Consider the following 53,560-nt stretch of genomic DNA (forward strand, 5'->3'; position numbering starts at 1 on the left):
TAACCCCTGTGATTAAACTGGATGAAACTCTGAAGCTCCTGGAGTGGAGATTGGGTCACTGCAACCACAGTTTACCTCCAAACTCGGTTTTTAAAGTTATGTCATTGTGGCAAAAGTGTTCATATTTACACCCCAAGCAGACACAGAACAGCGTTAACTTTCATTTGATTCATGTTTCAAAATTCACTTGTCTTTTAGCTGTGCTCTCCTTAAACTTCTGAGGGAAATATCTGACTCTTTAGCAGCTAAATGTTCCACTGTGTTCACCATTTAGTCTCTAACTCTGTCTGTCTGCTGTTTGGTGCTGGGCAGATAGTGTATAACTGGTTTATTGGGGCTGTTTCACTGAATCAGCTGCCTTCTGTGTCTGGAAACAAGGTTGATGAGAGCTGTGAGACTGAACCAAAACAGTAAAGAAGCAGGCTGAGAAACCAAAACAGTGGGCTCAAAAAAATTCTCTTTAGATTTGAGAGGAAGTGCAGAGTCAGCAGTCAGTGGGCTCATTACATGCAAAACCTTTCACATTACACGTCATTCGATTGATTGTTAAAATGAGTGCAGCTTCAAGTTGGATTCTGTTTTAATTTGAGTTCTGTGGGATGACTGATTCTTTAAACTGATCTGAGATTTTAAAATATATTCCAATGAATGTTCATTAATCATGAGCATACCAACTGACACACTGATATTTAATAAAATGAATAGAATTTATTTTGAATAAAAAAGTCCTCTACCCTGAGCTCAGCATTTAAGGCTCTGTTGTGCTCATGTTGAAACCCCTCTCCCCTGTTTTTCCCACTGCAGACACAGGTCTTTCATTCCCCAGAAAAACCCTCCCTTCCTCCCTCTGCTAGATAAGTGCTTTGAGGCTCCTACTGGTCTACATCATACTCCAGTTGAGGTCTGAAGGTTACAGCACTTTCTCCCACTCATCCTAGAAGACAAATCCTCCTTTCTGTTACTCCACTTTGCCTTTCACTTACATTCTGCTAGACTTAAGTGCTTAAAAAGAACAGTGTAAGAAAATCAAAAGTAGGATTTTTTTTCTTTAATAACACACTATATACTCACATCATTGATCATATTTGACAAGCAGCATATACTGTGTATTTTTCAAAGCCATGATTTTCATCATTGTGCGCACAAGATACTAATTTGTGAAGCCAGGCTAATTGTTGTTTGGGTTCATTTGTCAACCTGTTTTATTATATTCTGTGCGAAGGCTCATTATGGTGCTGGCTCCTGAGATCCGTTTCTGATTAATTTCACCTCTACATCAACTCTGCCTGTGTTCCTGCACAGCTCTCCCTTGAGATCATATAAGGAACTTATCTGACGTTTGGTGAAGTTTCCTCTCTTTGTCTGCAGTGGTGGCCTTTTTTAACCTTCAGAACAGCCTTGGTAAGCCTCTCTAGCCAATCATTTTATATTTAAAAACACCAGAATAAATTGTAATAAGATTTTAAAATTTCCAGAGGATGAAATCCAGTTGACTTTGACGATCCCCTGACTTTTACTCAAGTGCTACCGTGAGGTCCACATTTTTGTTTTTATGTGAAATGTCTCCACAACTATCGGACAAACTTTTTCATATGTCCTCATTAGCTGTACTTTGTGTTCAGTGCTAATTAGCATATGTTGGCATGCTAACATGCTTAACTAACCTGGTGAGCAAGGTAAACAGTATACCTGCTAAATATCAGCATGTTAGCACACTGACGTCAGAATTTAGCTAAATGCACTGCTGTGTACAGCTTCACAGAGCTGCTAGTTGTAGCTCTGTACTTGTAGTCTTGCTGGACTGCACACACTACACCACAGCTTTGGTTGGAATGTCCTTTAAATTTGTTTGCCATATTAAAAATACAAGGTAAGTATACTTGGTAAATACGTGTAATTTGTTCTGAATTTACCATAAAATGATTTATTTGCTAAACATCTGTGTGATTTAAGTAAATGAATGTGTGGATAACTCAGTCAGATGGATCCTTCTCACATTAGGTGAAGTTACAGCAGTGAACAAATCATTCAGATTTAGGGAATTTACTTTCCACCTTCTCTGCTCACTGCAACACCACACAATTCACAAAGTCAAGAAACAGCACCAAGCAGACACACTGTGTGAGTAGTTTTGATTTTATTAATGAACAGATATGGTCATTTTTTACTCATATTACCTTAGACTGTCAACATCAGTTTACATCATTCCACCATGTTTGCCAGTCATATGGACAGGAAATGTCAGACAACACAAAAAATGAATTCATCTTAATGGACCACTTAGTGTTTTATTCTTCAAAATTTGTTTTAAAACTCCCGGTCTCTACCTTATTAACATTACCCCATAAATTTACTGGATTATGTGTACAGGACATGAACATGCTTGTGGAGGCAAATAAAAAAACTACTTTACCTCTTTGCTGTTCTGCTGTCACAAACCAGTCTATACTGTAGCTGCTCAGGCAGATTTCATCAACACCAAATATCCTTCATAGAATGAAATACTGTTTTAATAAACTGTTATAATCTTTAGACTGCATCACTTGTGTGTCCCCTGACTGAACACTTATTTACCACTAAAAGGCTGATGTGAATGACGGCTTATATTTATAGTAAATCTGACATAACATGAATACAGCATCACACCTTCTTGCTACAAAGTAAAATTAAATGAATCCAGAGATGGTATCATGATAGTTAAGTAAATCTACAATTATTTAAATGACTTATGGTCCAGGTTGGACAGTCTTGTGAACTTCTGGCTCTATGCCTATTTGCATAACTGGCTGCAGGCTGGTTCCAGTTAAAATAAGTCTTTATCGCCCCATCTATGTCCTTGGCTTGATTTGAAAGCTTTCTGTACAAAAACAACATAATGGTTTAACTAGACATACTACAGCACATTCATAGCCACACGTGCACACAAACAATAGGGTCAGACTGATGTATTGGTTTTCTGATATACAGTGCGGGCTTAACATGGTTGTGTGCAACTAACACAGAGGTGTTTGTGAGTGGGAAGCCGGTGAGGGATCATGTCCCTGATTGGTAAGTATGACAAGCTATTGCCAACTTCAGCACACATCACACCCTCCCTGTCAGGCTTGCTGTCAACTGCAAGTAAACTGAGGAAAATCAGATCATTCTATACCCAACACTTTGAAATATAACTGAAATTTAGAGCACCATTAATTTTATCAGCTATCAGCAAAAGTCCAAAATAATTGGAATTAGTGTAAAAAAAAAAAATTAGTGTAAAAAAGAATATCAGTCAAACCCTAAATATACACACAGAGCATGTAACAATTTTTGCAGGGTGAAGTCCACTGTGTGTGCTTGAGCATTAGTGGTAAATTGACATCATCACAGCCTATCTGCTGTACACCAAGCCAAGTTAAACACAAAACCACCAGAAAGAGGACAAACTTAGTCCCATCGTTCCACTGGCTCCAGTCCATTTTGTCTCTTCCTTTAAGTCCATCATGGTTAGATCATCTGCTCATTATATCTTTCTGCTCATCTTCTATTCCTCAAAGCAACCTTGACCCGTGAGGTCAAACGCTTGGAATCAATCATGTAATGCCTTGCAGCTTAGATGGTGGCATCTGTGAAATCTCGACGAGCAAATCCTTTCTGAAAGACATAAAGACACAATACAAACAGTGTGAAAAAATGTAAAAAAAAAAAAAAAAAAGTAAAACCATAGTGTCTTTCACAATGTCTGCGGTCGGACCAGTGTCCTCCAATTATCCCACAACATAAACTTATATCCAAATATGGCATAACTGTGTATTCTTGTAGTCCTTTAACCTATGAATGCCATAATAATTATTAACTATATTTCTACCTACGAGCAGTTTTTGCTTTAATTGATTGAGCAGTATTCATTGATTTTTTTGACCACTTGGAGGAAGCTGGACAAGCTGAAAACACAACACTGACCTTATGAAGTTAGCAAACAGTCGTCAGTTTACACATTCAGCAGACACAGAGCAACATTAACATATATTTGGAGTCATTCACTCTCCTTATAGCTCTGGTTTGATCCCCACCAGCTCCTGAGGGAAATACTGGTTCTTTAGCAGTGATACTGAACCAAAGTGGGAAACCTGCTGACTATAAAATCAAAATAATGAAAGCTGAAAGAAACTACAATGATCTGTAGAGCTGAGGGGAGATCATTATCTGTGGGTTCATTACTATGAGCAACACCTTTCACATTAAACACAATGATCAAATCAATTGTAAATATGAAAAGATCATTTAGTGCAGCTTTAAAAACTAACTACACCCTGAAAATCCTTCTTGCTCTGCCATCTAGTGGGGAATTCTTGCCTTCATATTTAATAAAAGCGCAGATCTACATCATAGTTGGTGGAGGAAATACCTTGTGGGCACACATTTTGTCCTGAGGAAAGCTCATGGAGTGTCCCAAATGATAAAGCTTCACCCTCTGGGAACCATGAATAGCCACAGCACATTACATGGCAATCTGTTCAGTAGTTTTCCATGTATCTCTACTTGGGTCAGTTTGTTTTTATTGTAACTCGTGAGGACAACCCGTCATGTACAGCAAGTGGTGTGCAACTGCATGAGACTGGTTGAGGACAGATGCACAACAGGATATCTATCAACTGTAATAACTTCACCATGACCACCCAGCAGACAGCTAAACATGCAGCTTTTGTTTACTGTGTCAGGTTCAGTGTGGGGCTGGTGTGTGTGTGATTTGGAGGAGGGGGGAAGGGGGTTATACGGGAAGAACATAACAGAGTTCAGCGGCTGCCAAGTCCACCTAACAAACTCTTCTTTTATTCATCCCAGAGGACACAAAAGAGACAAACCCAAAACCTCTCAGCCAGATTCTCCGCATTCCTGCTGCGAGGGATCACTCAAGAACTAAAAACTCGACAAAACTCAGGCCAAACACCGGCAGTGATAGACACAAGTAGAGTATTCAGGAGATAAAGCACGGATCCTCACAAGAATGTAGAAAGCTGGAGTATAGTTATTGTGTTTGACAAAAAACTCAAAGAAATTGTTACATCAGTAAAATTATTCAAGTGTAGTTTTGTTTTTGTTTTTGTAGTTTTGTAACTTTTCTCATTTTATTTCCACTTACAACAAGAAACCCTTCACAGCCGCATTAGAGGAATAAAGTGTTATCTAAAAGAATCAGTGTGGCATTCCACAGCAGACTGGTCCATCTATAAAAGGAGCTGCTTCTCCTGTTCGTGCCCAGGCTCCTGTAATCCTGTTAGCCACTCACTTTGAATCTTTATCAACTTCATAAACTGAGGACAACCACCTTGTTCTCATTGTTATTTTAAAATATTTTCAGATTTTTTAGTTCATTCCCAATTTCAATGATTCCCATTGTTCTGTGGAAAAAAATCATTAAGCATAGCATGTTGTTTTATCTTCTTCATTAGCTTAACAGCTGAATAATAGCTAAATTGTTGCTTATCCTACACAGTTGTAGAGCTACACTGCACAAACTCACAGAGGATTATCAACCAACTGCAATTCCCCTCAGCTCTGTAGTGTCAAGTTCTAATCTTATGTTGCTGTGTTAATTCCTCAATTATTTCTTGATAAATATCAGCCAAAGGAAGTCATTTTTGATCTTTTCTCTAAAAGAAATTTGAGAATGATCTGAACGATTTGATAATACCTTTCTCGTAATTATAACCCCCCTTACATATTCTGTTTCGTAACATAAAGGACCAGTGTGTAGGATTTGGTGGCATGTAGCAGTGAGGTTGCTGAATGTAACCAAATGCATACCCCTCCCCTTCCCCTTCCCCTTCTAAGCATGTAGGAGAACATACTGGGGCCGTGAAACTCATGAAAAAATGCGAAAGGTTTGTCCATTCTGGGTTACTGTGGCGGTGCACCATAGCGGGCTCCATGGAGGAGTACCTGCTCCCTTTGTAGCTATAAATGGCTCATTCTAAGGTAACGAAAACACAACAATTCTTAGTTTCATGTCATTATACGCTAATTAAAACATACTTATGAATATTATATTCCATTTCTGCCAAGTCTGTTCAGCGAAACACCACTAAATTCCACACACTTCTAACTCCAGGCTGAAAAACAATGTTTTGCTGCCCTCTCTGATTGAAAGTTTCAAGCAAGTTTCCTGTTGTACCTGTAGCCACACCCAACAGTGATGTCACAGGGTCCTGAGGTAAACCTGCACATCACTGTGGCAAAGTCAGAAGTTAAACCAAGTTACTCATTAAAAACCCACCGTATACTATCTGCCCAACACCAAACTACAGACACACACAGTCAGTGAGTAGCCTGTTGAACATAGTGGAGCATTTAGCAGATAAAGAGTCAGATATTTCCCACAGTAGTTGTTGGAGAGCAAAACTGAGCTAAAGGAGAATGCATATTGGACTTTGTCCAGTGGACACAAACTGGATGTTAATGTTCCTCCGTGTCTGCAGGATGTGTAAATAAAGTATCTTTGTGTTACACTTTACACTTTTCATGCTACCCCCAAGTGGCCGAAAAAATACAGTTTTTTTTAAAGTTTTTTAAATTAGCAAAAACTGCTGCATCTCTGTAAATTTTGTAAATTGTGTTGGGTAGGTACCTAAAATTTCCAGTAAGTTATATTATACATTTTATTTTCTTCAAGTATCCTGACTCCATTATGATGTTTTGTATTTTTGACAGAAATAATAGTTATGAATAAAAGGATTGAAAAGTGACTGTTTTGAGTAAGAATTGCATCACCACTGCTTTCCCAATGTGTGGCATGACAGAAATGAAGAGAAAACCTTCACTAACTCCAAAATAATTGTTATCAGCTACAGAGAAAATATTTGATTTTGCGGAGCCAACTCTCCTCAGATAAGGCATGGCCAGAGTGTAACAAGGTCCAGCCTTTCAGAATAGAGCAAAGGAGGGAGGAAGAGGAGACCAATGGGAAAGGAGGAGTAGAGGTTAAGAGGGATAAGAAACGGATGTGGGCAGACACAAACTAGAAAACCATCTGGTGGAGACAGAAGTTGAAAGCACAATGTCAGCCAAAACCCACACATTCTGCTCCCATTTATCTTTTTGTTTCAAGTAGTAATTTGAGGAGTGTTAGTCTCCTCATCGCTCCACACTGATCTACTGTTTTTATCTGCTGTTTTTTTTTTCGTCTCTTCAGTGGAGCAGAAGAGACAAAATGAAATAATCTTTATTTCAAACTGACACCATACACAGCTTCGAAAGAAAACAGAATCACACTCATACCATAGGTTTATAGGTTTATACAGATGAAACATCAGTCATGTGAGTTAAATGTTTGCTACATCAGAACTTAATTAACTTTTTAAAAAAAGGCAAAAACCACCTCAAGCAAGCGTAAAAACTTTTTTTTTTGCAAAATTGAGGAAGAATTGAGTTTTTTTCAAGTTTTGCCACTTCAATCACCCATTTCTAATGTGATACTTCAAAATGCACATAAAAATACATTGATGGAAACACGGCTAATGGCTATCATCCAAGATGTTCATTCAGGTAAAATAGAGGAAAGTATACAGAGGCAGTGAAGTTCATAAAAAGGGTTCAACATTTTCAGACCAGCAAACTGCATAACAGTAAGGTTGTAATGCCTTTATTTTATGTCTTCTTAGGCTGATTACTCAAAGATATCATTGCTCTAGAACCTACATAACGCCAAAAAAAGGTCTCTGGATAATCTTCACTGAATGTGGAATATGCAAAATATGTTCTTAAGAAAATAACAAATAAGACTATTTTTAAAATTATTTTATTATTTTGATATAGTTCCTAGTTCACAAGGATTATGTACCTGTTTGTTAACCTACTATAAATATTTATACTTAAATCAAAAGTCAAAGTTTAATGCTACTCTGTTAAGCTAGCTGGTAGGAGTTTTTATTACCAGTTTTTTGATTGGATTTAGATACTACCTAATTTATTTAACATAATGTGGAATAACAAACTGATTTCAAAGTAGTTTGTTCATCAAAATAGATATTTTTCAATTACAATTGACAACTAGAGACACAGTAAACAAATTTAGTTATAGCTTTAGCTGAGGCTAGCTTGTGGCTATCTCACCAGCTAGCTTGCACTTGATATAAATTTCTTGCCAGTGTTGCCTACTATTTCCAGTGGTAAATAGCTAAAGCCTGCAGGAAAAGTCGCTAGATGTCATTAGATGACGTGATATGCTAATATGCATATCTATGATGTAATGACGTAATTACATACATAAAAATTTAAAGAAAATTAAATGAAATTAAATTAAACTGACTGTAACTAGCTATTTCATTAGCTATTTTTCTTTTCAAGCAGCTCCTCAATGTGCATCTAAATCTACCTCTAATATTAAAAAAACGTTTTATGCAGGTTGTATCAACTCTAACTGACATATCATGAATATAGAGATGATCATGCACTGAAATAAATTCACTATTGTTAACTCTGTTTTGACAAAAGAAAATCAAACTTAGTAAAGTTAAATCATTTAGAATAAAAACAATGAGGATCAATGATTGTTCATTAGGTACACACTTTCACAGCTCATTCACATCTCTGTCTGGCTGATGATTGGTCCACTTTTGAAAAAAAGACACTAAAGGGGTCTGAAAAATATTTAAATCTAGCGACAGAGTTGCTAAGTCGGCAACACTGTCTCTTGCTTTAGCTGTGTCTTTCTAAGCAAAAAGTCAGATGGCAAGCAGTAGAGCTCATAGATAAAGAAGCCAGAGAACAGTTACTGCGGCTTGGCTTTGTTTTTTTCATTCTTGTTTGTAGCTACTGAAAATGTTTAATGCTACTTTCATGGCTAATATTAATGTTTTATCTGGTAAACAGATGTCAAGTCAGTTCCTGCTTTTAGCTTTGTGGCACAGTATACAGAGGGGAGGTTAAGCAAAAGGCTTTGTGGTGCAGTCACAACAACCTGGAGCTGAGTCCCTCAACTCTGATACTCCCCCATCATCAAACTTAAAAATGGACTCAAGTGTCTGGGAACTACAATCCTAAGACCTTGAGTAAGAAACCAACATAGATCTAGCAGAGGATGTACTTCCTGCAGCAGCTGAGGAAGTTCACCCTGGCACAGGCACTGCTGATACTATTATTCACAGTAATCACTGAGTCTCCTCGTTGCAGCCACGGCCACTGCACAAGAACACTACGACGGAAAATCAGGGCAAGTGAAAAAATTATCAGTCAGTCTGCTTACTGTACACACAAGTGACACATTACAGGCTTTACTTTGTACATACAGCCACCTCTATATTTCAATTATTCTACCTTTCTAAATTCACACACACATTTTAACATTCTTTGCATCCTTGATCTACTTATACATGCAGTAACCAACCAAACTAGCAGCCGGTATAGAAGTCACATGACTTGTATACTGCATAGCCACTGCATGTTTCAGTGTCTTTATTTCTGTTTTATATTATTTTATATACATTTTTACTGATTATTGGAATCCTTCTGTATTAGGGCTGGGAGATATAAACAATATTAACACTGATGACAACAGAAAATATCACTGATAAGAAAATTCGGAACTTCCGTTATACTGTCGATAGGTTACATTGTTTGACAATATCCTAACAATTAATTACATCACAGAAACTGACCTATTTCTACCCAATCATATAGCAGTCTTTTAGGAATAGACAGGACACTTTCCCATATTGGCACAGCTTGGTTAGTCAACTTATAGCTTGCCAATACTACTACTTAAAGCCCAGTTTGGCCAGAAAGTGATCTGAAAGTCCCAAACATGGCTAGGCCGACGTAAAACAAATGGTGGTGTACGTATACTCTTAACTAAACCCTGTGCCAATAATGATGGAAAATATCACAAACTAAGTTTATCCCCAGAAGCATCGCCATCATCCATAAAAGCATATATAGAGGAAGTACTAACACTCTCAAACAGGTAATTAAAGCTTCCCACTGGAACAGGATATCCCCACAACAAACCTGTATTATTAATATGTACTTTAATATATGACATCATATATACCAATTTCAAGTAATCTGACAAATAATTTTCCTGATTAATTGTTTTGCCATATCACTCAACCCTGTTTTATAAGTTTGTTTTGGCACTACATGTAAGCATACTGAGGAATCACCTATCATTATGGTCCCTTGTAATTCCTTGTGAGCATACTTGGCCTTTAAATATGACTGTGATTCAGATAATTTAACTTATGCTTGGCCTATTTGTCTGTCTTACAGCTCACATTCAGAGGGCTGTTTCACAAAGCAGAACTAATGAAGCTGCCGGAAAACCATGTTGAGTAATACATGGACCCCCCTTTTGTGAGCAGTAATCCTGCTTTATGAGAAAGACCGTCAGCCTGCACTTTGGTTTTAGAACAAAAGCTCTGCACCCACTGGAATTCCAAGACCCTCCCAAAAAGCATAAGAAACAGATCTGAATGAACACATTTTTCCAAAAACAAAACATGATTATTATATTATTAATACAAAAGTGATTATTGTCTCCTGAAACATTGACTAAGCTCATGTCAGTTTCTAAACCAACTACTTGCCTACTTGACCGTTTACCAGCTGAACTTTTCAAAGACCTCTGGCCTTTTCTTGGACCAACAATGCTAGATTTTGTTAATTTATCATTTACAACTGGCATTTTAAGATGGCTCTGGTTAAACCTCTACTTAAGAAACTGTACTTCGATCCAGGGTCTCTTAATAAGTATCAACCAGACTCTAATCTTCCATTCTTTTCTAAAGTACTAGAGAAAGTTGTGTCTCAACAACTTTTGACCCATATAAAAGAAAATTATCTATATGAACCTTTTCAATCGGCTTTCAGGGTCTGTCACTCCATTGAAACTGCTCTAATCGGAGTGGTAAATGATCTATAGATTCAGATTCCACCTGTGTGCTTCTATCACTGGATCTCAGTGCAGCCTTTGACACCATTGATCACTGTATACTATTAGACAGAATAAATTGTAATTTTGGTCACTGGTCTAGCTCTCTCTTGGCTTAAGTCCTGCTTATCTGAAAAGAACACAGTGTGTATATGATAATACTACATCTAAATTCTCTGATGTTAAATATGGAGTACCTCAGGGCTCCTTACTTGGCCCTTTGCTTTCTCTCTTTATATTGCACCTCTTGGCAAACTTATATCTAGTTGATATGATTCTAGTTGATATTGAATAAATTTCCATTGCTACTGATCTCCTTAAACCTTATATTCCATCTCGAGCTCTCCACTCTTAAAATGCAGGGCTCCTGACTGTAGCCAAAGTTAAAAAGAAGTCAGCAGGCAGTAGGGCCTTTTCCTATCGGGCCTGTTCTTATGGAATAACCTCCCTGCTGACAATCTGAGTCTGTTGAGTCCTTTAAATCTAAATTTAATATTCATGTTTTGCCTTAACCTACAATTATTTGCCTTTAATTGATTACTTCTTGACCTTGTACTGCATGGCAGGTCGGTTTCTGTCTTAATGAATTTACTAGGTACTGTCCTGCCAACGACATTATTGATTATTGTAACTGTTCTGACAACCATTACATCTCTCTAACCTTCTGTTTGTTTGTTCCACAAGCACATGACCGTCTGAGCTGTGTGCCCCTCTCTCTTCTCTCCCGCTCTCTCCCTACTTTCTCCTCTTATCCTCTCTTGTCTCTCAGGCATCTCTTGCTGGACCAGCACCCAAACTGGAACTGCTCTGCTTCCCTGGCTGTCAGTGCAATTTCCCTTTGGATCTGTTTTTCTCCATCTTGCGCAAGTTCAGCCTCAGCTCATGTCTCTCTCTTTGTCCTTATCTCTCTTCTGTGTGAATAATGTTTTTTATTGTCTCTTCTCCCATGTATGTGAATGATGTGATAAGAGTCTCTCCTGTGTGCATGTGTAGTCTGTCCTCCTGCCAGGTCTCCATGGTGATGGAGGTTGCGTGGCTCAGGTCCTTTTCTGTTCTGGTGGCACCTGGAAGCTGCTCGGTGTCCTCTTCATCACAATCTTCATATATATTATAAATCCATTATACTTTTGTTATCCTGTTCCATGCTGATGCTGTATTTCTGTTATTTGTGTATCTTGTTCTATTCTGTACACACAACACCTATTGCATGTCTGTCTGTCCTGTAAGGGGGATTTCTCCTCTGTTGCTCTTCCTGAGGTTTCTTCCATTTTTTTGCCCATTTTTCCTTATTCGAATCGAGGGTCTAAGGACAGAGGATGTTGTATAGCTGTACAGACTGCAGAGCCCCCTCAGGCAAATTTGTGATTTGTGATATTGGGCTATACAAGTAAAATTGACTTGACTATTGTTGCTGTTGCGTGCATGGACATATACAATGTTACCTCTTCACTGTATATTTCTGTTGGGTTTCAGCTGTCAGGAGAGCTCCTGCTCATATATCCTGACTGACTGTAATAAATGTGAAAAACACTCTACCACACCCTTCCGCTCTGTAGAAAATGGGACGAGTGAGAGGGAAGCATTGACCACGGGAGAAAAAAACATTAAAAAACAGGAGCACTATCACACTGAAGCTGTCACAAAGTTCATGTCCTGAAAGCCCGACCCACAGTGTTAATTTTAACAATTTTAATGAAGACTTGTGTGAAGTAGATTTTGAGTCTAAACTAAAGTGTAGCCAGACCCTCACAGTGAAGTAGCAGGACAGAACAGTGAGAGCACTGTGGAGATCAGTTAAAACAGTAATAAAAGACTGCCTCTGATACTTAGGGCTGAAGCCAAAGGCCATCTGGTTACTGTCAAACACTCCTTGTTCACATGATGGATGTGTTTAAGAATCCTTCTCCTTAAGAGTCCTTCTCTTAAAACATTGTACAGAAGAAAACCTCAGTCAGGTCTCTGGTGCAAGGTATCAGAGGCACTGAGAGAGCCAAAAGCCCTTACTACTGTTGCCTGACAGGAACTCTTCAGCTCTCTACAGGCTGGTTCGTTCCAGTGGTTGATCCACTGTCGGCAGGAGATAAAATACTTGCTTCTGACACCCAACAATTCCCTGCAGCATGAGGTCACATGGATTGGACACTGTAGATGCACTATGGCAAGGGGAACTACCTCTAAATGAAGGAAAGTTTGTTATCACAACATTTCATTCTGCTGATTGTAAAGAGCAATGATTCAAACTTTCTTTTCAAGGCTTGTGTTCAAAGAGGACTTTGTTAAAGCTGCACTACTCAATATTTCTATATTGCAATATATCAAATAACTATGTGTAATGAGAAAGGTGTCACTCGTGGAGAAGAACCCACACAGAATTTTCTCTGAACTCTGCAGCTCCATTTTAACATCTCTCAGCTCATTGTTTTGGTTTTCTGCCCACAAAGTCCACTTCAGATTAGAAGTTTTTCTGAAGTTGGTGGACACCAAAACAGAGCTAAAAGGAGAGTGAATGCTGGACTTCAATTTGTCATGTGGACACAAAGACTCCATATGAATACCAAAGGTGCTCCATGTCTGTTGAATGTGTAAATAGCCCATTTTTAACATGTTCACCATGACAGCATTACAAAGTTGTATTTTCAGCTTAATCTGCTGCCCCTACTGGCCAAAAATACATGAATGTGGTTTTAAAAAGAACACGTTTTATTGACTTCATAAGGAATATGATTGCTTTACAAATTTTGCACTTAGCTTGCTGTTTACTTGTTCCAATTCATATTTAAACCCAAAACCACCATGGGTCTTCCCAGACATATGTAGTACTACATGTATGCTTGAAGTGCTATCAGAGTTCTTTAGACAAGACTAGAGCTTAGACAGAAGTAAAGTCTGACTAGTTAGTTTTAGTTAAAATCTGTTGAAATTGGACTTGGATTAAATTGGAGTAACTTAGAGTTTTGGACGGAGCTGTAAAACACTTGGATGATTTTGATTAATGTATATTTTGTATGTCTCTGGGTATCAGCAGTTGTGTTTCTCACCAGTTTGAAGTCTTTGTGCAGCTTGTTGTACTGGAACATGTTGCAGAGGACAGTTGATGCTGCTCTGGCAGCTTTTAGACTCCCAGAGCTAAACCAAGACACAGTGACAGACTGTGAGAAACAAGGAGGATTAACAAGGAGGAAATGCCAGAGCAAAACCAGAGGACAAAACACAATGATAAACACTTTGACCTGCAAATTAAAGGTCAATGGCCAGCGGAGATGGCAGTGATAGCTCCAGAATATGTACACACAGTGAAGCCATGAACAGGAAACAAAGGTCACTGAGAGGTCACAGCTTTGGTATGACTGAAAATATAAATCAGTAATGATGAGCATAGAGAAAGTATTTTGGTTGCTTTCATAGATTTAACCATGGTAATGTGTTAATAATAATGCCATCATCCAGCTTCCTTTTTTCTCACTGTACTACTCTAATAGTTGAGGATTACAGTTGAAGAAGAATACACATTTTGGTAGAGACTTGATAATCAAGTGACATCTGGGACAATCCTCTTTCCTGCTTCCTCCTGACCATTTGTTGGTCACTGCTTTGATCCTTACTGTATGAAATTGTTCCATTTCTTCTGCTCTGGGTCAGTCTACTGTATCAGACCAGCTCTGTGTCAGTAAGCTCACCGCATTTCCGGAATGCTATAAAACCACTTCCACCACAGCAAACTTTGAACAAGGACTTGAGTGAATTTTCTTCAACAAATGGTGAACAAAAGATAGGAAGGGAGGGCATTTGCATACAAGATCAAGGCAAATCAAGGGGGGAAAACAGGAGGGGTCAAATCAGCAGGGGTCAGGAGGCAGGAAAGAGGATTGTTCCAGACATCACTTGATTATCAAGTCTCTACCAAAATGTGTATTCTTCTTCACAGTAAAAGTTCATCCTACCTGTGATCGTGGGATGTTTTGATGCCGATCAGTTTGGGCAGGCCGTTGAAGTATGAGATGTCACGTGCTGCCAGGGAACTGCAGGTGACAAGGTGATTGAGCGCTCCACAGATGTTAACCACCACCTCGCTGGATGGTGTTTTCTGATGGCCATCACTAGGCAGCTTGGACACCAACACATTCACCATGCTCTTAGCTGCAAGGACCAAGATAAGAGTGAATGTCTCAGTTCTAGTAAAGTAAGTGAATGCTCTGACTGTTCAGTAATTTGCTTTTCAAGCTTTGTCCATACTAGGGAATAAAAGTCAGAATATCTCAATCTCTGCAGCACTGAATGAGACCTTTTTTTTTTTTTGAATCCACCCCTTTTTCAACCTCAACTTTATGGAATTATAAAACTAAATTGCAGGATCACCCTTGACACACACAACTCCTAGAAAACATAATTCTACTACTCTGTGCTACCAATTTTCCAATTTATAAAAAAATGAACTAAGAGTGAATTTCAAATGGAACAATGAGGATGCCATGCAAAACAAAGATAAAATTAAAATGATTGAACATATAAAATGTCTCTGATCTCTAATCAATGCAATAACTATCAAAGATGTCTTAAACAAACCACATCAAAATGTTTTGTTCAAAACACAAATTTCCTCTTTTATGCCGATGATACTGTGATATACTGCTCTGCGTCCACACTAAACCAGGCTCTTTGTCAGCTACAACTTGCTTTCAATACTGTGCAACATACTCTGTGTGATTTAAAACTTGTTTTGAATGCTGACAAAACTCATTATGTTTTCAAATGTAAAATCTAAGCCACTGAACCTTCAATCTATCATCACTTTTCAGGGCTCTGATTTTGAGTCTGTTTCTCATTACAAGTATCTTGGAATTATAATTGATCATTCTCTCTCATTTAAGCCTCACATTCAGCAACTGGTGAAAAAAACTGAAGTTGAAATTGGATTTTAATTTTAGAAACAACTCTTGCTTTTCCTTCGAGGCCAAAAGGAGACTTGTTGCTGCTACCTTTATGTCTGTGCTGGACTGTGGCGATGTTATATACATGCATGCATCTTCACAATGCCTCCACACAACCGATACTGTCTACCATGGAGCACTGAGATTTATTACAAATCTCAAAGCCCTTATTCTTTTGTATGCTCGGGTTGGGTGGTCTGCCTTGTCCGTACGTAACCTTAACCACTGACACATTATTATTTATAAGGCTATTCTTGGACTGCTTCCTTCCCACCTAGGGATCTACATCCTACAAAAAAGTATGGTAAGTTATTGTCTTTGCTCCCAGGACTTATTCCTACTAGCTGTCTCTTGAGTCTCATTGAACTGGGATGAAGCGCATTTAAGTGCTACTCCCTCAGTTTGTAATCAGTTGCAAAATTACCTGAATTTTCAGGAGCTGGTCTCATTGGACGCATTTAATTTGATTCTGAATGACCTGGAAGCAGGCACATCTGGCTGTAGATGCTCTGAATGTTGCGTAATGTTTTTTGATATTTTATAATGCTGGAATTTGTTCTTTGTTTTCATTTTCAATTGTTATTTGTTTGTTTTATGTCTGCAACCGTGTTATTTGTGCTGCTGCCTGTCTTGGACAGGACATTCTTGAAAAAGAGATTTTTAATCTTGATGAGTCTTTTACTCCTGGTTACATAAAGGTTAAAAAAAATTTAAAAACTTCCAACCAATACCAATACTTTTTAAAATAATTTATTTTCAACAAAATAAGCTAAACATCTTAAAAGTGTTGTCAAGCTGCTGTACAAGAACTTTGCCTAAATAAATATCTAATAATATCTTAAATTAGCTAAATTTAAATCAAGAAAAATATGATTCCAGAATAAGTAAACAAGACTCAGTATTTGATAACAGCATTTGATGCTTGGTGCTAGAGACACAGTTTCCCAATTAACATGCAAATGTATGCAGAAAGGTACTCCAAAATCTAACCAGTCAAATTAGTCAATTAATTTAAATTAAATCACAACAGCATCCCAGGTGTTACCACACCTCTTTAAATACGTTAAATACAGAGAGTACAGCTCTGAGAGGACTAGAATACATTCAGTGCATTTTCATCATGACTCTTGTCAGTCCTAATTTGCGTCATACCCATGTGGTCCTTGTTGGTGGAATGTCTGGCCAGGTTTCTCAGCAGGCCGGTCAGAGGCCTCAGCTCCATTTCATTATTGGTGTCTAACAGATCCAGCAGGATGGGCAGCATCCTCTCCTGCTCCAACACCACACCACTCAGCACTGACGACCACTGACAGAGAGGGACAGAGATCACATGAGCCTGAACTCATTCTGTGTATTGTGTAACTGTTGGTTTTCTTACTGAATAATCCAAAGCAATCAAAAATTACAGAGATAGTACATTTTAGAATATGAATATACACACATTCATAGTTCATATTTCTATGTTGTGCATGTGATCCTACCCTGGCATCTCCTGCAGTGATGTTTTGCAGGGCTCCTATGGCAGCCTCACGGCTGATGGAGCCACTGTTGCTGTTTTGCAGAATGTGCTTGTACAGTATCACCACCTTAGGGTGCCACAGCCACTCAGCCCCTTTAGGCTGTCGGGACACCTCAGACAGTATGAACAGATTCTGGTTACGCTGCTGTGGAGGAGGTAAAAGAGAGAGAAAAGGTTGGGTGAGGGATAGTGATTAAAAGACACTAGTAGAAAAAAAAAAGATAACATTGATCATGTCTTTGTATTGCATCATGAAACTCCTCACAGAGATTTATGTGCACACTTTACCTCCAGAAATCTGAGAAACACTCGCTCCATCACCTACAAATAAGGACATGTTTCCTCTACACTGCCATAGTATCTAATTTCTTAAGCAGCTTACTTAACAGATTGCAATTCTGTGTACATAAAAATAACAAGAAATAACAAGTATAAATGTAAGCTTTGTTATTGATTATGTCAAATATATTTCATGACATGAGCAGGAGCTGGGTTATATTATTCTTTAGAACTGCACAAAAAAAATGAAAGCAATATGTGGATGGGAATCACTATCAACAAGTACTGAAACATTAAATCCCCCACAAAGAAAGGAACAGAACATATCTGATAGGGTTTAGTACTCTGCCATGAGTTTAAAATAAGAGTTTTGGGAAGTATGCTTATTTGTTTTTTCCTAATAAGAAGATGGATAATACTCTCATATTTGTCTGTTAAATATGAAGCTAGAGCCAGGAGACTGTTAGCTTAGCATCAAGACTGGAAACAGCTAGCCTGCCTCTGTCTAAAGTACAAAAACTAAAGTGCAAATTTGAAAAGTTTCAGTCTTACATTAGTTCATTGACCATTTGGTTGGCCAAGAGCAGTGACTTCCTGGACTCTAAGCCAAGCTAATCTTCATAACTAACACACAGACATGAGAGTGCATCTGTCAGTAAGAAAGCAAATAAGTGTATTACTGAAAATGTCAAACTATTCCTTTACAATATTTTGATTCTTGTATGTCATTTCTAATGTTACCATAATATTTCAAAGTAATCCTACAATATTCCTCTGTCATTAGCATAGTATTTATAACTTGTGACTTTATGTATGTTTTCCTAATTTATCATGTTGTATTTCCATACTCTATGCTCAAATGTAGCTACTCAAGCGAGTCTATTAAATAGTCATCACAGCCAGTTTACCACCATGAAACAAGAGACCATAAAGTCTAAAGGCAAATCTGACCAATATACTGTGTTGAAGTTTCTTTTGTAAAACTGAATTTGGCATTATGGTGGTGCCACAGATCAAAGTTTCACCCAAAACTTTATGATTCATCCTCTGGAGACCATGAACATCTCCAGCCAATTTCATGGCAATGTGGTGATTGGTTTTGAAGATATTTTTCCTTTTGGACCAATGTTTTGGAGAATTTGGACCTTCCAGTGGCACTTACCGAAAAGGTCAAGGGGTCATTAGGTGTCATCCTTTGGAAACCCTGAATTTTCAAGTAGGTCACATTGCAATCTAACCAGGAGTTGTCAAAGATCTCTTTCTTTGGAGCAAAGAGTTGGATGAAAGAATGAACAGAGGGAAAGCTATTGGTTGGGTAGAAATCCTCGCTGTTTGCTCTGCAAGTAACTCTTCTGATGATCTTCTCCAAGCAAGGGTATTTCATGCTAAAAGAGGTCATAAAACGTCATACAACTCACACTAAAGGATGCTATGTGAACATACATGTAACTGTGGGTCTCCATTAGCCTCCAGTGCCTGCTATTGAAAAGAGTAATGTGATCTGCTGGTTTCTATGTGTTGTATTGAAAACGGATCCCCTCTGTGGACCTGAGGCCACTTCTAGGGTTTCTATCTGCTAGGCCACTTATTATCATGCTATCAGCTCTTACTGAGATACCTGAGAGAAGCCTGACCTGTTATATGTCAACAGTTTGACCTAAAGCTTGACTTTTTGAGGCTCGACAGGTGAAACATTTTGTGTGGAAGCATAAATCCCTTGTATAAAAATGACTCGTGCACATGAAAAGTCTAAATATCTGATAATGGTGGTACATCTGACTGCGTGAGCTGCACTTGATGGCTATATCATTTATATAAGGTAGATGCTTATATGACCTGAATAGGCACAGCCTGTATACAATACAAGTGGCTACCCAGCGGCAAAATGAGTTGGTCTCCTGAATACTAAACAATGAGTATGTTATTGAGCCAGCAACCCAGAACAGGTAAAAAAATGGAGGAATGGATGGTGTTTTTGTGTGTGGGACTCCAAAACAGTCAGATGGGTATAAAATCAGTAGAAAAGAGTAAAGCAGCCATGAAGACAGCTGCATTTTCTCTTCCTGTTTTCAATATTTTCTGTCAACATAAGTCAACATCAACATCATCAATAGACTCTAGTTTGTCCATAATGCTGGTCTCAAGCATCCAACAGATGGCCTTCCAGTCACAAACCTGCATCCTTGACATTTAGGCTACTGCTGAACTCAAACTGGGTAAATTAACAGTACAAAACTATCTTCAGGTCTTCTTAGTGGTGATGTCAGCGCATGCAGACACGTAAATCGTACTGCATAATAATATACTAACCATAATATCACCTATAATACTTTATGATAAATAATGTTATGTTATATAAAAAATGTTTGACAAAACATTCAAACTACTTTTTCAAATGAACTTTTCACTTCAGTAAGTAATATTTTATTTTCATCTTTAATACAAAGAGTGCAGCATTTTACTGCATTATCATTGGTTGATGATCAATTCTAGCATCTTTTTAGGAGAATGATTTGTAAATTAAAACAGATGTCTTTTACCTGAAAATGCAAAGGGGGTGGGGACTTTTTCAGACCTGAGTAATGTTTGCAGTTTTCCTCACAGGTAGCATACAGCCCCACCAACTTCCACTACAAGGATAGGGCAGCATATATAATGCCTGAGAGACGAATCCCATGGCCAAAAAAAATCCTGAGCCCACTCACTACTGTTCTCTTTGATATCCTTATTAAAATCTCTCTGAACATTGTCCTCTTCATGAGCTGCCTTCAATAATTACTGTGTGCTCACAGCAACAAGCTTAATAGCAGTGACTCAGTGCTTTGCCAACTTTCTTTGCTGTGAGATTGGCCTCAGGCAGTATACTTTAGGTTTATAAGACCTTTTACACTCAAAATAGCTGCTTGCTGCTGCTGGACACAAGGCTGATGAGAGTGGATATACACTACTGGGATGAATGATTTGCGATATGTATGATGAGTTTTACCTCTGAGTGTTTTTTGCCATACAAGGTGAAGCAGCCGATAGCCTCGCTGTTCCTGGATGCAGAGTCTCTGGTTGGGCCCTCCAGACGGTGTCGAACTGAAGGAGGAAGCTCTGAGTACAGCTGGTAGGACAGATTCCTCAGCACGCACAACGAATTCTCCAAACCCTAAACAGAGAGAGAGAGGGAGAGAGACAGAGGGAAGACAAATGGAGGTTTGAGAAGAAGAGAGAGAAAGTGGAGAGTTTGTATTAAAAGCAGTAATAAATAACTAACCTGAGTGGAGGCGGACACATGTAAACAGCATTACTGGGTAAAACAAGCTGGTAAGCTCACATACTGATCATATGAAACCTGATCTAAATGGCTGTTGTCCTTTAATATTTAAGAGGTAACTGAGGTGCTGAAACATCTCCCTGCTTTCACTATTGGTTTGTCAAACTCAAACCCACACAGAATTATGGCAATATTTGGATACTGAGAGAAAACAAGACAGCATGCAATAAATACTATTACTAATGTAATGGAATCCTGATTTAATTTTCCAGTATCAGGAGTAAGTCACTATTAGTCAGTCAGTGGAGGGGAAGGATGCTAACTGTCTGATGCATGGCAATACAGATTTGATAGGAAAGGGTTAATGTAAACAGCTTGATGAAATAACACCAGAAATCAGCATGTGAAGTAATAAGGTTACCTTGGCATAAAAATATTGCTGGTGATGATTAATCATGATGATGGATAATGTCCTGACTTCAATTTAGCTAACACAAGAAACACCACTGCACAAAATCAATACTCCCATTGAACCAAAAATAAACTCATACATTGAGCAATTGAAACTGTTACAGGTAATAAATGGAAAATGTATGTAAATATGCAAATATAAATTAAAATTGTTTTAAGATAAGTAGTCAAGAAAAGGCCCCCTAACAACATTTTCTGGTTTTCAAAGTTAAAGCATAGCTGTTCCATTTGTATAATACAACAAGACGAATGTGAGGTAAAAGAGTTCATGTTACAGAGGAACAAGCAGGCTGCGTTTTTGTCACCTGGGGCTTATGTCGATCTGAACGCGGCCCAATAGTCTCCAATCCATGGATTTATAAAGAGAATTGGATTCAGCATTGGAGGCAGGGCCCTGTTCATTCTTCCAGCCAACTTGAATGGCGATAAAACGATTCAATCATGCGGCTCTTCTACACTTTCGAAATGTGATCGGACTGAATGGATCAAATTCTGATAGTGAAATGATTCATTTTGCGTGGGTTGTGATGCTGAAAAAAATGTATCCACTGATTTACAGACGCCTCTTTCACAATGTAAGTCTATGGGAAAAAGTCTTTTTGGGCCCAATAGCCTCATGTGACTTTGTAATTACACAGTTTGGCCACTATGTCAAATCATACTCTAAAAAATATGGACCCAGCTACCATGACATCAACAATTGGTTTCTGAAAAGCAGTTTTGATGCTCAAAGTGGGTGCCTCTGGTCATTGCCATCTTGGCAGTGCCTGACTCCATCTAACTCCAGGCTAATCCAAAATGGGCAAAAAGGTGGAGCTGAGGCGGGCCGGATGAAGCCTGGTTGCTGAAACAAGCCACCTAGCGGCTAGCAACCTGTCACTCAAAGCAGTCACATCCTTAAATATGCATAACTTTACCGCTTAATAAACTCTAAATGGGTGAGTTATAAAAAAAAATCACCTGTACAGTTGTCATGAAAGGGGAAATTAGCTATAGGCCAAAACCGTTTTTTGTGCCAGGCTGTAAACATCATATATATAAACATATTTCTGCTGTAAAGTTGAGCATTGACTCGCTTTTGGAGTTGGGGATTGACTCGCTTTTGGAGCCAGCCTCAAGTGGCCATTCGAGGAACTGCATTTTTTGGCACTTCCGCATTGGCTTCATTTTTCAGCCCCAGAGGTTGCCACTTCTGTCAAATTGGCTTCAAAGCACGGTGCTGTTCCTGGGGGCTTGCTACAACCATGCTAGCAACTCTGTGAGGTTGTACTTAGACACAGCAGGGCTTTGAGCTAAATGTTAATGTACTCACAATGACAGTGCAACAGTAACATGTTAATGTAAAGCAGGTATAAAGTTTACCATGTTCACCATCTCAGTTTAGCATGTTAGCATGCTAACATTTTCTAATTAACATTTAACACAAAGTACAGCTGAGGCTGAGGGGAATGTCATTATTTTTGCAGCTATTTGGTCATAAACTATTAAGTGTTGAAATTATGACCTAATGATGGCGCTAGAAGTGGATCACCTAAGTGATTACAATTCATTCTAAGGGGGACATGAAGGTCTACTAATTTTCATAGTTGTTGAAATGTTTAACTCAAAACCACAAATTTTAACCCCCTGATGGTGCTGGAGGAAAAGCATAGACTGTATAAAAATAATGGACGTAGCCACCGTGATGTCCTCCATTGGTTTGTGGACTCCTGTTTTGAAGCCTCGAGTTTGGCATTTTGACTGTCACCATCTTGATTTTCTGGAGCCAGAAGTGATGAGAAGTGACCGCCAGATCTACTGTATGCAGAGTTGCCAGGTTTATGTATTTTCTATTAACAAGTGGGTTATTATGATAAAGAGTGAAAAATCTGATTATTCAGAATCTGATTTTGGCAGATGGTTTAGATCAAATATGACATTTCCAGAACAGTCACCATGTATTTTCAATCTTAAAACCAAGGAAAGTGCAGCATGTCCGTCCAGTCAGATGCAGGTGGGCTTCATGTTGATGTTGCAAGGAAGCGGCACGTTTGTCAATCATTTACCAGTTGGTTAAAGGTTTATCCACATGTCTGCAAAGTCATTTTGGTCTGTCGTCTGTTGACAGAGCTCTTTTTCCAAGTCAGCGCCTGTTGCAATGTGCCAGACCACAATGAGTGAAGAAGAATGTGGACTGGCTTTGCAAGGCTGAGATTCTGTCACTGATGTGTCATTTATGGCTGTGGTGCTGAACCCTTTTGTCTGCATTGTCTGTGTGGGTGCTAAGCAGCCATTGCTGTGGTGTTGTTGTTGGAGGAACAAATATTCAAGCCATGGGACGCGCATTACGTGACACATCTTAGAGGTCCTGTACCTCATAAGGAGCTACTGAATGTATGAAGCATAAATCTATTAAGTATTGAACTGGCTAACATGCTAACATTACCTAGTGATTCATCCACTAGTGTAGCTCCAGTGTAGCTGCCAGCTGAGGTAACACTACTGAGCAATGCAACCTGCTTCTAATGCATTGCTTTAACTCGTCTATTTTGCTAAATGGCAAAAGATACTGGAGTCTTTTACATTGTGCATGCAACTTTCACCTTTTGTTCTTGTTACCTCCAGCTTTGGTATCAGGGCTATTGAGGTTTTAAAAGGGCCTGCCAGTTTCCCGCCAATGTGGCGTAGCAATTGATGATAGAGCTTTCCATGTAAGTTACCTTGTCATCTGCCCTGTCTTCTTGTTGAATGTAGGATACCAAAGAGTCCACCAGGCCTCGCATTTCTCTCATCTTCTGTCTCGTCCTCTCATTCACTGAGCTCAAGTTCCTACACACAAATACAAACACAAGCAAACAGACAGAGTCAAACCCAGTCAACACTAATGCAGAATGTAATGCAATAAAACTATCTTGGGTACATTTTATTTATTATTTAAAGAATCTTTGACCTTTCAGTGATTATAACACACTTGTTAGGTTGCTCTAGTAGTACCCTCAGCTCACTGTCAAATTACCAGCTGAAAAGCATTTTTTGGAAGCTCATTACACTTGCATGTAACTACCTCTGATCAGAATCCTCTCAGAGGCTCCGACAACCTTTACAAAGTGTAACCTACATGTAACTTCAGTTCCATGCAACTTGCTTGTGTGGGAGAACCAAGCAATAAAAATCTAAATGGGTTTGTATAGAGGTAACACTACAAATTTGCAATGGCTCCTGGTGTGTGGATGCTGGTGTCTACAATTTGTTTATATTTGAAACAAGTTGCTCTTTAACCAAAACTAAGCAGAGTAGAAATATGTATAAATGATCCGAGAGTACTGTTAAATTATCATGAGGGCCTCAGTGCAACAGGTTATTGTTTGATGTTGATCTTTACATGCAAACAGTAGGAAACACTGAAGCCTCTCTGTCCTGTTTCCTGTTCTACAGAGGAAATAATAACATTTCCATCAGCCTCATTTGTACTTCTGTGTTTAGTGCTAATTAGCAAATGTTAGCATATTAACATCTGACTGTGAGCATGTTGCCATACTGACACCCATTACATTCACAGTGCCACTGTGCCTCAGTACAGCGGAGTCATAGCTACCAGTGAGGGCACAGAGGTCATGTACAAACTTCAGAGAGTACAGAAGATAAATACTCAATAAAAATACTCAAAAAATCTGTAGAGTTTGATTTATGTAGACATATCCCTGGTGGTTGGGATTTTGCCAGGGAAATTTGGACTGGTGACTCAGTATTTCTAAAATCTTGGCTATGGCCCTGAGGTACAGCCTCACAGGGCAGCTAGCGTGGTGGCTGTGGACTGTTACTTTTCTTTGGCTTTCCTTGATATCCCAAAATAATTCTAGACCTTGAAATTAACATTTGTGACAATTCAAACTTTTGGTATGATGACACTGACTACCCGTAGATAACATGAACATGTGCATCAAAACCAGAAATAGGCACATGGTAAAGCTGGGTCCTCTTAGGTGTTACCTGAGGCAGCCGGTGGTGTTGTAAAAGATATCTCTCTCAGATGGGCTGAGTGGGATGCTACCGCACAGAGGAATCAGTACTTTCTCTGTCAGATCTGATAAAGCTTCTTTGGACAGCTTCTCCTTCAGGTTGTCTCTAGAGGACAGATTCCACAGTACACCTGCAGCCACAACAGCAGTGTTAGGTTGATATTCTGTAATTTGTATCTGTGTAATGTAAACCAGTAATAAATAATACACATAGACTCTATACAAAGAACACTTGCATTATGTGGTTGAATCGTGGGTTGAATTATCTTCTATCTATTATCTAGTTTTTGGGTTACTAGACTATTACTACCAGTGATGTTCTTTCGAAGCTCATCGTCGGGTTCGCCCAGGATGCTGACGAGATGCTTCACACCATTGGCATCTATGAGCGCCGCCTTGTTGTCAACGTTCTCGTAGATGAGGTTCCGTGTGGCGCCGGTGGCAAAACGCTGCACTTCCTGGTTGTCACTGGAGAAAAGCTGAACCAGAGCTGGAACACCATGCAGAACACGGACCTGAGAGGAGACGCACAGACAGAAACTCAGGTTAACAACACACACAACATACTGTAAATACACACATATAAGAGGTGCTGATGGTGAATAAATGACAAGTAAACAAGAAAACTAACTACATAAAATGAATAAATACATATAACCACACACAACCAAGTGTTACCTGGTTTTTAGCATCGTTGCTATGGTAACACTGGTGTTGTATATATGCAGCTCCCAGAACTTGCAAGGCAGTGTCTGGCTCGGACAGATATCTGACAGCTGTAGGCATGTCCAGACCCTGCAACCTACACACACACACACACACACACACACACACACACACACACACACACACACACACACACACACACACACACATTGGGGGTTTATTGTCTGGGTATCACATCCTGTCAAAAAAAAACATGACATACCAGTAACATGTGCTGTCAGCTGATCATATGGAAGCTGTGGTAGCTTGACTAGCTTTAAATGATTTACTTTTAGTCTTTTCTTTTTTTCTAGTAGGAAATGCTTATGTTTGTTCTATTCTGACTGAGGCAGCTTAACATGTATTTGAAACACATGCTCATATTGTCAGGTTTGTCACCATCAGTAATATCATTTATCCTTTAACTAACATAAGATCATCTCTGTCCAGTTAAGACCATCAGACTACCTGCAGTACCCTTAAGACCAGCTCAAATCCTGATTTATTGGAGACTTTTGTTCAGCTTAAACAGTTTAAAACTTCCAGTGTAATATTTCCTCATTTTTGTAAATGTCCTAAAGTGTTGCCAATCTTGTTTAGTATGTTGTGATGTAGCATTTATGGAAAATAGAGCATGTGAATGCTACAACTGCAGGGAAGTGATGGTGATGGAATGATGGAGCCTTTAACTTAAGTAGAGCTAATATGAATAGTTGATTAATTACTTGGTTGATCGACAGAAAATAAATCGGTAACTAATTTAATAATCAATTAATTGATTAAGTCATTTATCAAGCAACAAGACCGATAGTCCACAGCCATGTTAGTGGTTGTGTAAGCCTGTACTAAACTTAAGCACAGCAGTGCTGTGACCTAATGCTAATGTCAGCATGTTAACATGCTCACAATGATAGTGCTAGCTTGTCTGAATACCTGCACAAAATTTGGTGCCAATCCATCACAACATCAAGTAGATATTGAGATATTTCACTGAAAAAGTGAAAACTTGCTGGTGGCGCTAGAGGAAAAGTCAGAGGATCACCAAAAGTTGTTAGAACTGATCCTTTAGGAAACTTGAATATCTGTAGCAAATTTCATGGCAATCCATCAAACAGCTATGCTGCTAGCATCAATCAGTATGACTGCACTGTCACTGTAGCTACACTGTAGCTGACAAACACCTCAACAATGTAACTACAGCAGCTACAATGATACCATGCAGGGACTGCAAGATTTGTCATTGGTCAGCATGGACTGCTTGTGGTTTCTCCTACAAGTTTCTCAAGGACAGAGGCAAAGATTGTAGAAAATGAAAACATCATGGGACATTTTCAAGAAATGCTCAGTAATTTTTTCCTTTTGAGTAATACACATATAGCAAAGCCATTTCTACTGCAAACCGTGAGCTCACTGTGATCCCTGCTCTCTATCACAGTGAATGAAAGAACACAAGCATGACTACTGCAAGGAATTATCTCATACTAAGTAATAAACCTTCCTAATGTTGCTCATATCACATAATGAATGAAATAGTGTACACACAGTTACTTTTGGGAATATAATTAAAGCCCAAATTGACCTCATAATGTCCAATATATCTAGTGTTTCTCAACCAGTCAACTAAAAATCTAAATCTATCATAGATTCTGTTTCTATTCCAGTTAACCCCATTCATCTTCACACCCCTTCAGCCTTTTAACTCTTGCTCTCTCTGTGCTAGACTCTCACAGCTGAGAGTCACAGCGGCATACACTTTCTAAGAAATTCATATATCTGGTAGTTGCAAAAAAAGCCTGATTCACATCAGTAGTGTAAACTCGTGTATTATGTCTCACCCTCCTAGTGGGTCGTTGCTGTGTATTGATGCACCCTCCAAAACATCCACTCCTTTCCCAACACTCCTCACGCTGCGCAGCGAGGCTGCCCGGTGCAGGGCAGCTTGGTACTGCCCTGTCCCTGCATGGCTGGCCCTGGAGACGTGCTGCTGCCACTGTGCCCCCCAGCCATCCCCTGCCATGGGAACCCCCCTGCCAGACCCCCAGCCATCCTGGCCAAAAGCGGAGCTCTGCTGCTGGTAGTGCTGCTGACGGTTGGTGATACGGCTGATGGTGCGGTGAGAGGGGCCTTTGTAGGTGTACTGGTATGGCAGCTCCTCCTCCTGCCAGTACCCTCTCCCCTGGGCCAGTGTTCCGCTGAGGCTGCGCCTTAGGGTGCCGGGGGGAGGCACGGTGGTCGGGTAGGAGGTGTTCTCTGGAGGTACCAACACAGTCAGAGGAAGTCCCTCCTGGTCTGCCTGGCACAGCGACTTAGAGCGTCTGCTTCTGCTCTGTGATTGGGTGGCTTGGTAGCTCTTCTGGACCATGCTGGCTCCTGAATGGTTCACCCTGGAACTGCTTTCCACAGCAGAGCGAGAGGAGAAACCAGAGGAGTGCAGGGGTACTGTGGGCACCTGCAGGGTCAGTGGTATGGCGATAAATCAAAGGTTAGCAGACACACTGCTGGCTAAACAGCCCAGCAAGCAGAGATAGAGACACTTTTCTACAGTTCCTATAAAAAAGGGCAAAATTTCAACATAAAATCCTCAATATTGAAGGTTTATCTTACAAGCAAGCGGAAAGATTGTCACAGCTTACAAAAGAAACAATAGCTTAGGCTGGTGAAATTCATCATTCATCATTCAATAGTGAAAAGGTGGGGCAAGATTTTCCACATTCAACACCTCCTCCATCTTTTCTTCATCAAAAGCCTTGCTACTGCAGTAAGCTGCAGGAAGCTCACTATGGTCTTTTTCATTGTTAAAAGCAACTGACAAACGTCCTGTTGATATTTTTCTTCTGTCTTTACATTGTTCTTGTTCTGTTTTTTTTTCAGCAGTGCAGGACTTCCATCTTCCTTTTCATAGACAATTAGATCAGGACTAACAGGGAGGAAACATTTTTCACACACGATACCAGCTCGTCGCTTTCGTGTGTGTGTGTGCATCCGGCACACACACTGCAGACAAGTCTACAGAAATGTACAGTGACAAACACTGTCCAACTGTTTTGGAAAATGTAAAAATTCGATGTTTTACATCATTGGTTAAAAAGTAATTATTTAGTTTATTTCAACTTGGGTATTATTTGTGTAGTTTTGGCCACCATGTTTAAGAGTTATACTGCAAAGTCAAGAATTAACTTTCATTCAGGTTCATAAATCAAACTCTTGCACATAGTGGGAATTTCCTACTGTGGTCATCAGCTGTGTGTACATCCCGCTGGGCGTAAACACCAAAACCACAGCTGTTCTAGCAGCCCAGAGTGCCCATGCTACGCTAGGAAAATACTCAGATGCTTCAATGTCCATTACAGGGGATTTTAACAGCTGCGGGCTGGACATTGTTCTCCCATACTTTAAACAGTATGTTGGCATCCCAACAAGGAAAATCATGTTTTGGACTTGTGTTATGGGAACATACACAATGCTTACACCACTACTGGGCTCCGTACCATAACATTGTCTTCCTGCTTCTGCAATACACTTAAGTACTGAAATGTCATAAACCACTCACCCACAGCATCGACCAGTGGTCAGGGGACGCAACTGTACAGCTACAGGGGTCCCTTGTGTCCACCGACTGGAGTATTTTTGACAGTGACTACCATCCCATCCCAGCCAAAACTGTTAAAAAATACCCCAACTCCAGACCATGGATGACTCCTCAAATAAAACTTAGGCTTAAGGAAAAACAGCAAGCATTCCATCACAAGGACTGGCTTTCCCTCAGAGCCATTAACCGCTCTGTGAGAAATGAAATCAAGAAAGCAAAACTTGCATATAAGGAAAAATTAGAACAGGAATTTACCTGCATAAATACCAGGCAGGCCTTTCAGAAGGAGAGAACACTCACCTGGTCCAACTCAAAAACCAGCACTCCTACACCCACTGACCCCATGTCATTCACTAGAGACCTGAACAATTTCTATGCCAGGTTTGACACTCAACTGCTCCACTGAGTGTAAGATATTGCTGGGGAGACTACCCACCCCTGAGCAGTCACACAGCAGTCTCTCCCTTTCACAGAAGTGGACATCTACTATTAGCTAATGAGGTGCAAAGCTGACAAGATGGGATCCCAGGAAGGCTACTCAAGAGCTGTGCCTTGGAGCTCTCCCCTGTACTCCATTCTATCTTTAGAGAGTCACTCCAGACTGCAATCATCCCCACCCTCTGGAAAACATCTACCATCATTCCTGTCCCAAAGAAACCCCACCCCTCTGAATTGAATCACAACAGACCAGTAGCGCTCACCTCCATCATTGCAAAATGCTTCGAGAATCTGGTACTGAATGCCATCCTCCTAGTTTTTAGCCCACAGCCGGATTCCTACCAGTTCACCTACAAGGCCAAAACAGGGACAGAGGATGCCTCCTTCATACTCTCCTCCAACACCTGGACTCCTCTAGCTACTATGCCAGGGTCCTCTTTGTAGATTTTAGCTCTGCCTTTAACACCATTCAAGGGCATCTGATTAGTAGACTCTGCTATCTCTACGTTCCACCTCTTCTCATCTGTTGGATTCACTGTTTCCTGTTTTCCTGTTTTTGAAATATTCTGATGACAGCCATACTTGTCCTCCTCACAGACGGAGACTCAGTCACAGCCTACCAACAATCTGTTGCACACTTTACCCAGTGGTGCACAGAACAGTCACCTCCTCCTCAACGATGAAGGAGCTCATCTTTGACACCCACAATAAACTCACCACCCCTCATCGCCCCACTTTCATCAATGGCCAGCCAGTGGAGATGGTGGTAAATACCTTGGCAACATCCTGGACAATAAACTGAGCTTTGATCGCCACACCACAGACATCCATAAATGCTGCCAACAAAGACTCTCTGCCATCTGCAAACTTAGGTCTCTCTCAGTCAAACCCCACCTCCTGCTCCTTCTGCATCGAAGTATTATTGAACCCAACCTCCTGTACTACGCCACTTGCTATTTCGCCATGCTCACCCTCACCAATTGCAACAAGCTCCTGAAAATCACTAAATATCTTCCAATGTAATTGGGCTCCCCACTCCCAACCTGCCAGCCTTTATTGACACTGCTACCACTCACAGAGCACTGATTACTGCACACTACCCCTGCCACCCCTTCAACCCATGCTTCACCCTCCTCCCCTCTGGCCACAGATACAACCACTCTGCAAAAAAAAAAACATGCTTTGGGAGGAGTTTTGGGTCCCAAGCTATCACTGCCTTAAATAGCCTTGGCACACTGTAACAGACTTGTGTTCTTGTTTGTTTTTACCCTGTTTTGAGTGTTACTTATATACAGACTGTGACAGCAAATTTAATCTATAGAGGACAATAAAGAATGAATCTGAATCTGAATTGTACAGGCTGATTTCACTATGCTTAGATCTTAACTACTTTTAAGACGACAAAAAATAATTGTGTAAAGAACCTGGTATGGCTATCAATACTAGTGCCTATAAAATACCTTATTTCGGGGGAATATAAACATGTGTGGCCCATTTTAGAGAAGTTCTCCACAGTCACTCAGTGCTGCAAACACATTTTGGTCTGCATCAAAAAACAGTATTGATGTTTGCTGACCAGATCTATAAAGGACTCATTAATTCTCCACCAGAATTTTATTCCCAGCACTTTAAAGCTTCTGAAACAGTGTTTAGATATGCATCTTTGGAAATACCACTGACTACTGAGGATATAATGAAACAGTGATGAATGAAACTGAATGACAAAAACCACCATGGGGCCTCTTGTTAGGTCCCTTCATAGAACGGCCCTGATCTCAACAGTGAACTAATAACTACTAACAATGTCATTATTACTGTCACAAATGATGACCATAACTACAAAAATAAGACATAAATTGTAATAAAACAGAATTATCTTTTAATAATCGATGAAATTGATTTGTAATTTCGTGAATTTATAATACTACAGTCCACACTCATACCTACTGTATGGGCAGTCTTACCATCTGTGAACCAGATGACTTATGGGCTGTATCAGTGGCCTGAAAGAATAAATCCACGACAAACTCCAAAAAAAAGACTATCAGCCAAACTTACATGTTTCTGTCTGACCGCAGTAAAGCCTCACTGAACCACATGAGAAAACAAAGGATAGCGTAAACATACAAGCTTGAAGTTGCTGTGAGGTGATTTGTTTTTCTTGTTCTCTTGACAGTGCTTGGCTAACAGCTTCCTGTCTCCTGTCTATGAGCTAAGCTGCACTAAACATATTCTGGACCTACAGTATCTCAGTTCTGTTCCTTTAAATATATTTGCATTTATTATAATACAATACAGAACTGTCATATGGTACTCACAGCCATGACCCGGCTGGGTGTGTGTATCATGGATCTGGAACTGAAGCCAAGGGTGTGAGTGTGGCTCTTTGCTGCAGGAAAACTGTAGTCTAGATAAAGAGAAGAAAGATAAAACATTAGTGTGATAAAAGAGATCGGCAACAAAAGACTGTTCTGATGCTGTAAGACTCAAATTTAAGGACAGCAATCTTCATGACAATCTGCTGTGAAACTTATCTTAGTGCCACAATATATAATGCAGTAAATTACATTTGAGCAGGAGATGGTCATGTCCTACAGTATGATATCATTTACCTGTTAAAAGCATTTTAATGTTGTTGATGGTCTTACTACGTATATAATTATATTGAGGGTATGGGTTGACTGTAGTAAAATAATTAGAAACATTTCTTACTCTATTAATACTTGATGTTTGCTGTTCTGAAGCTAAATTACTCATTTCAGAAAGAAAGAAAAGTGCAAAATACAAATACAACACATTCTACAACAAGTAGAATGTGAGTAGAAGATAGAGTGCAGATGTTGATCTCAAAATGGCAGCGAAGATAACAAAAGACGGGGATTTATTCATCTTGTATTGTGCTTAATTTTAGTGGATCATAATATATTGGGTATGGAATTAATCTGCAGATGATCCAGTTCAATATGAGACCAAACTTTTCTATGGATGTTAGTTTTTGAGACACAACCAAGGCCAAAATGTGGCCTGCAACAGACTAGGTAAGCCTTGTTTTTAGCCTAGCTGATTGCTGGAAATGCCTTCTGCTATGTCATAGCGCACATTGTAAAATGGTGAGGACTAATGAAAAGACAAAAGCTTTACAATAGGCTCATAAGGAATAGGGTCATAAAATAGGTTTTACCAAAATTGTGAATCACCGCAACCACAAGAGGTCCTTAAACATACAGTCGCAAAAGTGCACAAAAAATATTTTAGCTGATGGGTCCAGTAGTGTGCTAGATTAGCTACGGACAGATACACACACACATACACACACGCACACGCACACGCACACACACACACACACACACACACATTCACATATACATACACACACATGGCCATACAGACATGACCGAGGGCATGATCTCCTCCAAGTTACGCCTGGAGGATATCATCAACAAAACATGATTCAGGAATGGTCTGTGTTGTTTGGACAGTGTTCAGCTGGTAGACAGCGCAATTCTTAGAGAATTTGGCCAAACACTGAGCATATATATTTATTCTTCGACAGTGCTTCTGTTCGGAACGCATATTAATCCTCACGGGGAAATTGGGCCACTGAAACAGAAAAAAAGAAAATTTGCAAATTTTAACTGCAATCAATTATTTGACAGCCAAGCTTAGTTTAAAGAAAGTAGACAAGTCAAGTCAGTTTTATTTATATAGCACTGACAGAAGTTATCTCAGGGCACTTTTCACATAGAGCAGGTCTAGACTGTACTCTTTAATTTACAGACATTCAACATTCCCCAATGAGTAAGCACTTGGCTACAGCAGCAAGGAAAAACTCCCCTTTAATGGAAACAAAAGCATTGTTGTGCAGATTATACAATATATAACTTATTGGAGATTCTGTCTATCCTCCTTCAGTGGCAAAATATTTGTGGCTGTATGCCTATTTGAAGAAGGATTGAGATGGGTGTGTGTGTCCTAACCACACAAAAAGTGTTCTCAGTGTTTGGTTAACATTCTAGACCATTCTTAAAAGTGTGCTGAACTGTATCCACAGAAAGCCTAATTTTGACAGAGTAAGAGAATGAGATGTAAGAATATACATGCTAGCAGCACTGTGCAGCTGCACTTAGGTACAACAATGCTTTGAACTAAATAATAACATTAGCATGTTATTGCTAATGTTTACAATGCTAACTCGCTGTTTACCATGTTCTCCATATTAGTTTAGTGAGTTATAGAATTTCTGTACCAAATTTCATGGTAATCCATTGTAGTTGTCAAACTGAACTAGTGGCACTAAATGAAAAATAAGGGGATCACCAAAGTCACCAGGTCATCCTCTGGGGATCATGAATGTCTGGGAAAAAAATTATGGCAATCCATCTGATAGTTTTTTAGATATTTCAGTCTGAACCATAGTGTTTATTGTTGGAGGTGATTGAAATTGCCACCCCTAGTGTCCTGCCATTAGCATGGCTAATAAAAATAGCTGTATTTGTTATGTGTGTTATGCATAACAGTGAGAGAAATATATGAAAGATTACATCATAAATAGGATAGTAAATAGGATAGTTTTCACATTAAAAGGTCTGTTTAATGGGGGTTGGGCAGATAGCAGATGGATTCACTTTGCTTCACAGATAGAAATAATGCACATAGACATGAAGACAATGATTGAAGGAACTTAATATAGACTGCACAGTGTAACCACATGTATGAACACTCTCTATATATTGAGAGACTATACTCAGGAAAGTGAGCTCCTGTGAGTTGAACAGAGAGAGGAAGGGGAGCTTTGCCTGTAGTTAATGGCTTGGAGAAAACAACAGACATCATCCAATCCAGCAGGACGGAAGGAAGGAGGGAGGAGACGCTGTTGGGAGGGGAGCTGGGCTGCATGCCTGAACATAAGCATCACCAGGTCAGATGTCAGGGAAGGTATGCTCATACAAGACCACTACAATACAAAGAGGCCAAAAAGTAGAGCACACACAGCATATAACCAGTAATATATGACATGCAACCAGGATATTTCTTTACAGCTACATAACCACAGAGACTCCTAAAGCCATTACATATATAGCCTCTTATTAGCTGTACTAATCCAGACTTTCAGATCACAATCTGCAATCTATTAGCTTCAATGCTGCAATATAACGCTCTGCTGTTTTCAAACCATATGTCCATCTCATTCAACAGTGGGATTAATACATGGTTTAAAGTCAGTCAATACTGTTTCTGTTGTTATGTTTCTATTATTATTATTATTTTCATTATCAATTAATCTGCCAGTTATTTTGAAGATTAATTGACAGGCTATATGGCGATTTTGGTGTAGCAGCCAAATTGCAGGTTTGCATTGCTTATTGCTTATGAAAGGAACAGTTTTAACCTAAAAAGCCTCACACATCACTCTTTACTGTTTTTTACAATCACTAACACACATTTCTCCATACTGAATTCACTTTTTCAAAACTGTTCACACTGTTCTCTTTACTAAAATGCAGCTCTGCACAACAGTTAATCTCCTAAAAAACACAAACAGGCAAAAATTACAATATGTATCACTATTGTCTTTGAAGTATCTTTTATTTATTCATTTATTTCACATAAATGCAGATTTCATTACAACAAGTTAAGGTTGTTAAAGTTAAAGTTAAAGGATAATTCCCGTTTACTTCAACCTGCTGTATTTCCCATAAATGTGGCCATCGTCTCTCTATGGGTCACACTAACTTTGCACAATGATTTTTACATGAATAATTTAAATGAATAATTAAATGGATAATGTTTGTCTATGAGACAGACCAAAGGTAAACACAGAAACTAGCTGCCTGTAGCAGCCATTGTGGCTAACTGCTTAGCGATCTACATTGAATAGTGGCTCAATAGTCCATTGCTGCTTGAATAACAGCTGTAGAAGAGAAGTCAGCTACTGGATGACTCCCAAGAGTTTAAAATTAGTAAGTTAATTAATTAGTTAGTTTAAAATCTTCTTTCTGCGCTGCTAATGATCAGCTGAAGTTGGAGATAATACTTTGTATACACCTGATCAGCAAATCAGTTGATCATCAGCAGTTTAAATGAGTTCACTTTGGGTCAATTTTGAACAGAGTCACTAGCTATGGTGCAATATTTTGTTCTTGACTGCAAGTCTTCCTAATTTGCTACAGTATAGCTCTGATCTACACCACACCAATGGCTCACTTTAGGCTCATGGTACTTGGTCACCGTAAAATAACCTATTGTTAAACTATTCAGGAGACTCCCATTTCTATGTTGAGGAACATCAAGGGAATTCATAACAGTTCATTAAACTTTCAAACGTGAATTTACAGAGGGGAACAACACTGTAAATGAACCCATGGTTCTGTCCACTTTGGTACCCTTCAGCATTAGGTTGCAGAAACAGAGTAAACTGCACCCTTCCTCCTGCCTGCATTGGTTTCTTTTGGTTTATCTTCAGCATTGGCTAACTTAACTGTTTAATCATCAGTATTAGTAGTTAGAACAGCAAACACCCTGGGAAGTCTGCTATAGTAACACTACAGTCCATCAGCTATTAAAGCCAAAAGAGATGATAAGGGCTGCTGTTGGTAGCAAACAGTGGTAGCATCGGTAGCAGAGCTCCATATTTTGTCTAATTCAGTTACCCACACTATTCAGTGGTGGTGTGTGTTCTCAGAAGATAAACCAATGCCAATAGACAGCAGTTGATTAATTACAGTGTATGTTTATGAACTAGCCATCTATCTATGTCTTGGTGATGATCCAGGACTGTGGGAGTATCTCCAGTGGTGGATCTGTTGCAGCCCTCCTTTCTTGATCCCATGACCTTGCAAATATCCAGACTTTTATGTCAGAGTGTGTGGTATAGTTTCAACTCTACCCGAGATATGTCTTTAGCTCTTTATGCTAATCACATGTCCACACGTCTCATGTTGTATTTAGAGAGACAAACAACTAAGACATACAGACAAATGGATAGAAATAGGCTCATACAAAGTTGCTGCTAAGCAAAATCACACTCACATTCCATGAGATATTCAGAGTATGGGAATGTTGCTATCTAAAGTTTGAGTATGTTTTTAATCAGCTCCACTCTCAAAGGATTATGACTATAATTAAGCCCACCTTCCAAGATGAGACTGTCTTAGTGCAGCTCCACTCTTTTACCATGAGCCACTAATGGATCATATTATCCAACCAAGCCTTTCTCAACACCATGTTTTTTCAATACTTTCCATCTCTGTCACAAATCCATCTTCTACTGAATCTCCACCCCTATCCCAAAATATCCAATAACACCCAGTCCTCCCACACCTTGGTCTCCAACAGTAGTCTAAACTCTACACCCAGTACCCATATTCTTATAACACTCTGCTATGTTTATTAAACCCTACAATACAAAACTGTGGGACAAAACAAACACTACAGTGATAAAAATACACCAGGGAGCACATGAAAGTGCTAAGGAACCTTCAGGGCAACTTTCTGCGTATTAGATCATGACGTATCTTGTGTGCAAAACAAACATTCTGACTTCAGTGTTGAACAGGAAAATGGTTAGGGGGTTGCCAAAACCATTAGGAATCTGGAATTAGGAATTTGATGGCAATCTGGCCAAACTTGTTGAGCATTCTTGGTCTGAACAGACAGATTGACCTACTATAGCTGGGCAGACTTAATCATGTTTTTAATAATCCTTTACATTGTATTAACTCTTAATTTTCCTTTCTGCGGCCAGAACCTGCAACTGTGGTGCTCACACTCAACATGGGCACGGAACCCCTGCTCAGATTTATCCAGTAACAATTCCGATTAAGTTTATTCAAACAAGACTGCGTCTTCAACAATGTTGACATAAAGAGAGAAAGGCAGCATTACTTTAAATTGCATCTTATGAAAACAGTCGTGGGAAACTGCCCAAACTGCAGATGGCCAACACAAATTTCTGACCTGCCAGAAATTGCACAAAAGCCAGACTGTTGATCATTCAGACAATTAATCAGGTGTTGTGACCTCAAACTGAATGTCAAATGACAATTCCTCCCGATTCTAAAATGACTTCTTAAATTCTAAAATCAGGCTCAATCTGTACATTGTCAACCCTGCTTAACATACCAGCAAATATTGGCATCCTAAGGCCCCAACACTAGTTTGAATGGCAGCAGTTCTGATGGAGTATACTGGCAGCTTTATATACCTTGCTCATGCTCTATTCTTCTTATCTTGCTTAACTATAAGTCTGACTCTGTTTCTTCCACAACAGTTGTGGATAAAATGGTGTAAATGTTTTCATAGCCTTAACACCTTTGCCGTATTTCCTCGGGGGGTGGAATAAAAACTCAGCTGAGAGGTTTTCACTATCACTTGGATATGATTACACTACATGGTTAAACAACAAGCCTCAAGCTTCTAGCAGTATATCTAGTGTATTTTATTTTCATAAAGGTTTCATAAAACCTACAATTCTGAAAGGCTGGAAGTGTATGAACAAGTGCATACAATTTGCTGCAATGTTTGAAAAGAAGAAAAAAAACTTAACATAACCAATGTATTAGGTACAGTATGAGACATCTAGCTGTGAAGTTTTATAGCTCGGTGACAAATATCAGACATGCAGTAGAGCAGGCCTAACCTCACTGGCCACGTACAGTCCTGTCTAAAATAGACTGTGATAACATGCAGTGAAGAGGAGATTGGAAAGGAATGTTCCACACACAAGGTGGTCAGTCAGTTTAAGGGGGTGTTGAACCAGACATCACCTACATTACATTTTTCTTTCAACAGGCTTAAAGTCTGGAGTCAAAACCTCCATTCATCCACAGCTGGCATGATAATGTTTGTTACACATCTCCTGTGACTCCACACTTTTCCGTCCAGGTTTGTGCTATTTTGCTCATCTCCCCCTCTCCATCTGTTTCCCTTGCTTGCATTTACACTATGGCTGGATTGCATCCAGAATATGTTGATTTCAGATCACAATGTGTGAACTTTATCAGTTTTTTGCCAAACTTCTGTGGCTCATTCAACTTCAAATGGAACATAAAACAATTTCATAACTTAGGTCCATCTTTCAAACCATACGCCTCTGTGTGTTACCTCCACTTCCTCCTTGTGACAAATGACCTTCCATTCCATAGCCGTTGTTGTTACATGGGTTGTTTGTTTTGCGCACTTCCGTATTTCGGGTCAGATTTATGCTTGAATTGTGTTTTCCCTCACATTGAAAATCAAGTTTGTATTCATTTCTTTTTAAAAAGAATTTTGGAGCAATTACATACAGCACTTTCAATCTAGTGACAGCAGAGATATGACAGGAAATGAGTGGAGATAGATAGGTGACAACATGATAACATGGGTCTTAACCAGTGGGCTGCCAGTGGGCCAAGTTTGCATTCATTTCTATAAAAACTACGTTATGGTTGTGAGGTAATGCAATGCAGACTTTTCACTTAAGTTTACCATTATAGTGATTTACCAAACAATGACATGGCAACATTGACAAAAATGAACGCACACTAGATGCTCAGTTTCAAGAGTTTGCTAATTGACCTTCATACTGTACAGAAATAAATGGAAACCAATGGCTGCATAGAGCAGTAGGACAAATCCAAACCTTAATAAATCCAGAAATTGACACTTGTACTGCATGATTTCTTAAATAGTCAGCAAAAATGTAAATTATACATGTTTATTAGTTAAGGAGCTTAAATTTGCAAATACACAGGTATGATCTTTTAATCCCAAAAAACGTATTTTACGCTCAATTTAAATTTCTCTGTTATTTGACAAAAACAGAAGATTCAGTCTGATGAAAAAGGATGTGTGTTGGCTTGGAGATATGCAGTCAGTAATTCTACTGATAAAAGATCTTACACAAGCTAACACTCAGCTTCTTTCAAACCACATCCTGATTCCCTCATAGGTCACACAGAAGTCCTAGTCCTGCTCTCCTAGTAGTAAGGAGGAGGGGCTTCTCCTTCCTCTCCCGTACTTTCCCTTTGGAAAGACTGATTCAGGGTCATTAACTGGCCTGGGATGAGACAGATATGGAACTCCCCAGTCTGACTGGCTACTACTGTAAACCTGCACGTCAAGACAAAACCATGAAGTGGTCTTGGATATGTGTGCTTAATTGTCACTTTTGGATCCTACTTCTTAATTGATGGAAAAGCAGTTCTTGTTCAACACATGAACATTTATAACTCATAACCATCCCAGCTGGAGCCTGTGATATCATCAATTTTATGAAAGTTTCCATAGTGAGAGAAAAAACAGGAAATGAACAGGAAATAACACCCTTGCAGTTTTCCATAATGCACAAATAGGAATATGTGTGGTGAACAATACACAAAGATAAACAACTTTTCTGTTTGCATTTACATATATTTTTATATTAAACTTTTATATGTTTTGTACTTAAATGTGTCTGTCATCTACCATCAAAAGTAATGAAATGGTTTTATAGAGCTAACATGAAATGACTTCATGGTCTGGCCACTATAGTCCTCTGACATCAATCCTCTGAGCAGTTTTGGGATGAACTGGATTACAATAACAGTCACCCACCCATCTGCATTCTTTAACACAGAGATGCTAAAGCTCCTTTACTGCATCACTGGCATGATGTGAGGCATCTATTATCACTGCTATAACTGGCCCAACTCATTATTGAAGTTATCAGTTTCTATTCATCTGCTTAGTGATTCAAATTACTGTAAGAGCAGAAAAAAGTCATGATGAAGTGGAACCGGGTTTCAAAATTCCACATACAGTAGTCAGTTTCCTGCATGTCATCTGTGTATCACATTTCCTATCTTGGTTGCGTAATTACTTGGGTTCACATCTGTTGTTGTTTTGTGTTGAGATTTTGATGGGACTATGCCTGGTGTAACCTTAAGTGTATTTGTTCTGATCTGTTTGGTACAAGATTTAGGTTCGGTGTGCAACTTTCTCTGGTTCAGTGTGCCCTATAGGCTTGGGCAATTGGACAAATATATTCGCCAGTTGTTTTGTTTCAGGGGGTAATTTTTTGTGATTTTTAACTTACTATAGTGTTATACAAGTAGTGTAGCTCCTTTAAGGGATAGCTCAGTGTGTAGGTTGTGTGCGTAGAAAGTGTGCAGCTGAGAGAGGAAGAGAGAGCGTGTGTGACGGTAAGGCTGGCGACCGGAGCAAAGAGTATGAAGTTAGCGGTAAAGCTGTGAACAGTGCAGTGTGTCTGTGAATAAATGCTACAACTCCTCAAGATCCAAGCCAAGCTACCGCGCCTTGCTCGCCACCTGCTGAAAAGTGAAGGGAGTTAGCCCCGAAGTTATCAACAGTGAGTTAGCCTAACCCGACCAGGCTCACTTAAGGTGGACTAACCTTTAAGGTGGACCAGCTATTCTTACTTTAGCGATAATCTCAGCCACTCCTAAACAGAGAACAGAGAGATATCTAGCTTCTGAGTCTCTCCCAAGTTTTTGCAGCAGAAGCTAAGATATCCAGACATTTCCTGGTATGGGTCAAAAACTGGAGCCTACCTTTCCCATGTTGCAACTGGATATAATATTACATTATACCCTCACTGCGTCCTAACTGCCCACTTCTTTCAAACTCCACAACTTCAGGGTGTAACACAAGCTTTCAGTTAAAAATGTTAATCCCAAGTCCGAGCAGAGACAACCCTGACGACATCATCAGGGTTAGTTGTTCAAACTTTGGAAAGCTTAGGCCAAATATAACACATCACAGCTGTTTTCACAGACCAAGTAATAGCTACTCCTCATGATGAGTAAACTTAACTTCATGTATAAGATCGGTGGACTGCCCCTTTAAAGTTCATGATATAAATGTTGCTCATCTTAATGAACTTTTTTCCAGGTTTACTTTATATCTATATGAAGATAGATAGATAGATAGATAGATTCTTTATTGCCATTCAAGAAAATTTGTTGCCACAGTCTGTACAGAGCTTCACATTAATACATAGATACATGAATACAGTATACATCCACAGCATATCTACAACATATCTGCCATAGTGATGCAGTCACACCAGTTAGTCTGTGGTCTGTAGAAAGCCCCATAAATCAACTACAGAACTGACAGACCTTTCATTTTCCACTACACTCCACAACCCAGTGTGGACATAATTATTATTTATGCAGTTTTATGCACAGTTAACACTGCCTTTTCATTTCTAATCAGTATTCTATATAATCTTTTTTACTGTTGACCCTTTCCATGTAATAGCATAACATTTAACAGTCTCACAGCAGGAGTTGCTCCTTGAACCTGTAAAGTTTATCAACTGGAAAACCACATGTATCTATCTAACAGTATCACAGCAGCTTGTGCACACACAAACACATCACTGACACACAAAACAGACCTCTGCTTGACCTCTGTGGCCAGTCTTCATTAGATTGGAACAGAATATATATCGGTATATTGTCATATGTAATTCAATAGCCTACATGTTATATCCTATAACAACCAATGACTTTTTAAAAAGGAGGTCTGAGGATGTTTCAGCCCTCTGAAGCAAACTTGTGATTTTAGGTTATAGACTAAATAGGATGACAATTTCATTTTATTTAAAGGAATCACAATTCTTACTTTAAGTGTTTTTGAGGCTAAATTAACGGGCATAATAATCAAAAATGCGGTCAAATAAATTGTAATAATGACCAGCACCTGCTAATGGTTTGAACAAAGTCTTTTCAACGACCTGACAGAGAGAGTAAATGCGTTAGTGCTCCGCAGCGCCACCTGGAGCCCGCAGAGACAAGTGGTGTGATGCGGCTCACCTGTTGCGTCCAGCAGCGAGTCGTCCAGTCTGGGTAAGGAGGAGGACTTCTTCTCGGCCAGCCGCATCCGGACCTGCTCCCGGACCCTCCTGGCCTTAGCCATCGGGTCCGGAGACGGGCCGTCCGAGGGAAGCACATAAGCGGTGCAGGAGGAGGTAGGCTGCAGAGCGGACAGAAAGCAGCCTTCCACCGCGACACTCATACTGACCGCGGAGAATCACAACTTCACCAGGCACAGAGAAAACTGTCCGACTGCAGTCGCGGCTCGTCCGGTGACTGAGGGTCCGCTACAAAAATGGAGACCAGTCCGCAGCCAGTCCGCCTGTAGGCGGGTCCTGGAGCGTGGAGGGGGGGGCAATCAAAATCCACCTGCTGACTGTCAGGACGAAATAACACGGAGCAGGACTGGGAAACAGAAATCACCTCATAAAGCATGTAAGATATTTTACTTTGACAACTGTGAAAATAGTTGTCAAAGTAAAATAAAAACTAAAACTGTAAGTTATAAATAATTTCTATCTCACACTATATGATTTGCCTGCTGATGCATACAATGTATTGTAAAAAGTGTGGATGGGCAGTTAAACTTTTGAAGCATTTTGATCGCTGGTTAATATTACTAATGCTGAGTACGGATGGTAAGATTTTAAACCATAATAATGACATAATAATGACAATTCCCTTTAAAAGACACAAATCACATGACACAAATTGGCAATAACTTTGTTACATAATGAATATACCAGTAACGTCCTAATAAATAAAACAAAAACTCCATCTGCTGATGAACACCACAAATTATGTGGTTGAAAAGTTCTGAAAAAACTATTTGGGAAAAAACAACATTTTCTTACCAATAGATATAAAATAATACAAACCTTTACACTTAAATAAAGATTCTTACAGTATGTTTTGCAGGACAACTTAAATGTATCCCTTCTTAATTACAATATTTACACAAAAATGGATTGAAATTAGGAAACCTTTGGCGTTGCCTCCTGGTATGCTGTCTTTATCAGTAGTTTTTTCAGTTTGATGCCAAAAGAGCAGTGATTAGTATAAAAGCAGTTATAACTATGGCAACAGTATTCCCTAATGAATAAGTGTTCATGTTTCAATTCCTTGTCCCAGTGTAAGGCTATCAATATGTGGGTGTCTCAGTGGAACCATGATCTCTGAATTTTTATCATATTGATAGTTTGCAATTTGCGTGTCTACACAGGCCATGTATAGAAGAAGAGGGTGTATGCCATAAGAAAAACTTACATTTAAAGCTGTATAAAGTTATGGGTATAGACACTTTACGCTGGATGAGTCATGAAATAGTTTTAAAATAGTGATTTGATCGACATCTGAATGCAGCAGCACAGGAATTACTGTTCACCTGGCCAACAGGTAGCTTTTATGCCACATATTGTGACCCCCTAACTGAAAAATGATGCCTCTTTGCTTTGATGTTTTCTCATGAACAGTAATCTTTATTTTAAAACCCTGAAACACTTCTATGGATGCATGTCATTTTAACACGTAAATAGCGTTTTAACAAGACTACAGCTAAGCTAGCAGCTCTGTGAGAATTGAAAGAATTTCATGGTGGCTGTGTTAACCCATAAGAGATGTGGGCGCCTTACAAGTGGAAACTTTGGCCTGATGGCAGAATTAGAAGAACAGTTAGGGGTCACAACAACAAACATTGGGATTTTATGGCAGTCTACTTGTAGATGCGGCTAGTGTGGAAATATCTTGCACTGGACCAAAATAATTTGCCCATTCTGATGTAAGACACTCATGACTGAAAGTTGCTCAATAAGAGTAAACCCCGGTGTCATCTTTGAGGTCTGTATGTTATGCAAGATCTTGAAAATAATCATTCTAACCACGCTGCATACTAAATGTGAAAAGTAAAACTGAAATTATGACTGGAGCAAGCAGGAGGGACGGGGAGCGTGGGTGGAGTCAGGGTCAGATGGTTAAGTTTAGTTAGCACACTCAGCTGAAATGACATTCGAGATAAACAACTGGGATGTGATGTCACCCCAAAGCCCTCCCAAAGTTCACTGAGGTGAATCACAAGGTGAGTGCAAGCTCATTAGAAGAGAGACACATGTTTCTAAACATAGTATCAGACAAATAGTGAAGTTCCTCCCTTTGGCTTCAAGTTCACCTTATTGTTCTTTTACCAACATTTCAAATGAGAATACAAGACAGGATTGCAAAATAAGCAATGTTCATCCTGTTGATGGGGTGGTTGTTTAAAAGCCCAGGAATGTGGAAATAACCTCATACTCCAAAGCTAACATGAGAAGTCCTTGGGGGAGGTCTGGGAAGCTAAGCAGTTGAGCAGTAATATGTCAGAAACAGAGAGGCTCAGGGAGGGATTCTTGCAGCCTGTCTCAGAAACAATCCTGCCAGACCAGAGGCTTTCACACAAACTTCCCGAGAAACCACTGACTCTCACTTTGGGTGTGGATGTCAGGAGTGTGTGGTGTGTAACTGGCATTTTTAGTAACAGCATACACACATTCTTACTAACACACAAAGGTCATGACCTCTTATTGTTGCTATGTGAACCCAGGAATGCATGCTAAAAGGTCTGGGGTCTTTAAAGTAAAAGTAAAACTGAAATGATTTTGATATTGTGTAGTTAACATTAAGCTAAATAGAAATGTCAAGTAAATTCAATACAGCTGAATTTTCAGTAATGAGTACTTATAGGGCTAATTACGGGTTATTCAGGGAGTATTTTAATCATCAGTATCTCACAAATTACAACTTCAGTATATGGTTGTGCTCTTGTGTTGCTGACTTTTTGGGTGTCCAAGAATGTTTTTGAGTAAATAATTTTGACACATAAACTAAATGCAGTGATTTGTATCTTTTAATTTTGCTCTATGCCTTCTTGTATGGAAGTCTGTGGCTGCCAATATAGAATTGTTTTATAGAATCGTTGTATAACAAAATTATTTTTTTAATGTAAAAATGTATATATATAAATTGAAAAATAAGTGTACTCCCAAGCGTAAAGCTGTATTCAGACCAAATCAGGCGCTGCGGTGTTCAGCCGCAGGGTCAAGCAGAGGTGTGTGGGGGGTGTGGGCGTGTTTATTTGTGCTGTACAATGTAACCGCTGTGAAACAATCAGAAAATAACATTTTATTGATCTGATTCACCAGCTTTCTTGCTACCAGTGCTCCCTCTCTTCATGCACTCTCTAGCTCGCTTGACCATAGTTGCTCTCTCTCTCTCTCTCTCTCTCTCACTGGTGCTCTCAGCTCTCTCTCTCGTCTTTTTTAAAATGAGTCGGAAAGCTGACAGCAAAGTCTAGCTTTTAACATTATCAAACGAAGAGAAACGTCCTCCCCTCACTTAGTAACTTCTGCCCTCATGGCAGAGTTTCCAGCTCTGATCAGTCTGATCTCCAGCTGTGATTGGCCACCGCAGCCTTCAGCCGCAGTGACGTTGGGTTGCATTTCTCCAAAAGTTGACTCTGGCTCAACTTTCCGGCCGCAGTCGGGTGCGGCACCGCAGCTGCCAAAACAGCCACAACCGAAGCACTCTACCCCCATTCAAATGAATAAGAAACTGGCGTTTTCACCGCACGGCCTGATTTGGTCTGAATACAGCCTAACACTGCCAAATTATATGTGAAACCCTAACCCTAACCCTTTCCATTTTCAAATTTGGGGACAATGTACAACCTAAACTTTTGCATTTGCATTTGAACTATGTCGTCGCAATGATAATTCATTTATTTCAAATCTAATGAAAATGAAATGGAAACAATTTTTCATGGTAAATTTCATAATGGTGAACTTAACAATGGTTGGCTTCGAAAGATTTCACAAAAGAGGCCTGAAAGAATCCTGCCATTATGATCCAGATTCAAATTCAGACAACTTTATTTATCCCAGAAGGGCAATTCAGTTTCACAGCCTACCTAGTTCACATAAATAAAATAAAATTCTTGTTGGTCTTGACAAGCTGCAGCATTTATTAACTGACACACACAGTACACAGTACTGTACATTTACTGCCAGATTGACAACTTACTGTTAACCTGCTTCGCTTGCATCCACCATCACTTTCCTGCCACTGGCTCTCTCATGTAACCTCTCACACACTATGCACAAACATTACACACTGCCCTATTCCTTAAAAGGAGCTACACTACCAAGAGATTCTGAGGCAACGACACAAAGGTTAACTCGGAATTTGGAACAGCGCTGCACAGAGGCTCACAAATGCTATCGATTTCCAAATTAATGGATATTTTGCTTTATTATTGGCATCTTTTTTTTTTGTACATTTATAGGGGAAACACTGAGTCCATTGAACCAGCATATGAAAGAAAATGTTAAAAGACTTTCAATAAAAGATTGAAAGAAGTTTCATAAAATATTATCAGAGACACTAAAAGAGTTCAACTTTCGCATCAGGTGGATTCTCTGTTGTCCTCTCTTGGTAATCAGCTCTGTGTTTGCATCAAACACTGTTCCAAGATACTTGTATGCATTTACAATTTGGACGTCCCCACCATATATTATGCTAGTTTTTGGTTTACTGCTGTTTTTCCTAAATCCAATGATTAATTCCTTAGTTTTTGTCACATTAAGGTCAAGGAAGTTATCATCACACCATTTGACAAAGACAGGTAAGGCACAGCCATGATCTAATTCTGAGCCCTGAAGGAGAGACAACAGGGCAGAGTCACCAGAAAACCGTGTTTAAAATGTTCAATTTCATTTCATGCAAAAGCCTAGTTTTCAATTTCATTTTCAAGTCTAGGTTGCACATTGTCTGCCAATTTGAAAATGAGAGGTCCATGTTCACTATCATCATCACTAGTATTTTTAAACATAAAAATAATTATTTGATTAGAAAATTGTCATGTTAATTTCCTCATCATCATCATCATACTTATACATATAAAAAATGAAGTTTCAAACTGATTAACCGATTTCATTTTAAAGTTGGCAGTCACAGACTTCCATATACTTCTGCAACAACAGCATTCTCCATTCAACGGATCAGGAAGGAGAAATTAAAGGGGTTCAGATTTTCTCACAAAGGGTGACATGAGTTATTCACCGGCAGTGATATCGATACATGGATATTAGCTGGTGTCAGGAGTCCTTTTAAAACAGAGGTTTCCCTGCCAGTAAGTGGCTTGTCAGACTAAAGTGAGCAGCAATATATCATAATAATATTGTTGCTCATATATAAGAACTTGATATGACTCACTAAAAAATAAAATCCAGTGTTTATTGTTGAGAGGTATTTTTGAAACCGAATCCTGCTTGTTTTAAACTGTTGTATTCACTGCTGAAGGAGCAGATCTGGTTTTCATTTGGAAAAGAGAGTTATTGTGTTGGAATTCAGAGACTCCAGGACTATCACTGTCAGCTATAAATCACACAGACGGGCAGTGAGAAATTAGCATGTATGTGTCGAGATAAACTAGCAGCAGACAGAGAGAGGGGGAGGGACAGTGAAATGTGGCTACACAGGCCCACTGAAAGAAAAACAATACAACTTACACCAAACAAGAATATATTACTAACAACGAAACTGAACACATCAGTAAATTGTACTGTTGGGTAATAGTTAAAAATGTTACTTTCATTTTTTTGTTTCATTTTCATTTTTTTTCATCCTATTCCTACTCTCTGCCTGTTAAAACATTAACATTCTGCTGGTTCTGTAAATACAACTATCAAGATGTCGATTTGAATCATAGTAGAGTCCTTGTCCTACCCTGCTTGTAAAGAAGTCAATATTACGTAGTTGAATGATCAGTGCGTCCACCAAACAATGGTTGTTAGGGCGTGTAGCTTCAAAGGCATTCCTATCACCAGATGCAGTGTAGAGACTCATCTGGATCCCATTGACCATGGGTATAAAGAGTCAAGGTAGGTCATGAGGCCATGAATGCTTTGTGTCTGTCTTAGGTGCTTCAATGCTCCATGTGTAAACCTGGACAGACAACTACATTTCATCTAGTGGGAAAAGTCTGTGTTCTAAATCTGTGTTTTTACATAATAGTTATTATTTTATCTTGTATTTTTAATTTAACTTTATACTATTGTATTGTAATAATCCTTGTTTTATTGTAAATGTTATGATTCTTTGCTTTTATGTTAAACACTTTTGGTTGCATTTTATACACGAGTTGTGCTATAGAATGTGTATTATTATTATTATTGTTAAGTAGTCTGTGCCAGAGGCCTTAAATGCAAACATACTGTATCTTTCATTGGTTTCATTGGTTTCATTGTATGGTGACATGCTCTATGTAGTTAATTTTGGAGGGTTATTTTATTTGCTTTCAAGTAAAATGTTACAAATCTTAAAATGGGCTTTGGACTCAGTTCTCCTGGCAGTGTCTCTGAAAGCATTTTGACAACAGATTTCATTCACTGTGAAATACAATACCCACCTTTGTCATGTTTCATATCCTGATCTGCTCTTTTAGACCTTGAAAACTTAAACTACTCTTTAGGCTTTTCTCTATTACATGAAATATTAATGACCAAGTAAGCAACAATTAAAAAGAAAACCTCTCAAAAACACTTGAAAACTACTGAAAAATACAAGTACAGAAGTCTCCCATGTAAAATAATCAAAACTGTTCAAACTGTAGTACAAAACTGCATGATCCTGTAAGAGCCATCACTCCTCTTACTGGTTTTCTTTAGTACCGCTTTGAAATGGGTTTGCGCTAAAACTTCCCAAGTGGGTGAAATAAATCCTCTGAACCTTTATGGCAGTAGTTCTCGACCTGTGAGGTTCCTAAAGGTCAAATAGAAAAAAGGTAAATGAAATCTGTCTTACAAAATGAAATTTATTTTTTGACTTTTCTCTAATTATTGCTTTGTTTTTTGTAACACACAGAATAACTGTCTATTTGTGAGCTAAGGAACATGGTTTTGGGACTAATGGGAGGGACCGTATGAGGTTCATGTCCATCTTATTTTAACTGCACACACTCAAATATCCAAATCATATACAAGTAGTTGCCATCAAGGAGGGAAAACATGTACAGCTGTGTTGGAATGTTCAAAAAAACACAGCGTTTTCTGAAAGTAATAACAGCTGACTGTGTTGGCAGCCATGTTGATCTGATGTCACATAGCTGGGAGAACAAGCCAAAGTGAGTTCCTTGGAATTCTGATTTAGAGGAACCATTTCATTTGATCTTTCCTGATAAAGAGAGTGAGTTACCCTTCAGCACTGATGTCTGGCAGTGGTGGCAGGGTTTCATGTACGGTAACTGATTACATCTGTAGAGATGGAAAGAAAAGCTGACCTTTTATTTTCTCTAAATCCGTGTTTCTTATTGTTCAGTTAGGGACCTCATGTGGGTTTACTTGATATGTATTATTTTCTTTTGTATTTGTGTGAGATTTTTTAAAATAAGTAGTACCTGATCTAAATCTATGTAATCATTTTTTCCTGTAAACAGTATACAGTAGTATACTGTAATAAAATACCCTCCTCAAATGAACATGATGACTTTACAGCTCTCTGACCGGGGTGCTACTGAACTATGGAACCTAAAAGGTCAGGGAGAAGAAAATACAATATGTACAGATGCTTCCATATAGGGCACAAGAGCTCACTGGATGGTTTGATGAGGATGAAAATGATGTGAATCAGATGCTATGGCCTTCACAGTCACATGACCTCAAACCAGCTGAACACTTACAGTATGGGAGACTTTGGAACAACAGTGCTCTCCACCAGCAACATCAAAACACTAAATGAGCCGTTCATCCCTCCTGTGGAGTTACACAAACTTGAGAGGCTATGAGAAGGGGCAGTGAAGCTTTGCTGGAGGCTTGTTATGTTCTTCCCTCTCATTTCTCACCCAGGATGACCTGCTGTATGAATGCTGTGGTGGTGCTGATTGCTTTGAACATTGCGCTCCCTGGTGGCAAAGTTCAGAATTGCTTGATTGAATTTTGTGTGAATATTTCTCACCAGTGATCACATTGATATTGGAACTTTATTTGGCAACAGAATGACTCTGCAGCGCGTTCATTACGTGGAAAAGCTTGTATTGTTCTACTTATTATTATAATGAAGACTTTTAATCAATTTTCACTTTTCAATCACATTTTGCCCATTGATTGATTAAGCAAAATCATTTTGATCTCAGCTACAATGTCCCCATGATCTGATCTGATGACATCATCTATGAGGTAAAATAACAGGATTTGAGCCTGTTGTTCCTGGTTCTGGGAGCTCACTGATGATGTCACCAGTTTGGAAGTAGCAGTTTCCATGACCTCTCTAATGATGTCATTGTTCAGGTATTATTGGCCCCACTTTCCAAATTAGGGTTCCCAAATAAAAAAACAAGACCAGATGATTGTTTATTTGTAAAATACATTTAATCCCTTTATATTTGGGCAAACCAAAGTCTACAAGAGTAGAGAGGGTTGAGACTGAAGTGGCAGTGGATTCTGAGAGTAACCAAAGGCAGCAACATGGGTAATACTTTCAGAGGAACACAGCTTGGCTTATACTCAACTGATGTGTGTTGTAACATTCTTTTTAATGATTTCTAGGAAACAAAGTGACTATTGTGTTGAAGGTTTGACTTCATCTCAGTCGCCACTGCCACAAAATCTACCACCCTTTCTGTTCACTCCTTTGACGACGTACCAGACAAAGATATCACAATACAAAGAGAAAAAAAGGCATACATCGTCTTTCTACAGCCTTCATGATTTTCATTAGTACAATACTTCAGAGCTGTAAATATTACAAGACACTTTTACTGTTTCTCAGCATGACACGTTAACAAGACAAGGTTTTAGTTGGTTGACAAAGCTGTGATAATATGGATGGTTACACAAGATGATATGGTTTAATGTGAGTGTATGTTTATGATGTGCGGAACATAGAGTGCTGTGCAGTTCTGCATTATTGTCAAAGACAGCTGGATCTAGTAGGAAAAGACCTCAGGACAGAATATTTTCAAGCCTACAAAGTGGAATAAAAACTCCACTTGACTAAATAACCAGCATCTTCAGTTGCCAGTTTGGAGTTTTCTGATTGGCTGAATCAGCAGGCAGTTAAAGCTGATTTGTGGTCAACTGTAGCAGTTAATGTGACTGTGCTGCCCTCTGCTGGTATGCATACCACCACTGCAATCAGCCTGAGACAGTTCAAAAACAGACCAAAAAGGAGCAGACACAATATCATGAACACTTGTAAAATGGAGTGCGATCCAATACAGCAGTACTGCAGTACGTCATCAATTTGTGAAACTGACAAAATGTAATAATAGGTAAGTTGAATATGACTTGGTTAGGTATAGATTAAACAAACAACATTTTTTTGCCCCGCTTCTAATCATTATGCTAAAGTAATCAAATTTCCTGCTAGCTCTAGCTTGATATTTGACATACAAACATGAGAGTGGTATCAATGTTTTTATCTCACTCTCAGCAAGAAAGTGAATAAGTGTATTTCCCAAAATCTAAAACTTTCTTTCAATTATCACTAATTTTATCATCTTATTTTCCTGGCAGGAATGAGCCTCCATACACCTCAGAATCCAACAGTTAAATTGCATTTAACTGTATTCGTGGTATTGTGTCCACCTCTGCTCTGTATGTGCACACACAAACACGACAGTACAAAGACTCAACAGGTTAGATGAGACCGGGCTAGACTCAACCAGACAAGGCAACCCAGATTTGGGTTTAAAACACCAAACCGAGGCTTTTTCCACTGTTACACTGGCTACAGGCTAGAGTTTTGCCGTGTGTTTCCTCTATGAGCAACGCAACAAGCATAGCTGAGAGCTGAACAATCAGGCACAGTAATGGCTTAGGTGTGGACGGAAGTTGGTTGGAAAAACCACACAACCAATACATGGATACAACAGGTGCATCTCATGTCAACAGTCAGATTAGATATCAGCTAACTTGCTAGATGTGAATGTTATGGGTCATAGTTCACTGATATTCCTTTGATTTGGGAAACACAATTACAATGTTTAAGGACCAGTGTGTAGGATTTAGTGGCATCTAGCGTTGAGGTTGCAGATTGCAACCAACTGAATACAGCTCCCCTCCCCTTCCAAGTGTTTAGTGAACCTACAGTGGCCACAAAACACAAAAGGCCCTCTCTGAGGCCAGTGTTTGGTTTGTCCATTCTGGGCTACTGTAGAACATGGCAGGCTCCGTGGAAGAGGACCTGCTCCCTCTGTAGACATAAAGGGCTCATTCTAAGGTAATAAAAACACAATGATTCTTATTTTCTCACACACTGGTCCTTTAAGCAAGTTGCTTCCACAAATAAGTGCACAGTTGCAGAAAACCTTTTAAGTTTTTCCTCTTTTAGATTTATCCACGCATGTTTCTTTACATAGAGTCACCACTAAAATAGGGTTTCCAGAAACATTTCAAACTAATTTTTAAGGTAAATGATGACTTCTCACTGTCCATCAGGAAGGTGTCCACAGTGTTTGCCATGGTAACACCATTCCTGCTGTTTCTGTTTCTATTCAGAGGTTATTAGAAATGTCTGGAGAAAACAACCACACTTGGCTTTATATTAATGATATTTCCTTTCTATAACATTATTTGAACTTTTTGACAAAATTTTAGGAGCCAAAAAGGAGAAATTTGTGTTTTTGGATGAATATGCCAAAGTATG

At 39.2% G+C, this 53,560-nt stretch overlaps 1 protein-coding gene across 1 annotated transcript; it reads right to left on the reverse strand.

Moving 5' to 3' along the window:
* Positions 1-2,120: 2,120 nt before the first annotated feature.
* Positions 2,121-43,256, reverse strand: LOC121912372 (plakophilin-3-like). Its single transcript, XM_042434514.1, has 13 exons — positions 42,890-43,256; positions 32,411-32,499; positions 27,901-28,514; positions 26,039-26,162; positions 25,671-25,875; positions 25,332-25,491; positions 24,062-24,170; positions 20,619-20,783; positions 17,316-17,498; positions 16,987-17,140; positions 14,848-15,043; positions 13,945-14,032; positions 2,121-3,633 (listed from the first exon to the last, which is right to left on the reverse strand). The coding sequence occupies exons 1-13, from the start codon at positions 43,089-43,091 to the stop codon at positions 3,592-3,594; spliced, it is 2,331 nt and encodes a 776-aa protein (XP_042290448.1). The 5' UTR covers positions 43,092-43,256; the 3' UTR covers positions 2,121-3,591.
* Between the last annotated feature and the right edge of the window lie 10,304 nt (positions 43,257-53,560).

The sequence above is a fragment of the Thunnus maccoyii genome, chromosome 1 (assembly GCF_910596095.1).
Source record: "Thunnus maccoyii chromosome 1, fThuMac1.1, whole genome shotgun sequence".
Taxonomy (NCBI): Eukaryota; Metazoa; Chordata; class Actinopteri; order Scombriformes; family Scombridae; genus Thunnus; species Thunnus maccoyii.

Excerpts from the sequence above, each read along its gene's own strand:
- LOC121912372 (XM_042434514.1), bottom strand. The coding sequence starts at position 43,091 with ATGAGTGTCGCGGTGGAAGGCTGCTTTCTGTCCGCTCTGCAGCCTACC. Across the intron at positions 28,515-32,410 it reads CACCCAGCCGGGTCATGGCT|GTGCCCACAGTACCCCTGCA; the intron begins GTGAGTACCATA and ends CTGACCCTGCAG. Across the intron at positions 3,634-13,944 it reads TGCACAAAGACTTCAAACTG|AAAGGATTTGCTCGTCGAGA; the intron begins GTGAGAAACACA and ends TATGTCTTTCAG.